The 72,089-nt window shown below is 45.5% G+C and overlaps 1 pseudogene; it reads right to left on the bottom strand.

Annotated features, from left to right (window-relative positions):
- Positions 1-40,897: 40,897 nt before the first annotated feature.
- Positions 40,898-67,861, bottom strand: LOC132321006 (ATPase family AAA domain-containing protein 2-like; annotated as a pseudogene).
- Positions 67,862-72,089: the final 4,228 nt, after the last annotated feature.

The raw sequence follows: 72,089 nt of genomic DNA, 5'->3' as shown, positions 1-72,089 counted from the left end.
CCTGAACTGTTTCTCTACTCCTGCTCTGAATCAAGACAAGATTTCAAATGCCTACATTTTGGAGACCCTGACATTAGCTGTACAGCCATGATACCTGAAAAGAGTAAATGGTTTTTTCCCCACTGCTTTTTAAAACAAAGTCCTTGGCCCCAACAAGTGTAATGCTTCCTAGGTTTTCCTTTTCCTTAATACTATGAAACCATTTAATCCAGGCAGCTCTCTTTCTGTAAATGCAGAAGAAAATTTACAAGCCTCAAGAAGGTAATCCCATTTCAAGGGGAATGTCTGACATAGAGGTTAGCAGGGCAGTAACTGAGGCTGGGATTGCCTGGAGACAATGCACAAGAAGATGGGCAGGCTCTGGATGAAGTTCAGGCAGCAAGGTACTGCCACAGTGTTACAGAACATCTCAAAACACAAGGTCACAAACAAGTGAAAAAGAATGGAAAGAATGGAAAGAATGGAAAGAAGATACTTCATAACAAATGCACCTGGCACTTAGACATATTAAAGATAAAAACTGTCTCCACTAACTCTCCACTAACTAGCAATAACGATTAATGCAAGGACGAATCTTAGAAAAATAGAATGGACTGCCAAAATAGTGCCCTACAGTTAACCTGCCTCATTATAATCTCATTGTAATGTGAAAACCACACCTCCTAGCTAGAAAACACCCCCAACCCAAATAAGCCCCCTACTCTCAGCATGCGTATTGAATTAAAAGAGAACTGTATCTTTAAGATGAAGTAAGAAAGGTACTAACCAATAGTTAATTTAGGGGTAGCACCAGTAGGCATAACTAACTTTGTTAACTGTTTTAAATACCTGCCATGGTTTTAAGTCGGTGTGCATGTTAGGCACTGCAATAAACCAAGGTCGGCTTTCTAAACTATCATTTGGTTTGGAGAGTTTTCTTCGCTACGATTTTCCAGCACGCACCGGAGTATTTTCGGGGAGGCCCTCCGATTCCCTGGTCAGGTGAGTTTCTGCGACAGCTCTCTGGGAGACTAACGACATCATTGGTATTGGCATTAGTATTGGGATTGGTATTGATATTGGATTGGTATTGATATTGGCGCCTGTAAGGAAGTCATATCTGAATTAAGTACGCGTTGTTGAGCTATTGGTATTGGCAGTGCATGACTGTGTAATCCATACACTACTACGGGGACGCCTGGAGTCTGGATTTTGTTTGGCTTGGGCACACGTACGTGGTAATTTTATACAGTGGGAGATGGACAGTCTACTGAAGGGGGAATTCTTAAGCGCTCTCCTCTAGGGTGTATACTAAACCACTGGAGCAAGTTGGGGGGTGATCCCTTGCTCGGAAAAAGCTGGTAGAATATTGCAGTCATTGGTGGCCCTTGTATACTCTGGATGATCAGGAGAAATGGCCTAAGAATGGAAGTATAAGCTACAATACTGTGTTGCCATTAATGCTGTTCTGTAGATGCGAAGGAAAATGGCATGAGATACCATATGTGAATTTGTTCTTTGCGTTGCGGGATAATTATGATATACGTAGGGAGCGTGGCTTGATGGAAGGTGAAAGTGCTGTATTGGCGCTAGAGGCAGAAAATAAGAAAACACCTAAGCGTTGTTGTTCAGCATGTAGTATCGGCAGGCGATGCAAGAAGTATAAAGAGAAATGGGAAGAAGAGCAACAGGAGGAGGAATTTGAGATAAGGATAGTAATTGGGAGAGGTAATGGGCAAAGCATGGACTGGACAATGTTAGAGAGTGGGATGAATGCGGATTTCTGTTGTTGTAATTGTGGGTTTGATTTTGGTGTGGGGAATTGCTTTTTGTTGCTGTGAGTGAAGTTTGTAAAGATTGTGTGATGAATGTGGATTTCAATAATAATTCTTAAATACGTGATAACAGATTTAAGAAGGGGAGAAGATTTCCCTGTAAAGCACAAAGGGCCGGAATATCCTTGGAGAAAGATCAGTGTGCTTTCTGTAAGCAGAAAGGACACTGGAAAAGGGAGCGTCCACAGTTAAGAGGACAAGGCCTGGAGGAAATGCCAAGTCAGGCTGTTAACATGATGACATTAGAGTCAGACTGAGGGAGACCGGGGGAAGATTCAGAAACCCTCCCCAACAGAACCCCTGGTTATAGTAAAGTTGAGGAATGAAGAAGTACAATTTTTAGTAGATATGGGGGCCACTTACTCAGTATTGAATACAGGCAAGGCTAATTTGAGTAATCAAAGCACATCAATTATTGGTGCCACAGGGCGGAAAGAAAATAGGCCGTTTTTCCAGCCTTTGAAGTTTGGAATTGGCAAAAGGGTGTTAACCCATCAATTTCTTTATATTCCTAATTGCCCTGTGCCGCTATTAGGACGAGACATATGAAGTAAATTGAATGCACAAATTACTTTTTCAAAAGGAAAAATCCAAATCCGTATTCCTGAAAATAAAGCTTTGGACCCTCAACTTTTTATGTTACAGAACGAAGCCGAGTTACACGAAATACCAGAAGAAGTTGAAAATGCTGTAACCCCTCTAGTATGGCCTTCAGGAACACCAGGACGATCCCGAGCGGCAGAACCAGTAATCGTTCAGTTGAAACCAGGCGCCAGACCGGTAAGACAAAAACAGTATCCAGTTAAATTAGAAGCAAGAAAAGGCTTAGAACCATTAATAGAACAATTTGTAAATTTTGGATTACTAACAGAATGTCAGTCAGAATACAACACCCCTTCCGTTAGCATCTGAGAGTCAGGAACCGTTCGCTTTTGAGTAGGAAAGCCCTAAGACTGGTAGAAAAACTCACTTGTGCTGGACAGTATTACCACAAGGATTTAAGAATAGTCCTATGATCCTTGGAAATCAATTAGCCAAAGAATTAGAAGACTGGCAAAAGATGCATAAAAAGATCACCTTACTGCAATATGGAGATGACACACTGCTAGCAGCAAGTAACAAGGAAGATTCCATACAAATTACCATAGGTCTCCTAAACTTTTTAGGGTTGGCAGGGTACAAAGTATCCCGGAAAAAGGCACAGAACGCCCAACAGCAGGTAATATATTTGGGGTACACAATTTCCCAGGGCCAGCGTAGTCTTGGAATTGAAAGAAAAGAGGCCGTTTGCCAGATTCCCGAACCCACATCGAAACAAGAGCTCAGAGCATTTCCCGGAATGGACGCATGGTGTCGCCTGTGGATAATAAATTTTGGACTCACTCCCAAACCCCTATAGGAAGCTGTACTAGGGGAGGAAATCTCCTTGTCTGGACTCAGGAGTGCAGAGAAGCATTCACAAAATTGAAACAGGCCTTAATGAATGCTCCAGCCCTAGGCCCTCCGAATTTGGAAAAACCATTTGAATTATCTGTGCATGAAAGACTGCATATTGCCTCAGGGGTATTGGCCCAGAAGCTGGGATCCTGGAAAAGACCCGTGGGAGATTTTTCAAAACAACTAGACAATGTTAGCAAAGGATGGCCAGCATGTCTCCGAGCAGTGGCGGCTACAGTATTACTGATCCAAGAGGCCTGAAAATTGACGCTCGGGCAAAAATTAACTGTATTTGTACCCCACGCAGTTACAGCAGTGCTGGAACAAAAAGGAGGACACTGGTTGTCACCAAGCTGGATGCTGAAATATCAAGCCGTTCTTCTGGAACAAGACGATGTGGAGCTGAAAGTAACCACGATCCTGAATCCAGCGACCTTCCTAACTACTGATCCTGCTGGAGAAGAATTAGCACACGACTGTCTGCAAACAGTAGAACAGACGTACTCCAGCAGACCAGACCTGAAAGACCTACCAAATAGAAAATGCGGACTGGGACCCGTTCGTAGATGGTAGCAGCTTTATGCGGAATGGAACACGAAAATCAGGTTATGCAGTAATAAGTGGTAAGGAAGTCATTGAGGCCAAAGCTCTGCCATCTAACACTTCAGCCCAGAAAGCAGAACTCATAGCCTTACTGAGAGCATTAGAACTGTCAAAAGGTAAAACTGTTAATATATGGACAGATTCAAAATTTGCCTTCGGAGCGGTCCACGCTCACGGAGCCATTTGGAAAGAAAGGGGACTTCTAACATCGCAGGGATCCCCAGTCAAATACAGGCCAAGGATCCAACAACTATTACAAGCAATTCATCTACCCCGATTAGTGGCAATTATGCATTGCAAGGCACATCAAACTGGAAATAGCCCAACGCATGTAGGGGACCGCAAGGCAGACAGAGCTGCGAGAGAAGCAGCTGAAGGTCAAATATTGCTAGTTTGGCCAGAAAAGGTTCAGAGGTTGGGACCTAAGAGTCCGCAATATACACCAGAAGACAATCAATTGGCTAACCTACTGAAAGCAAACAAAAATCAAGAAGGATGGTGGGTGAACCCTTCGCACCAAGTAATAGTTACACAAGAAATCGTGCGTGAAATAGCCAATAGACAACACCAAGAAACTCACTGGGGAATAGAAACCATGGTGGAAGCACTAAAACCACAAGTGCTAAGTGTTCGAATGACTGCAATAATTAAGAGCATAGTGAAGAAATGTGAGTTATGCCTGAAGAATAATCCTCACCTACCCTGAAGACCTTTACCAAGGGTTACAAAGCAAGGAAACAGTCCAGGAGACTATTGGCAAACAGATTTTTCCGAATTACCGCGGCAAAATGGGCACCAGTATCTTTTAGTAATGTTAGACACTTTCTCAGGTTGGCCAGAAGCTTTCCCTTGTTGCACCAACAAGGCAAAAGAAGTAGCAAAAGTGCTACTGAAGGAAATAATACCAAGATTTCGGGTACCCATTGGACTATCTTCAGATAGGGGCCCACACTTCATAGCAGAAGCTGTTCAAAGTTTGACTAAAGCATTAGTGGTAAAATGGGCTCTCCATACCCCATGGAGACCTCAAGCAAGTGGAAAAGTAGAAAGAATGAATCAAAGCCTAAAAAGACAGAGAAGTAATATTTGCCAGGAGGCGCAGATGAAATGGCTGGATGCTTTCCCCTTAGCTTTGCTACGGATACACATCCAGCCTAGAACCAAAGAAAAGGTTAGTCCTTTTGAGATCACATACGGTAAACCTTATCAGATGACTGAAACAGGAGTTAATCCTGAAATTGCAGGAAGACATTACCTAAAAGAATATGTTATCTCTCTGGGAAAGGTTCTGTCCTCTCTCCACAGGTGCATCACTGTGAGCGCGCCACTATCTTTGGACGTGCCTGTGCATCACTACCAACCAGGGGACGGGGTGCATCTGAGGACATGGTCAGACGAGCCGTTGAAAGAGAAGTGGAAAGGACCTCTTCAAGTTTTACTCACCACCCATACTGCTGTCAAGCTTGAGGGAGTTGCTCCGTGGACACAGCACAGCAGGATTAAGCCAGTCGTGTCACCATAGTAGTCTGTCAAACAAGAGAGACCTTTACGTTTACAATTAATGCAGGAATCATGAAGTTCTGGATTATAGCTCTTGCAGCCATGTCAGGAAGTGCGGAAGTCAATACAGATGGAGAGGTCAATACAGATTTGGATGAAAACCTAATTCTAACTTTGATACAAGGGTTTGGCAAAATGCATAATCTTACCAGTGTTACAGCATGCATCCCAATCCCTCACTTGGCCAGTCAGCCCATCCCATGGGGCACTATACAGGTAAATTTATCTTTACTAGAGGAACACGACAACATCACAGGAGCCTTTAAGCAGGCCAGTGTCTCTTATTATTTAGACAAAGACAAGAAATGTAGACAGAGAGGAAGCGATGTATTACAAGATGCTACTTTTTGGAGATGAGGGGACAACAGAACAGTATTTGGGAGAGGCTCGGAAAAACAACGTCCCAAGGGATCACACCCCTTAGATGGCCATTTTCTGCAAATAGCATTGGCAGCCTCCGGCGGACAGGCCGCAGGATTACTGAAACTCTGTGTCACTAATAATACAGTACCTAACGTAACCACCGCTCCAGAATGTACTAACCTTAGAACAGAACTCAAGATTTGGACTAGACCTGTGGAAGGACATTGGAAACATAAAGGGAATGTGGACTGGGGCTTTAATTGGGGAACGAAGGCTACTTATGTTAGCCCAACCAATTGGATGTGCCCCGATGTTCTAAATTATAGTGAAATATCAATCCTAAATTCTACCTTGACAATGATAGAACATTGTAAAAAACAAAATTTTTCAACTAATGATTGTAAACAAGACGTTCCAACCCCAGGCTACACGACCTGGGTCACATCAGATGGATATTGGACTACCTGACTACGACTTAGTACAATAACTAGACAAGTAATTTTAGGATTACTGACCTTATGTCCTATACTGAAAAAGAATCCAATCAAAGCTCAATATTGGGGACGAATTAAAAGAGATACCGAGACAGAAAAGGACCCTGATACTTGGACGGAGCCTTCTGCAGCAGTACAATTTGAGTGGGCACTCCAAAGTTTCCCATTACCAGGGCTTTAGAAAATCGAATGTTAATAGAAAATCTGACTTGGCAGGTGGAAGCCTTAGCAAGAACCACTCAGAAAGGATTCCAAATGATCAACAAACAAATCCAAGCTAACACTAAAATGACATTACAAAATAGGCTGGCCTTAGACTCGCTATTAGTCAAAGAACAAGGAGTGTGTGGCTATCCTAAGTTAGACAAAGAGCACTGCTGTATCCACATCCCAAATATCACTGAAAACCTGCAAGAACAATTAGACAAAATGAGAAAAGTAGGAAAAGACAATAGAGTGATAAAAGAGGCAGCGGAAAATAATTGGTTTATCAAAAATCTCCAAGAATTAGGTGGGCGGTCTCTAAAAGGATGGTTAGCTACATTGTTGGAGGCAGTAATTCATGTGGTTGTGATTGTGATTATTCTAGGAATCTGCATAGGCTGTACTAAAAGAACCACTGAAAGAAACATATGGAAGTAGTAAAAATCTAAATACTTCAAAAGGGGGAACTGATACCAAAGAATTAAGAAAAAAACCAAAGTTGCCAAGCCTAAACCGTGATCACATACGAGCAATTAATGACCCTAACTGCATCGCTGAACTGATATAATGATAATACCAGAACTTCAGACTGAACTACTATCTAAACCACTGAGAAGATTTGGTATCGACTATGCATAAGATAACTGATTTTTCCACACAATTGCTTCAGTAAGGCTCTTAGAAATTATTATTAATAATATTGATAGTATTATGATATTAATAGTATTATTGCGTGCATAATCAGGTTAGAGTTGAAATATTTTATATTCTATTTCTTTTTCCAGGTTGTAAGAGGACGGGATAGATTTGAGAATGTGTGACAAGGTTAATCACCTTCTGTTTAGTTGCTGAAATCCAAGTAAGAAGGATTCAGACTTCTGGACATTATAAAGTATATCCGTACGTTTCAAAGGGGGGAAATGTTACAGAACATCTTGAAAAACAAGGTCAAAAACAAGTGTTAAGAACAAGTAAGAAGAGTTAGAAGAACGTAAAGAAGATACTTCATAACAAATGCACCTGGCTCTTAGACATATTAAAGAATGTCTTCACTAACTCTCTACTAACTAGCAATAATGATTAACGCAAGGACGAATCTTAGAAAAATAGAATGGAATGCCAAAATAGTGCCCTAGAGTTAACCTGTCTCGCTATAACCTCATGATAATGCTAAAGAACACACCTCCTGGCTAGAAAAGCCCCCAACCCAGTTAAGACCCCTACTCTCTGAGCATGCGTGGTGAATTAAAAGAGAACTATAAGATGAAGTAAGAAAGGTATTAACCAAGAGTTAATTAAGGGGTAGAGCCAGTAAGCATAACTAACTTTGTCAACTGTTTTAAATACCTGTCATGATTTTAATCCGGTGTGGGAGAAATCCCCCATGCACCCGGCGCTGCAATAAACCAGTGTCGGCTTTCTAAACTATCATTTGGTTTGGAGAGTTTTCTTGGTTACGAATTTCAGTAACAGCCAGGGTGCAATTTCTCCTTAAAAATGTCATAATCCCGATTGTTTGCAGTAAAACACATTATCATTAAATTGCCATGACGGCTCTGCTCCGCTCTCAATTGTTTATTGCATTGGGATTTCAAGCGGAAAAAGTCTCCAACTCCAATCATCAAGAAAAAGCACCAAAAAAGGCAAAGTGTCCATTGGAAATGCTGAGAAACACTTCAGTAACTCCTGAATATATTCCCTGTTTTCACCGTGAGACTCCAGCTCTGAAGGGGGGGAAGCAGAATACAGAGATCCGGTAATACCACACTATACCATCTTTAATTCGCGAGAGCGCAGCGTAATACGCAGCAAGCTGCAAATACAGTGCTCTTCACTTACAGTAGCTGAAAGCATTTCATTCCCTTTTTTTTCGATCCATTGCTGGGTTGGGGTTGGTTTCCCCTCCCCCTCCCCCCCCCCGAGCTGTGTTAAACAACTTGGCTTACCTGGAGGTGCACGGCGCTTGTGTTCTAGCTTGTGCTGCGGGTTCTTCCTGCAAAGAAGAAACCTCTGGTGAAGCTCCGGCGGAGCTGGGTACGGGGAAGGGAGCTAAAGCTGTGCATTAAAGACAGCGGAGGAGGGGTGACCCAGCGCGCCCCTTCACGCCCCACTCCCCTCCCGGCCAAGGGACCGGATTCGCCCCTCGCCAAGCTCTGCCGCCGCGGCAGGGCTGGGTCTGGCCCCAGGGACGGTGCTTTCCCTCCCGCTGTACGGGCGGCTGCTCCTTCGCCTCTCGAGCCGCCGGTCGTCCCCGGGGAAACCCCGGCAGGGCCCCGCGGGAGGCGGCAGCGCGGGCGCCCGCTCGCCCCGTCTGCGCTCCGCGCTCGGCCCCCGGCGCTGCAGACCCGGGGGGGCGGCGGGGGGGAGCTGCCGGCTGCCCTCCCGGCGCTTCCCCCCGGGCCGCGGAACCCCTCGCGGGGGGGTCCGCAGACTGCCCTCCCGCAGGCCGGGCGCTCCCGAGCGACTCCCGCCGGCCCCGACGAGGCGGCGGCGGGGGCCGGCGCCCTGCCCCGCCGGCCCGCTCCCGGGGCGGGCTCGCCGCGGGAGAGCCGCCCCCGAGGAGGGGCCCCGCCGCGGAGGGCCGGTCCCGCCGGGCCCCCCGGCCCGCGCTGAGGGCGGCGGGGCGCTGCCGGAGCCCTCCCTGGCGCGGGAGGGGCGGGCGCGGCTCGGCGCCGCGGAGGTGAGGGGGGGGCCGGCGCCTTCCCGCCGGGGTTCGGCTCCACTTCTTCCCCGGGTGGACGGCGTCTGGGAAAGGTCTTCTCCGGCCCGGCCCGGCCCGGCCCGGCGCGGAGCGGAGCGGCGGGGAACGCGGCCTCGTTCGCTTCGCTCCCCGGCGCGGCCGCGGCGTGGGCTGTGCCGCCGCCCGCGCGGGGCCCCACGGGCCTGGCCCGGGCCCGGGCCTGGGTCGGAAGGGACCCCTCAGGGCCGTCCGGGCCGCCCCTGCCGCGGGCAGGGACATCTGCCGCTCGGCCGGGCCGCGTCCCCTCGCCCCCCGCGGGGAGCTGAGCCGAGGGCTGCGCTGCCCTCCGCCCTGCCCGGGGCGAGCGGGCCTGAGGGGCTGCGGGGCTGCGGGCAGCGCTCGCCCGGAACGCCTTCCCGCGGGGGTTCGGCTCCGCTTCTTCCCCGGGTGGACGGCGCCTGGGAAAGGTCTTCTCCGGCACGGAGCGGGGCGGGCGGGCGGGCGGAGCAGACGCGGGGCTGGGGAGCGGCTGCGGAAGAAGCCCCGGCTGGAGGTGCTGGAGAGAAGGGGGGCCCTGCCTCCTTCCCTCGGGCCACCCCTCGGGTTTGCTCGCGGGGTGGGTGCGGCGAGGAGCCCCAGTTCACGTCCCAGGTATGAAATTCATGTCTGATTTACTTCATTTAGTTGCTGACAGCTGCGGTTCTAGTTGGCAGTCATCAGTTCTGAAGGATCCTTCACCCACGTGTGTTTTCGATGCTTGTTTAGTGCTGAAAACGGCTTCAAAAACGTTTGAAACAGATCTCCACAGCTTGTGTTCTGCTGTCCATGGACATGTACGTCTTTGTGTAACACCACCACCCCCCAAAAAACCCCACTCCCCCCTGAAACTGAAGTCCAGTTCTGGACCTCCTGTGTGTCTTTTAGCGGCGAGTCATTTTCTTTCAGGCGACGTGGATCCAGACATATATCCTGTGTCACTTCACTGTTGAGCGCACAGACTTCTTGTAAACCTCAGCTGCTCAGGTCACATCCTCTGTCGGTGTCGGAATAAGAATTTCAGGTAAGACAGATTGACATCTGTGTGCTGCTGGGATTGTATTTGGGAGATCACAGACGGCCTTCAGCTTTGAGGATCAAATTTAACCATGATTCTAAACGAGAAGTAGAAATACCTTGCCCCCCCTCTCCCCGCTTGACCAGCTTCAAGGTTTTTCAGTGAATTGGCCTCTGTATTTCTCATCCCTCTCATGCTGTCGCTGGGTCAAGAGGACTACCCACGGCTGTAAGTTCAGGCGTGTGTCGGAGACTTTGCAGGATTGAGGGCAGGTTGATGAATAGCAAGGAGATGTTTCCTTTGTAAACTTGTGGCTTTTATTCTGAGCTGAATTAAAGTGAGTCATGTTCATGTCTGTCTTTCAAGCCTGGCAGGTGTCCCACAGCTCCAATTCTGGACCAAGTGCTTTCTGGGGAGGATGGCATGGTGGGCTGGTCCTCCGTCCCTGGGAATGACTCTCGGGGGTGGTCCGGTTTTCTAGAGCTGCTGCATTCGTGTGCAGAATTCAGCCCCTGCACGATTCAATCTTGGTTCTGCAGAGCTGGTAATGAGAGGGGTGCCTGGGTCTCTGCTGGTGGGGTGGGTGGGTGCGTGGGTGCTGAGAGCTTGGCTGTGCCTGTGATGTCTCCTTTGCTCTGCCCCTTGCTCACTCGCTGTGCCCTGTTGTACCTCTTCTAGTCTTTGTAAGAATGGTTCTCCTCGGGATAAAGAGAGACTCTTTCTCTCCCCAGGTATTTATAAGGACTGTGCAGTCAAGGCTGTGATCTGTAGTTTTGTTAATTCTGCTCTTTTTACTGCCTGTGACTGTTCTTCCCCCGTGCAGGCGATGGGAAGAGCCGTTGGCATAGCGCTCATGAAGCGGTTTGGGTGGCGGGCTGATCTGCGGGACCCCGATGCAGAGGTCGCAGTGTTTGTCTGCCAGACGGCTGTCGCTGCTCCCAGGATTGCCCCCGATAGCTTTTGGTTTGTTCTCTGCTCCCTTTGCACTCAGGACCGTGGCCTCTCCCCTGTTTGTCTTTCTGCTGCTGAGTTTAACCAGAAACCATCTGGTAACTCTGAGCAAAGCTTTTCGGTAGCTACCGTGTGCGTAGTGCCTTCCAGAGCACTGAAATAAATAGCAGAAGGGCCAGCATGGAAAAGCTGTAGTGGTCATATTGGCCGTTGAAAACATGTGACAATGCCTAGTGAATCGTTTTCTGTAGGTATTCCTAATTATGTGTCAGTTATGTCTGTTAATTTTTGCCACCTGAGGATGTGAAGGTACTTTGTTAAATTAAATGAGGTCTTCTGCCATGACAGTGAGGCAGACTTTACGAACAAGGAGTGCTCTGTGCGGAGGTGACAATGAGTCTGCAGGTCTCGTGCCTTCAGGATACAAGATAGCTGACATTTTGTGACTTCTTTTGTGGTTAGAATTGTTCTCTTCAAAGTCAGTTGATCACTTTCCGGGGCAGTGTGTGAATTTGGATATTATTTGGGTTTTACTGTAGCTGAATAATTACCCCTTAGGCTCTTTGGTTGTGGAGGGGTAGTTTGTTGTGTGCCTGCAGAACAGCCTGAGGCAGATTGGTTTCATCCACTTCCTGCTAAATAGCTGTTTTGGAAGCTGCCTGTTAGTTACTAGAAGGTGATTGAGGAGAACTTCATGTGTACATTACGTAACTTTTTACACGTGCGCGCACACGTGCACGCATGTGTATATATCCACCTGTGTAAGTGTATATGCTGTGAGCTTACAGGTTGAGAGGTTTAGGAAAAAGAGTAGTAAACTGCTGCGTACAGAAGAATGTTTGATTTGTGGCAAGAATTTTCTCTAAAAATGTCTTTCACCCTTTAGGATGGCGCCAGAAGTTACTGCAGTAGGAAGAAAAGGTGGCTATAAGCACCTCTGTGATCTGTGGGCAGCTGGAATAACTGCTATAGAGCTTCCTGAGCTTCAGCCTCCATCCAATGTTTGACCTACATCCAGTGAGGATAGCAAGGGGTTAAAGCGCGGTGTGTAAGTACAGCTCCCCAAATCATCCATCTGGAGTAGTGGCTACATGTGTGCTTGTGGTGTTTGGGGGTACTGCAAGGGTATTGGGTTGTAAGTGTTCTGGATGTCCGTGATAGAAATTGTGACAACTCCTTTTGGTGCATAAATGCACCATGTTGTCCTGGTAGCATCTCTTAAACGGATGGACTTCTTCCTGCCAACTAAACAATGTATTCAACATTCATGTCAGGTATGTACTGCCATGTAAACCACAGAAATACTGTTGGTTTTTTTAGAGCGCTTTTGCTAATGATGAAAAGGAACTGCCAGCCTCCTGAATTAAAGGACAAAATGAAATGGCAAGTACTTTTCTGTTTCAGTAGATAATGATCATGTATTTTACTGGGCAATTGATTCTCATGTTTACCACTTCCTTTTGCAGGTCCAATAGTTTCCATCATTCTGTGAAAACGGTACTTAGGAAAAAATGCTAAAAAAAGACTGACAGCTGAAAAGTTACTACAGGTATAAATTTATGCATGGGATTTTTTTAAAGTTCTAAAATTAAAATGTGCTTAATATGAGTGGTTGGAATTTTAATCTGTGTTTTTCCTTCTGTCTTTCAGCATCCTTTTTGTTACCCAGCCATTAAATCCAAGTCTTGCTATTGAACTTTTGGATAAAATGAATAATCCTGAGCATTCCACTTACCGTGATTTTGATGACGATGATCCTGAGGTAGGAATGAATCAGATTAAGTTTTCATTTGCCGACAAAACTAAATGCTTATGATTTCTTGAGCCACAGAATGTTTTGTGGCCTGGGAACAGGCTCAAGGGTTGCTTTTACTTTTGGTTGTGCTGCTCTGTCACACGTACAGGCCCTTAGCAAAACTCATTATATTTGGGGGAGAGACGCTCAAAGAGAGAGAGAGATGAAAACACTTTAAAATTTTGTTTGCGGTTGTCCTTCAACAATTTTGCAGCAGTATGTGTGGACTGCTTCTCCAGTCCCGAGTTCTGTCGTGCATTCTGCTTTCTGTTTCTTTGTGGAATTATGTTTCCATTCATCTGCAAAACAAGCATTCATAAAAATCGTGTTCTACCTCTGCAGAACTTGTTCTTTTGTTCCTCATTTGCTTTCTTATGAGAAGGAGAGAACGATCCTGTAGTTGTTTTTGTCAAGCGGTTTGGTATGTGTTTCTTGCAGATTCTATTTTCTCTCTTGGAAGAGTCTGAAACTCCATTTCACCTACGGTTTTGTCAAAGACAAAGTTTCTGACTTTCTGCTTTAACAGCTGGGAAGAAACAGCACGCTTATGTAAGATGATAAGCGGTGCAGGACTGAAGTGTTTCATAAACAAGAGAAAACAGATATTCTGTTACTGCATCCTGTCTTCATACTTAACTGTATGTTAGTGAAGACTTTCCAACTATCAATACCGTTAAACGGAAAGGGCAAAAAGGAAATGTTATCTTGATACCAAAGACTCAAACAAATTAGTTAGCATACAAAAAACCCAGATCCCTTTGTGCAAACTTTGTACAGATGAGTTAAGATGATACTGCTACTGCGTTGCACAAACTGAAATATGCATTAGTTTTCCCGGAAACAGGCTGGCTGTGGCGATTAGCTCTATTGGGTTATGTTAATGTTGTCTACCTGGAGACAAAAGTAGACCTAGCACCTGATATAGCCTCTGGGTCTCCTGATAATGGCCGATATGCAAACTTGAGACTTGGCCAAACAGCCAAGTCAGTGAAATGCCCCAAATGGGTGCCCTAAGGCTGACCTACCTCATTATAATGTTAAAAACCACACCTCCTAGCTAGAAAAGCCCCCAACCCAAATAAGCCCCCTACTCTCTGGGCATGTGTAGTGAATTAAAAGAGAACTGTATCTTTAAGATGCAGTAAGAAAGATCCTAACCAATAGTTAGCTACGGGGTGGGACCAGAAGGCGTAACTAACTTTGTTAACTGTTTAAATACCTTTCATGATTTCAAGCCGGTGTGCATGCTAGGAGGAAGGATCCCCCATGCACCCAGCGCTGCAATAAACCAATGTCGGCTTTCTAAACTATCATTTGGTTTGGAGAGTTTTCTTGGTTACGATTTTCGGTAACAATCTTAGCAAAGATAAATGCTGGCCAGCATTGTCTTTACTTGCTCAAATCCAGTGTTTTAAAAACCCTTGTCTTGAAGTTAAAGACACTCTACAGATAAAATGTCTCCAAATAATTCTAACTTTCATGTACAAAAACGTACATGCAGTCTTTATTTTTAGCTTCCGCTTGATTTCTGTCTGTCTTTGTTGCTATTATGCTAAAGAAACCTGCTAAAAACCAGGTACACAATACTGGCTTTAAAGTGAATATATTTTGGTATTGAAGTATTTTATTGTTCACTTCTAGCCTCTGGTAGTGCCTCATAGGATTCATTTGAGAAGTAGAAATGGGAGAGAAGAAAAGACATGCTCTGAAATAAACTGTAAGCATATGACAACATTAAATATTCTTAAAATAATCATTGATATTCACTTATTTCAACTCGTATTCTGCATAGCTGACGTATATAGAAACAGTTTTAGTGATATTCAGGAAAAGAAAAACTACGCTGTTTCACTTACGGATATAGTTTCTAGATGACTATGCAAAAGAAACATTAGTGTAAAACATTTGAATACCCCTTTTGTCAGCACTTCAGCAAATCTCACTATTGCTTCATCTTAACTGAACAGGACACAACCTGAGCTCTTCTGAGAGCTGGTTGGTATCGCTTCATACGCCACTGCAGCAGGGATATTCGGAGTGATGCCAGATTGTGCTAGGTAGCAGAATGGCAGAGGAAGATTTTTCTGCCTTAATTTAGTCTCTTGTTGTGGTTTTTGCTTTTGAACTGAAACAGTCCTGTAGAAATCAGGAAAGGAGGTGGCTGATCCCTGGCCATTAAAAGCAGACTCCATCCCCCAAACTGAGGTCATTCTTTTGCTTGAATTAAATCAGAGCAATCCTTGGAGCTTTAGTTGTCTTTTCTGAAGCTAAAATTGTGGGAAGGAGTGTTGAAGAGTGTCTGCCAAAGAGCTTTCCTAGAAGATGCGATAAGCTGTCTCCAAACTTCATTCACGGCTCTTTAGTGCTATTGAATCACCCCAAAGAACGTGTTTTCTCTAAATTACATCTGTATTGGTGCTCTAAAGAGGGCACTTCACGGCCTTGTTTGCTGAATGGTTTTCCTCATCCTTCTAATGAGTAAGTAGGTGGGGCAAGTGGCGATTGTGCTGCCTTTGTGACAGAAGAGTACTTTCTGTGCCCCTTAGTTTCCAGCAGGCACAAGTTGGGGGTGTGCCTGTGTCAGAAGTTTCCATCAGTGGGGCTGTGATGCACTCATTAAACTGGATTTGCCTTTTTGGTTAGCCTTTGGAGCTGAATTTGGTCTAATTACAGTCCAACTTAGATTCTTGTTTTCATTTCTCCTCTGTAGTTGGTCAAGTAAAATTTGGTCCACCGTTGAGGGAAGAGACGGAGCCACATCGTGAGTTTGTGAGTTACAAGCAGCGTGGACTATGCTCTGCACATTATTCCCTGAAAATGTCTGTGGAGGAGGAGAAATCCAAGATGTGTAGCATACCTCCTTAGCGCTACTGAAGTTGGTAGTGAATTTTTCTGACAAGTAGCATATTGGTCCTGGATCTTTTGGTGCCATTGCACTATATGCAGCAAGACCCCTTCTTTGTGGGCTCTGCCAGGTGTGATGTACGTGCTAAGCAACAGCCCTTGGTCTTGTGGGTTTCCCCTATGCTTTATACCTCATTGCCAAGTATATAATTCCCTTTATTTATAGAGTTATTTTTTTAATTGTAGAATTACAGTGCATATTCAAATGTTTCTCTCCCTTGTGCTTGTATTGACACTTGAGCCACGCCGAGTCTGGCAGATGATGTATTCTGTGAAGGTGTGTTGCCAATGTTTTCATCCTACGGACCTGTCAGTGCAAGGGGTGTGAGAACTCAAGCAGTGAGGGAAAAGGTGTCTGTGCTGCCTCACGCACACGATTGCAGCAGCTTCCTCTCTTCTATGGAGACTGTTGCTTTCCACACTTGTGCTCTTGGGCAGTTTCTTCACATTCCTGGATAAAAAAGACACTCCTTTGCTTCCTTACTGCAGACTTCTGTGTTCTCTTTGTTTTTCTAAGGCAGGTGTTGAGGTGAAAAAGTTGGCTTAGTGCATAGGTGGGAGGGACATTGGCTTTGCTCTGAGTTGGTTTTGGGAAGGGTGTGTAGCTGGGAATGTAATTCCTCTTCTGAAGGCTACAAACTACACGTGAGTGGGATTTCTGGCGTAGGTTTCCTTGTACTGCTCTGTCGTTGTACTAGAATCTCCTTCCCGGTGCCTTGTCCTTTGGTAGTGGGTCAGCTGGCTCTGGGTGTATGAGTTTGTATGTGATCTTGCTCTTCCTCAGCAACGGCTGGACAGGTAGTCTGCAGGTTCTAGTGCCCGTTGGAGACGGGAGAATAGCTTACCACATCTCACGTAGGACTTAGGCAGTTGTTTCAGCTATGTTATTTAGACCTTGACATGACTGCATGACAACATCATTTCGGAGCCCTGGTTATACAAGTGTTTGTTAAACATTGTAATAAAGTCAGTGTTTCACTGTAAACTCATCACCGTAAACTCCAAAAGATTTTTGAACTGATTCCAAGTTATCCTGGCTTTGCTCCCCTGTTGCATTGTCTGGATTATAAAGAAAATACAATTGGTAGCATCGTATAGTTCAAATTATAATGCTTGGCTCCTTAAGAATTTCATTTATTTCTACAGACACAGACTCATAATTGCAAAGAGATGTTAAGGGAGAAGCTGAAGTTTTAAAAATACTTTTTCCATTTCTTTCTTACTTTATCAGTTACTGACCAAACCAAACCAGTTAGCGGACAACTTCATGGGGCAGAGACGTGTTTTCCTTGCACCTTAGGAACCTGAGTTGCTAAACCGGGGAGAGGGATTTTCTGCAGGGACTAAAGCACCACTTTGGAGAGCACTTCTTCGTCCGGTGTTGTTGGGAGGGAGGAGCAGAGCCTTTTCCTACCTTGTGGGTTAGCAATCAGGGCCTTTGCACTTTGGAATGGCAGAAGCCCTTGCTGCTCCAAGAAGGGACTTGAACGATGCAGATTAATTCTGCTGATAAGGAAATCTCTTAGTATTGTCTGCTCCTGTTGGAGTTTGGGTATTTGAAACCTGTCCAAAGAACTTGCCTCATCTCCCTGCCTGTAGGGAAGATCCCTGATTGCTTGTTTGGATCTTTCTGAAGAGGGCAATTAACTGGTCCACTGCTCCTATCAGAATGAAGCATGCAGTCCTGATCTGTCCTTTCCAGATAAAACAGAGCTATGATTTTGAAAATGATGATGTTGGGGTCTAGAGACCAAAGAAAATCTGTATTTTGTCGTTAGATATAGAACCGATGGACAATTTAAAGTGGCATGTCAAATGCGAACTAGAGCTCTGTTCACAGAATGGCTGTTCCAGCAAAGAGCCTTAGCACAAAGCAGGCTGAGGGAGAAGTTTGTAACAACCTACACGCTCTTTTAAATGCAAGCGGGAGCAAGAGGTGCCTGTCTGTTCCTCCAGCACTAACAGTGTGGATCCCTTTTCCTTACAGCAGTTCTTCTGACCCTTTTGCTTCTGTCTCACTAAAGCATGCTTAAATTTGATGTTTATAAGGCAAAGGACTGGACCGCTGCAGCATGAGGAGTTACTGGTGGTGGTGCACGGAGATGTGGAACTGGCACATACTTGCCTCTAACTGAGGCAGTTTGTCGCTCATTGCCACAGCTCAGGTGGTGAACAATAATCCATTCTTTTGGTGTGACTCAGTAGTGTCTGGTAATGTGACCGTACCCTTCGCTGTGTTTTACCTCCATCCCCAGAACTGGCTTAACATGGTTTGAGTTTCAACTAACAACTTTTTTTTTAGCAAGAAACTTTCCCTTTGTGTCTACCTGGCTTTCAGTCACAATGTAAATAATTTGAGTGTCTTGATCTCTGTCTAACAAACAGCCTGGCAGGAGTGATTTTTGGACGATTCAGAAGAAAAATACTACACTGCAAGATCTAACCTGGTATTTTTCATCTTATACCTTTCTTTGTCAATGTTAGTTCTGTCTTTGTTTTCCCTTTTCAAAGCTCATGTTGTGCCCTGTTGTTGTACTGGTGTTTTCATCTGTGTAAAAACCATTCAGTCAGTATAAGGATGAGTCTAGATGTGGGTTTCTGTAATGTAGGAAGGAATTCTTAGTATGTGCAGTATTGAAAGTATTTAACCCATATTCATGTTTAGTTGAATCATTTGTATAGAAGGGGCTCAATATTAGGCATTCATTCTAATTTGTTTATTTAACTGCCTTGCAAAGCATAACTTGTTAATTTTTTTGAAAGTGATTAAAAATAGAAGAGACAGTCTCTTTGTATTTTTGTCTGGTAGTTCCTTTAAATAGTCCCATGAAAGACTATAAAATTACATAAATGTAAGTCTCTGAATTCTCCAGATGGTAATTATGTGACAGAATGAATATACACTGAACAGCAGTAACAGAAAGTGGGGTCATAAGTGTTTTCAATGGCATTTGGCATCGCTTACAGACTGATACGTTTTTGACATTTTCTTTTACTGCACTGCTAAAAAATTTGGTTCCTAGCATTGCAGTGTAGAAATTACTCTAGAAAGAGAGTTTTCTTATTTCTGTGCTCTTTAGGCACTGTGTAGTTCGAAAAGTAATGCTTTGAAATCTTGGACATCTTCATATACTGTTAAAAAAGTTAAAGAAACGTTCTGTACTAGATGAAGAGCATTATTCTGCTAACTTTCTTTGATTCGTGAGATGTTTCATAGAAGTGCAGTGAGGGGAACATGGAAGACTGGGCTGCTTGGGAATGTCTTGTTTTGTTTTTCATGTGGTGTTTTTCATGTGGTGTTTTTTGTTTTGGATTTGTTACAAATCTGTAATATAAAAACTCATCTACACGATGTACATAGGTGAGCAGGCACTTCTTTATTGCAGCGCTGGGCACACAGGGGATCACTCCACCTAGTGTGCATGCCTAGTTTCTCTGCTACAAAAGTTATATTCAACTAAAGTATACATATACATCATATTTCATTTCATGAGGTTCAGAGAGGACCCCCTTGCTTTCTAAACTTCTTCTGAGAGAGGAGGCTAGGTGCGGCTGGATCCAGACCTGGGCAACATCCTGCGGCTCTCCAGAGCTAAACAGAGGGTAGGAGCATGGGGCACACAGGGCAGGAATGCCTGGGTGTCCCAGCTTCATCCCCTTGGGGCTGGGGTGCACCGAGGTGGACGGTCTCTTTCTAAAGACCTCCCAAGGAAGGGTTTGTCCTCAACGTCCAGATTCAGCCCCCCATGGGTTTCCCCTGCCCATGCTCCTCTTCCACCTCTCAGCCCTTCAAAGAGTTGAAGGGGTGCTTTTCTCTCTTTGGCCTCAGGACATGCAGCTCAAGCTCGCCCTGGTGCAGAGCATCACCGAGGTCAGCTGCGCCATCCAGGCTGTGGGCGACTGTGGCAGCTTTGAGCTCTCCTTAAAGCGGAAGGCGATGTGGACCTTGCTGGTGAGTACCCGTAGGTGGGGCAGTCGCACGGGGGAGTTTTGGGCTGCGCCATCAGACTGGTTTCCCCAGAGGCACGATGGTCTCTGGGCTTCGTGCGAGCTCTGGAGCTGTGTCCGGAGCTGGTGGGGCCCTTGAGTGCTGGTGCTGGGTGGCTGTGGCTGGGGAGCAGGGTCCCTCCTGCGGTGCCTTTGGGGATGCGTGGGGGTGATGGGGCAGTGTCTGCCCAGACCTGGCAGCAGAGCCTGTCCCCAGGGGAGGCGGGAGGGCTGTCCCATGCCCCGGCCAACTCTGTGCTTCTCTCTCTGGGACTTGCAGGACTGGATCAAGGGGGAGCCCTGGGACTCCCTGGTGTATGGAGTGTTCCAGGCCCTGGAGGAGTTGAGGTGAGGTCTGTTCCCCAGGCTCTGGGGACTTCTAGTGTGCCCCATCCCAGCTGTCTGGGGCAGCCCCAGTGGCCTTGAGCATGGAGCCGGGAGCTGCTGGGGCTGTGGAGTGGGAGGGTGTCCCCCATGTCGGGTGTCTCCCCCAGGAAGGGAGCCCCCAGGGTTCCTTAACCTGGGGGCGGGGGTTTGCCTGCTGCCTGGGAGGAGGCAGGAATTGCTGGTGCTGAAGGCAGTGCTCGCTGGCATGGGCTGGGGGTGTTGGATTTGGGGCCCTCGATTAGGAGGAACCCAGCTGTGGTCTAAGCCACTCTGGAGAGGGCTAGTAAATCCTCTTTCTGTTTTCTTTTTTCCTCTGGCCAGCAAGCTGAGGCCACTTCTGAGCAGGGAGGAAAATCGCAAGCTGCTGTCAGTGTGCTGCCAGACTGTCTTGTCCTGTCCTTCCGAGGACTGGATGAACAAGGTCAGGAAGACAGTGAGGGCAGCTGTGAACACGCAGGTACCCACCAGCCAGTGCCTGCCCACCCCTGGGTCAGGGTCCCACCTCAGTGCGCCCCGGCAGCCCCCCAGCTCTGCTTTCCTGCTTTCAGCTTCTGCACATGAGATGCATGGAAGATCTGGGCCATCTCCTAGAAACTCTTCTGGAGGCAGAGGAGACCTCTGCCTGCTTTGATGACGTGGTCCATGTGAGTGGCCATGGTGCAACAGGGAAAGTGTCGTGGGGACAGAGAGTGGAGGCATTAGAGGGTGTTAGGAGGTGGATACCTTTCCTATGGGAAAGTGGGGCTTTGGCTCCTCGCTCTGAGGCTGTGCGTCTGGCTGGAGCAAGGGGCTGAGCTGGGGGACGGGAGCGCAGGCCAGGCAGGGAAGTGGGCCCTGATTTAGGCAAAGCCAAGAGCCAGCCCTGAGCTGGGTGAGAGCAGCCTGGGGGAAGGCTGGAGTGGGGAGGTGCCGGCAGGGAAGCAACAGTGGGCTCAGGGCAGAGGCGGCTGGAGAGAGCGAGGTGGTGGAGGCTGCAGTGCCAGTGCTTAGTGGGGCTGGGGGCCGTGCTGGGAAGGGGCCAGAGAAGGAGGGAGTTGGAGAGGGACCTCAGGGAGAGAAAGATGCCTGTTGCGAGAGAGATGCACCCTGCCTCAGGTCCTGAAGGGCTGGCTCACCTCAGCCAAAGAATGGGAGCGGGAGAGAGCCCTGCAGGTTTGCGTCCATGTGCTGGGAGCTTGCAAGGAGCAACGTGAGCTTATGGTGAGTAAAGCCCCCCTGCATGCCCTGGTGCCCCCTTCCCACCATCTGTGTCCCCCAGAAGGGAGCCCTGCCCAACTGGGTGCTGGGTTTGGGGGCTCCTGGGGGATGGAGCTGCTAGGAGCAGAGGCTGCTGAAACCCTGAAGCCCCAGCAAATGGTTCCAGGAGGAGGAGGGCTCTTTCCAGCCCAGGATTTCTCAGCAGGGAATTCCTGCTGCACCGAGTTCAGGAGGGCCCTGGGTTTCCCTGTGGCCTTCACTGCCATCCCTTGGGTTCTCCTTTGCAGTATCTGGGGTCAGCGGTTGGGTTTCTGTAGACGTGACTCGTCTTTTTTCCTGGTGTTTGCTCCAGCCAGGACCATGGAGGTGGTGCCTCAGGCAGATGAGATCAGGTGCTTTGGTGAGGAGCTGAACAGCCCAGACACGGAGACTGTGGTGGAGACCTGTACCAAAATAGCAAAGGTAACTGGCCCCAAAAGACCGGGGTGGGGGCCCAGCAGCTCCTGGGCTCCTGCATGTCTCCCTGCTCCCCTCCAGAGTCTCTCACTGTCTCCAGAGCAAGCTGTCCAGGATGGCTGTTGTTAGCAAGTAGCAGGAGGCTTTGAGACAAGACTGTCCTTTAGACACACTGGAGCAGATACCGTGATGTGTGTATGTGCGTTCGCACATGTGTGAGTGCTCTTGTCAGAATACAAATTTGGTATATGAGCCAACGACGTTGGGGGAGACACTTCCAAATCGGTTAGCTGTGTCAGATGTAAACAGCACTGTATGCACAGCAGGAGGAAAAAGTGATTGCCCCCTCTACGACTGCCTGACTAACAGTCCCGTCAAGTTTCCTTTCCTTGCCGAATTGCTGGAGCAGAGCTGTGACGTGGTCTCTCCTGTTCCTGACTTCTCTCCAGGCTGTTTGCAAATGCATCCTTCCAGCACAGGCTACAGACTTTCTGAGTGCTGTCCTGGACAGCTTGCTGCATGTCAGACCTGCATGTGTGAAGGCAGTATGGAAGTGGGTGTTCCATCTTCCTGGTGGAATGCAGGAAGGAAATAGTCCAGGAGGTGGTGACAGGGATGTGGGCCCGTCTTGTCCAAAGTCTTCCGTTGTCCAGGTCCTTCCCACGAGTGACGCACTGGGAGGCACCGACCTTGCCGTTCCTCCCCTTCCTCCGGGGTCACTGTCAGTCCTCCCTGCCCTGGGACCTGCTTCACTTTGCTCTTTCCTCACTTCTCCCCAATTCCCCCTATCCTGAGCTTTGCTGGGCACACCAGGTTTTCCATAGGTTGCATACTTGTTCATTGCTCTCATTGCTTTCCCCGACTGTGGTGTTTCCCAGCCTGCGAGGTGCCCTTCCTTTAGCCACCAGTTGCTGCCTGTTTGTAGCCTGGGAGCCTCTGGCCTCGTGCTGTGCCTGCCCTTTCAAGGCTCCTGTTCTCCTCCTCCGTTCCTGCTCTCCTGCGCTCCGTTTGGGCTCCAGGGCCAGCAGCAGCTCGCTCAGCCCAGACTAACTCCGTGGCTGTCCACCGCTGACAAAGGCCGGTCGCAGTGACAGCAGCCACGGGTAGCAGCCCACAGGATCGCGCCCAGCTGAGCTAAAGCTCACCCAGCCGTTAAGCCACTGTCATTACAGCCAGGGCAGGGTGTCCCTGTGCCGTCCCTGTGCCGTCCCTGCAGAGCCCGCGGCCGCTCTGGGCAGCGGGAGTGCCGCATCCGTGGGCTGTGGGGTCACCCCTTGCTGCTTCCCCAGGCGCAGAGCAGGTTCTGTCTGCACCACGGGCCAGAGGTAGGCAGCTGTGGGAGAAGCTGGGATCTTCCACGGATGAGGGACCTGGCTGCCTATTTGTCCTTATCATGGCCACGGCTTCTAGCTGTGAAAGGCTCAAGCAAACACTCCTTCCTTCAGGGGAAGGTCCTCTGTGTGGGGAAGGGGTTGGCGCTTTGGGAAAGGAGGGTAGAGGCAAGGAGAAGTGTCCCCGGAGAACTGGGTTCCTCTGGAAGGAGTCACGAGCCCTTGCAGAGGCCCTGCAAGGCATCTTCAGGGTCTCAAAGAGCGTGTTTGGTTTTGCTCTTGCATCGCTACAGACACGTGGGGAGAGTTAGTCAAGCGTTGGGTGTGAAATGTGTCCGTGTTCTCTGTGTGCACAATGGCACGCAGCTGCTCATACGGTGCCCAGGGACATGCCATGACTGAGTCTGCCCGTGTGAGTGCACGCATGTCTGTGTGTGCGTGTGCGCGCACAATTGCTAAGAGCACGCTCGGCTCCAGACGTGAGCCAGGATCAGGCAGGGTGGAAGGGGTGAGGTTTCGAGCTAGGTCTGGACTCTGTGTCACGGGAGCAGGCACTGCTCATATGCTGAATGACTGTGTCTGGGCCCCGCAGGAGGGGGTAAAGGATGCACCGAGCCCTTCTTTCTCCTCTTCTTCCATTCAGGTGCCAAAAATCCTGAACACCCTTTACACCTGCATGCAGCAGAGCACCCACAGGCCCTTACCCAATAATGACCAAAAATGGCTCTTCACATCAGTTTTCTGTATGTTCAGGTTAGTTCTTTCAGTCAGACACAGAAATCAGAAGTGATTTCTTCTTCTTTCCCTGAAGTAATCAGTCTTTTAAGTAGTTACTGCTAAACAATGCGGAAGCTACCAAAAGAAGTTGAAGCAGGTACTTTCCTCCTCACAAGCAGCATATCATTGAAGTGCTTCCCCTGTTAAATTCTCTTCTCTACTCTAAAGGGTCCCTGTTTTCTCTGCCCCCAAGGGAAACTCCAGAGCTATTCATGGGGTTTCAAAGAAAGGCACAGGTAGTTTACCTGCCTTTAAAAAAAAAAAAGGGCACTCAGAGCTGTGAATGGAGACTGTTTACTAAACACTGCACAGACAAATTCACCAAAGAGCAAACGTTAATGGGAAAAGCTGGGAGCAGAATGAGAAGCATCACACAACTAAAGCTATCCCAAGCACTTAGGCCTCCATCAAGGACCACAAGCCCTGAGGCTGATGATGGCTGTTGGATGAGCTTCCCTCCCCCAGGTGGAAACACCTCTCACTGCGCTGTGCTCAGACCAAAGAAGGAAAAAGCGATACACCCCCCCACATCTAAAGGCATGCCACTCCTTTCAAAGGTAAATTTTGATTTATTTAGATAAACTGCCTGGCCAGTTTTAGCACCTGCCTCTAGAGTATATTGATTTCATCCACCCCTACCCACAAAAACTTCTGACTGAGTGCTGAGTGAGGTGGACTTAGACAAGCACGTTGCTACCAGGGAACTGGATTTTTAACCTATTTACAAGTATTTGTTGCTTTGAAGCTGCCCGAGAGTCAGCATGCCCTCGCTACTGGAGGTTCTTGCTCTGTGCAGGCACTAAGGAAGACATTTCTGGCGACAGGTTATTTTAAAGCACAGCAGAACATACCGTTTATGACCTCCTGAGAATTATCTCCCAGACAGATCCGGAACAAGGGCAAAACTTGTATATTTAACATGCATTTGGGTTACCTGACTGTTAAACATGTTACAAATCTGTACTATAAAAACTCACCTACACAATGTACGTAGGTGAGCAGACACTTCTTTATTGCAGCGCTGGACGCACAGGGGATCGCTCCACCTGTGTGGGTGCTTAGTTTCACCGCTAGAAGTTATATACAATCAAAGTATACATATTCATCATATTTCCAGGAAACAATTAACATATTCATACAATTTCTGAGAACTCATTAATATATGTAAATGCTCGTGAGGCATGGGCCTTCAGGTACAGAGGTGGTCGTCTGACATCCTCTGGTGGTCGTCCATAGTCTTCCTCATGGTGTCCTTTAGTTGAACTCCATCTTTGTGCATGCTCAGGTTGGTTGCAAAATCCTATTCGTGGAATCTTCTTAAGTTTTCCTCGGTTTACTGACCAGGCCTACAACTTATCATTCTCTTGACAAGCAAATCCTACCTATTCACAATGCTACATTGTTCATAGCTAGTTTATGATTAAATCGGGGTAGCTCATACCTAGTTACCCTTATACAGAATATATATATATATATATATAAAACTTTAGATCTTTTAATAATCACTTTCTAGCTTATAATTTTCTGTCAATTTCCATGCCTATGAATAATCAATGTTTATTTCTATTAATATCTATCGATTGGCATTCTTGATATTCATATAAAGATGGGAGGGTAAGGGGATTTTCAGGCAGCATCACTGGTGCCTATCAGGTCACACTGTCACAGGACTCAAACAAAACTTTTCTATTCAATTCTTCATCGTTCCATCTCGTTACTGTTAGTTCCTCAGTATGGAACGGCAAATCCATGGTGAGGTTCCTATGGTTATTGTTTCTAACTTAACAATCCTAACTTATTTATTTATTAATTAAATTTAACCTTTTCTATATATCATATTTTGATTAAAAATCAGAATATTTACAAAAACTCTGTCCTGGGAGGGGGCCAGGGAATCCAGTTTGGACTGGGAATGATCCCAGTCTGGCCTGGGAGGGGGCCAGGGGATCCAGTTTGGACTGGGAATGATTCCAGCGTGTCCAGGGAGGGGGCCAGGGGATCCAATTTGGACTGGGACAGGGCCTCTCTGTCCTGGGAGGGGGCCAGGGGGACCAGTTTGGACTGGGAATGATCCGAGTCTGTACTGAGAGGGGGCCAGGGAATGCAGTTTGGACTGAGACAGGGCACAGTCTGTACTGGGAGGGGGCCATGGGATACAGTTTGGAGTGGGACAGGTCCCAGCCTGTCCTGGGAGGGGGCCAGGGGATCCAGTTTGGACCGGGACAGGGCCCATTCTGTACTGGGAGTGGCCAGGGGCTCCAGTTGGAACTGGGAATGATTGCAGTCTGTCCTGGGAGGGGGCCAGGGGATCCAGTTTGTACTGGGAATGATCCGAGCCTGTCCTGGGAGGGGGCCAGGGGATCCAGTTTGGACTGGGAATGATCCGTGTCTGTCCTCGGTGGGGGCCAGGGGATCGATTCTGTACTGGGGCAGGGCCCAATCTGTCCTGGGAAGGGGCCAGGTGATCCAGCTGGGACTGGGAATGATCCCAGTCTGTCCTGGGAGGGGGCCAGGGGATGCAATCTGTACTGGGGAAGGGCCCAATCTGTACTGGGAGGGGGCCAGGGGATTAAGTTTGGACTGGGAAAGGGCCCAGTCTGTCCTGGGAGGGGGCCAGGGGATCCATTTTGGACTGGGAATGATTCTAGTCCATACTGGGAGGAAGCCAGGGTATGCACTTTGGACTGGGAATGATCCAGGTCTGGACTGGGAGGGGGCTATTGGATCCAGTTTGGACTGGGAATGATCCCACTCTGTACTGGGAGGGTGCCACGGGATCCAGTTTGGACTGGGACAGGGCCCAGTCTGTCCTGGGAGGGGGCAATGGGATTCAGTTTGGACTGGGACTGGTCCTAGTCTGTCCTGGGAGGCGGCCATGGGATCCAGTTTGGTGTGGGATACAGCGCAGTGTGTCCTGGGAGGGTGCCAGGGGATCCAGTTTGAACTAGGAATGATCCCAGTCTGTCCTGGAAGTGGGCCAGTGGATCCAGTTTGCACTGGGACAGTGCCAAGTCTGTACGGGGAGGGGCCAGGGGATCCAGTTTGGATTGGGACAGGGCCAAGATTGTACGGGGAGGCGGCAGGGGATCCAGTTTGGACTGGGAATTATCCCGTTCTGGACTGGGAGGGGGCCAGGGGATCCATTTTGGACTTGGAATGATCCCAGTCTGGAATGGGAGTGGGGCCAGGGGATCCAGTTTGGACTGGGAATGATCCCAGTCTGTCCTGGGAGGGGGCCAGGGGATCCAGTTTGGACTGGGACAGGGCCCATTCTGTACTGGCAGCGGCCAAGGGCTCCAGTTGGAACTGGGAATGATTGCAGTCTGTCCTGGGAAGGGGGCAGGGGCTCCAGTTTGGACTGGGACAGGGCCCAGTCTGCCCTGGGAGGGGGCCAGGGGATCCAGTCTGGACTGGGAATGATCCCAGTCTGTCCTGGGTGGGGGCCAGTGGATCCAGTTTGGACTGGAAATGATCCCAGTCTGCCCTGAGAGGGGGCCAGGAGATCCAGTTTGGACTGGGAATGATCCCAGTCTGTCCTGGGAGGGGGGAAGGGGGTCCAGTTTTGACTGGGAATGATTGCAGTCCATACTGGGAGGATGACACTGGATCCAGTTTGGTCTGGGAATGATCCCATTCTGGACTGGGAGGGGGCCACTGGATCCAGTTTGGACTGGGAATTATCCCAGTCAGGACTGGGAGGGGGACACTGGATCCAGTTTGGATTGGGAATGATCCCAGTCTGTCCTGGGAAGGGGCCAGGGGATCCAGTTTGGACTAGGACAGGGCCCATTCTGTCGTGGGATGGGGCAAGGGTCTCCAGTTGGAAATGGGAATGATTGCAGTCTGTACTGGGAGGGTGCCAGGGGCTCCAGTTTGCACTGGGAAAGGGCCCAGTCTGTCCTGGGAGGTGGCCAGGGCATCCATTTTGGACTGGGACAGGGCCCAGTCTGTCCAGGGAGCGGGCCAGGGTATCCAGTTTGGACGGGGAATGATTGCAGTCTCTCCTGGGACGGGGGCCAGGGGATCTAGTTAGGACTGGGTATGATCCCAGTCTGGAATGGGAGAGGGGGCAGGGGATCAAGTTTGGACTGGGAATGATCCCAGTCTGTCCTGGGAGGGGGCCAGGGGATCCTTTTTCGACTGGGAATGATCCCAGTCTGTCCTGGGAGGGGGCCAGGGGGTCCAGTTTGGACTGCGAATGATCCCGGTCTGGACTGGGAGGGGGCTAGAGGATCCAGTTTGGACTGGGAATGATTCCAGTCCATACTGGGAGGGGGCCAAGGGATCCAGTTTGGACTGGGACAGGGCCCAGTCTGTCCTGGGAGTGAGCCAGGGGATCCATTTTGGACTGGGAATACTCCCAATCTGTCCTGGTAGGGGGCCAGGGGATCCAGTTTGGACTGGGACAGGGCCCATTCTGTACTGGGAGCGGCCAGAGGCTCCAGTTGGAACTGGGAATGATTGCAGTCTGTACTGGGAGGGGGCCAAGGGCTTGGGTTTGGACTGGGACAGGGCCCAGTCTGTCCTGGAAGGGGGCCAGGGGATCCCGTTTGGACTGGGACAGGGCCCAGTCTGTCTTGGAAGGGGGCCAGGGGATCCATTTTGGACTGGGAATGATCCGTGTCTGTCCTCGGTGGGGGCCAGGGGATCCAGTTTGGAGTGGGACAGGGCCCACTCTGTTCAGGGAGGGGGCCAGGTGATCCAGTTGGGACTGGGAATGATCCCAGTCTGTCCTGCGAGTGGGCCAGGGCATCCAGTTTGGACTGGGAATGATCCCAGTCTGTCCTAGGAGGGGGCCAGGGCTTCCAATCTGGACTGGGGCAGGGCCCAATCTGTCCTGGGAGGGGGCCAGGGGATCCATTTTGGACTGGGAATGATTCTAGTCCATACTGGGAGGAAGCCAGGGTATGCACTTTGGACTGGAAATGATCCCGGTCTGGACTGGGAAGGTGCCAGGGGATCCAGTTTGGACTTGGAATGATCCCAGTCTGTCCTGGGCGGGGGTCAGGGGATCCAGTTTGGACTGGGACAGGGTCTATTCTGTCCTGGGAGGGGGCCTGGGTCTCCAGTTGGAACTGGGAATAATTGTACTCTGTACTGGGACGGGACCAGAGGCTCCAGTTTGGACTGGGACTGGTCCCAGTCTGTCCTGGGAGGGGGCCAGGGGATCCAGTTTGGACTGGGACAGGGCCAAGTCTCTACGGGGAGGGGGCAGGGGACCCAGTTTGGACTGAGAATGATCCCGGACTGTACTGGGAGGGGGCCAGGGGCTCCAGTTTTGACTGGGAGTGATCCCAGTCTGTCCTGGGAGGGGGCCTGGGGATCCAGTTTGGACTGGGACAGGGCCCAGTCTGTCCTAGGAGTGGGCCAGGGGATCCAGTTTGGACTGGGAATGATCCCAGTCTGTCCTGGGAGGGGGCCAGGGGATCCAGTTTGGACTGGGAATGATCCCAGTCTGTCCTGGGAGGGGTCCAGGGGATCCAGTTTGGACTGGGAAAGATCCCAATCTGTCCTGGGAGGGGGCCAGGGGATTCCTTTTGGACTGGGAAAGGACCCATTCTGTCCTGGGATGGGGCCAGGGGCTCCAGATGGAACTGGGAATCATTGCAGTCTGTACTGGGAGGGTGCCAGGGGCTCCAATTTGCACTGGGACAGGGCCCAGACTGTCCTGGGAGGGGGCCAGGGATCCATTTGGGACTGGGATAGGGCGAAATCTGTACGGGGAGGGGGCCAGGGGATCCAGTTTGGACTGGGAACGATCCCAGTCTGCCCTGGGAGGGGGCCAGGGGACCAGTTTGGACTGGGAATGATTCCAGTCCATACTGGGAGGAGGCCACAGGATCCAGTTTGGACTGGGAATGATCCCAGTCTGTAATGGGAAGTGGCCAGCGGATCCAGTTTGGAATGGGAATGATCCCACTCGGTACTGAGAGGGTGCCAGGGTATCCAGTTTGGACTGGGAATGATCCCACTCTGTCCTGGGAGGGGGCCAGGGGATCCAGTTTGGACTGGGAAAGGCCCCATTCTATCCTGGGATGGGGCCAGGGGCTCCAGATGGAACTGGGAATGACTGCAGTCTGTATTGGGAGGGTGCCAGGGGATCCTGTTTGCACTGGGAAAGGGCCCAGTCTGTCCTGGGAGGGGGCCAGGGATCCATTTTGGACTGGGACAGGGCCAAGTCTGTCCTGGGAGGGGGCCAGGGGATCCAGTTTGGACTGGGAATGATCCCAGTCTGTCCTGGGTGGGGGCCAGGGTATCCAGTTTGGACTGGGAACAATCCCAGTCTGCCCTGGGAGGAGGCCACCGGATCCAGTTTGGAATGGGAATGATCCCAGTCTGGACTGGGAGGTGGCCATTGGATCCAGTTTGGACTGGGAATGATCCCACTCTGTACTGGGAGGGTGCCAGGGGATCCAGTTTGGACTGGGACAGGGCCCAGTCTGTCCTGGGTGCGGGCCAGTGGATCCAGTTTGGAGTGGGATAGGGCCCATTCTGTACTGGGAGGGGGCCAGGGGCTCCAGTTGGAACTGGGAATGATTGCAGTCTGTCCTGCGAGGGGGCCAGGGAATCCAGTTCGGACTGGGAATGATCTCACTCTGTCCTGGGAGCGGGCCAAGGGGTCCAGTTTGGACTGGGAATGATCCCAGTCTGCCCTGGGAGGGGGCCAGGGGATCCAGTCTGGACTGGGAATGATCCCAGTCTGTCCTGGGTGGGGGCCAGTGGATCCAGTTTGGACTGGGAATGGTCCCAGTCTGTCCTGGGAGGGGGCCAGGGAATCCATTTTGGACTGGGAATGATCCCAGTCTGTCCTGGGAGGGGGGAAGGGGGTCCAGTTTTGACTGGGAATGATTGCAGTCCATACTGGGAGGATGACACTGGATCCAGTTTGGTCTGGGAATGATCCCATTCTGGACTGGGAGGGGGCCACTGGATCCAGTTTGGACTGGGAATTATCCCAGTCAGGACTGGGAGGGGGACACTGGATCCAGTTTGGATTGGGAATGATCCCAGTCTGTCCTGGGAAGGGGCCAGGGGATCCAGTTTGGACTAGGACAGGGCCCATTCTGTCGTGGGATGGGGCAAGGGTCTCCAGTTGGAACTGGGAATGATTGCAGTCTGTACTGGGAGGGTGCCAGGGGCTCCAGTTTGCACTGGGAAAGGGCCCAGTCTGTCCTGGGAGGTGGCCAGGGCATCCATTTTGGACTGGGACAGGGCCCAGTCTGTCCAGGGAGCGGGCCAGGGTATCCAGTTTGGACGGGGAATGATTGCAGTCTCTCCTGGGACGGGGGCCAGGGGATCTAGTTAGGACTGGGTATGATCCCAGTCTGGAATGGGAGAGGGGGCAGGGGATCAAGTTTGGACTGGGAATGATCCCAGTCTGTCCTGGGAGGGGGCCAGGGGATCCAGTTTGGACTGGGACAGGGCCCAGTCTGTCCTGGGTGTGGGCTAGGGGATCCTTTTTCGACTGGGAATGATCCCAGTCTGTCCTGGGAGGGGGCCAGGGGGTCCAGTTTGGACTGCGAATGATCCCGGTCTGGACTGGGAGGGGGCTAGAGGATCCAGTTTGGACTGGGAATGATTCCAGTCCATACTGGGAGGGGGCCAAGGGATCCAGTTTGGACTGGGACAGGGCCCAGTCTGTCCTGGGAGTGAGCCAGGGGATCCATTTTGGACTGGGAATACTCCCAATCTGTCCTGGTAGGGGGCCAGGGGATCCAGTTTGGACTGGGACAGGGCCCATTCTGTACTGGGAGCGGCCAGAGGCTCCAGTTGGAACTGGGAATGATTGCAGTCTGTACTGGGAGGGGGCCAAGGGCTTGGGTTTGGACTGGGACAGGGCCCAGTCTGTCCTGGAAGGGGGCCAGGGGATCCCGTTTGGACTGGGACAGGGCCCAGTCTGTCTTGGAAGGGGGCCAGGGGATCCATTTTGGACTGGGAATGATCCGTGTCTGTCCTCGGTGGGGGCCAGGGGATCCAGTTTGGAGTGGGACAGGGCCCACTCTGTTCAGGGAGGGGGCCAGGTGATCCAGTTGGGACTGGGAATGATCCCAGTCTGTCCTGCGAGTGGGCCAGGGCATCCAGTTTGGACTGGGAATGATCCCAGTCTGTCCTAGGAGGGGGCCAGGGCTTCCAATCTGGACTGGGGCAGGGCCCAATCTGTCCTGGGAGGGGGCCAGGGGATCCATTTTGGACTGGGAATGATTCTAGTCCATACTGGGAGGAAGCCAGGGTATGCACTTTGGACTGGAAATGATCCCGGTCTGGACTGGGAAGGTGCCAGGGGATCCAGTTTGGACTTGGAATGATCCCAGTCTGTCCTGGGCGGGGGTCAGGGGATCCAGTTTGGACTGGGACAGGGTCTATTCTGTCCTGGGAGGGGGCCTGGGTCTCCAGTTGGAACTGGGAATAATTGTACTCTGTACTGGGACGGGACCAGAGGCTCCAGTTTGGACTGGGACTGGTCCCAGTCTGTCCTGGGAGGGGGCCAGGGGATCCAGTTTGGACTGAGAATGATCCCGGACTGTACTGGGAGGGGGCCAGGGGCTCCAGTTTTGACTGGGAGTGATCCCAGTCTGTCCTGGGAGGGGGCCTGGGGATCCAGTTTGGACTGGGACAGGGCCCAGTCTGTCCTAGGAGTGGGCCAGGGGATCCAGTTTGGACTGGGAATGATCCCAGTCTGTCCTGGGAGGGGGCCAGGGGATCCAGTTTGGACTGGGAATGATCCCAGTCTGTCCTGGGAGGGGTCCAGGGGATCCAGTTTGGACTGGGAAAGATCCCAATCTGTCCTGGGAGGGGGCCAGGGGATTCCTTTTGGACTGGGAAAGGACCCATTCTGTCCTGGGATGGGGCCAGGGGCTCCAGATGGAACTGGGAATCATTGCAGTCTGTACTGGGAGGGTGCCAGGGGCTCCAATTTGCACTGGGACAGGGCCCAGACTGTCCTGGGAGGGGGCCAGGGATCCATTTGGGACTGGGATAGGGCGAAATCTGTACGGGGAGGGGGCCAGGGGATCCAGTTTGGACTGGGAATGATCCCAGTCTGTCCTGGGTGGGGGCCAGGGGATCCAGTTTGGACTGGGAACGATCCCAGTCTGCCCTGGGAGGGGGCCAGGGGACCAGTTTGGACTGGGAATGATTCCAGTCCATACTGGGAGGAGGCCACAGGATCCAGTTTGGACTGGGAATGATCCCAGTCTGTAATGGGAAGTGGCCAGCGGATCCAGTTTGGAATGGGAATGATCCCACTCGGTACTGAGAGGGTGCCAGGGTATCCAGTTTGGACTGGGAATGATCCCACTCTGTCCTGGGAGGGGGCCAGGGGATCCAGTTTGGACTGGGAAAGGCCCCATTCTATCCTGGGATGGGGCCAGGGGCTCCAGATGGAACTGGGAATGACTGCAGTCTGTATTGGGAGGGTGCCAGGGGATCCTGTTTGCACTGGGAAAGGGCCCAGTCTGTCCTGGGAGGGGGCCAGGGATCCATTTTGGACTGGGACAGGGCCAAGTCTGTCCTGGGAGGGGGCCAGGGGATCCAGTTTGGACTGGGAATGATCCCAGTCTGTCCTGGGTGGGGGCCAGGGTATCCAGTTTGGACTGGGAACAATCCCAGTCTGCCCTGGGAGGAGGCCACCGGATCCAGTTTGGAATGGGAATGATCCCAGTCTGGACTGGGAGGTGGCCATTGGATCCAGTTTGGACTGGGAATGATCCCACTCTGTACTGGGAGGGTGCCAGGGGATCCAGTTTGGACTGGGACAGGGCCCATTCTGTACTGGGAGCGGCCAGAGGCTCCAGTTGGAACTGGGAATGATTGCAGTCTGTACTGGGAGGGGGCCAAGGGCTTGGGTTTGGACTGGGACAGGGCCCAGTCTGTCCTGGAAGGGGGCCAGGGGATCCCGTTTGGACTGGGACAGGGCCCAGTCTGTCTTGGAAGGGGGCCAGGGGATCCATTTTGGACTGGGAATGATCCGTGTCTGTCCTCGGTGGGGGCCAGGGGATCCAGTTTGGAGTGGGACAGGGCCCACTCTGTTCAGGGAGGGGGCCAGGTGATCCAGTTGGGACTGGGAATGATCCCAGTCTGTCCTGCGAGTGGGCCAGGGCATCCAGTTTGGACTGGGAATGATCCCAGTCTGTCCTAGGAGGGGGCCAGGGCTTCCAATCTGGACTGGGGCAGGGCCCAATCTGTCCTGGGAGGGGGCCAGGGGATCCATTTTGGACTGGGAATGATTCTAGTCCATACTGGGAGGAAGCCAGGGTATGCACTTTGGACTGGAAATGATCCCGGTCTGGACTGGGAAGGTGCCAGGGGATCCAGTTTGGACTTGGAATGATCCCAGTCTGTCCTGGGCGGGGGTCAGGGGATCCAGTTTGGACTGGGACAGGGTCTATTCTGTCCTGGGAGGGGGCCTGGGTCTCCAGTTGGAACTGGGAATAATTGTACTCTGTACTGGGACGGGACCAGAGGCTCCAGTTTGGACTGGGACTGGTCCCAGTCTGTCCTGGGAGGGGGCCAGGGGATCCAGTTTGGACTGAGAATGATCCCGGACTGTACTGGGAGGGGGCCAGGGGCTCCAGTTTTGACTGGGAGTGATCCCAGTCTGTCCTGGGAGGGGGCCTGGGGATCCAGTTTGGACTGGGACAGGGCCCAGTCTGTCCTAGGAGTGGGCCAGGGGATCCAGTTTGGACTGGGAATGATCCCAGTCTGTCCTGGGAGGGGGCCAGGGGATCCAGTTTGGACTGGGAATGATCCCAGTCTGTCCTGGGAGGGGTCCAGGGGATCCAGTTTGGACTGGGAAAGATCCCAATCTGTCCTGGGAGGGGGCCAGGGGATTCCTTTTGGACTGGGAAAGGACCCATTCTGTCCTGGGATGGGGCCAGGGGCTCCAGATGGAACTGGGAATCATTGCAGTCTGTACTGGGAGGGTGCCAGGGGCTCCAATTTGCACTGGGACAGGGCCCAGACTGTCCTGGGAGGGGGCCAGGGATCCATTTGGGACTGGGATAGGGCGAAATCTGTACGGGGAGGGGGCCAGGGGATCCAGTTTGGACTGGGAATGATCCCAGTCTGTCCTGGGTGGGGGCCAGGGGATCCAGTTTGGACTGGGAACGATCCCAGTCTGCCCTGGGAGGGGGCCAGGGGACCAGTTTGGACTGGGAATGATTCCAGTCCATACTGGGAGGAGGCCACAGGATCCAGTTTGGACTGGGAATGATCCCAGTCTGTAATGGGAAGTGGCCAGCGGATCCAGTTTGGAATGGGAATGATCCCACTCGGTACTGAGAGGGTGCCAGGGTATCCAGTTTGGACTGGGAATGATCCCACTCTGTCCTGGGAGGGGGCCAGGGGATCCAGTTTGGACTGGGAAAGGCCCCATTCTATCCTGGGATGGGGCCAGGGGCTCCAGATGGAACTGGGAATGACTGCAGTCTGTATTGGGAGGGTGCCAGGGGATCCTGTTTGCACTGGGAAAGGGCCCAGTCTGTCCTGGGAGGGGGCCAGGGATCCATTTTGGACTGGGACAGGGCCAAGTCTGTCCTGGGAGGGGGCCAGGGGATCCAGTTTGGACTGGGAATGATCCCAGTCTGTCCTGGGTGGGGGCCAGGGTATCCAGTTTGGACTGGGAACAATCCCAGTCTGCCCTGGGAGGAGGCCACCGGATCCAGTTTGGAATGGGAATGATCCCAGTCTGGACTGGGAGGTGGCCATTGGATCCAGTTTGGACTGGGAATGATCCCACTCTGTACTGGGAGGGTGCCAGGGGATCCAGTTTGGACTGGGACAGGGCCCAGTCTGTCCTGGGTGCGGGCCAGTGGATCCAGTTTGGAGTGGGATAGGGCCCATTCTGTACTGGGAGGGGGCCAGGGGCTCCAGTTGGAACTGGGAATGATTGCAGTCTGTCCTGCGAGGGGGCCAGGGAATCCAGTTCGGACTGGGAATGATCTCACTCTGTCCTGGGAGCGGGCCAAGGGGTCCAGTTTGGACTGGGAATGATCCCAGTCTGTCCTGGGAGGGGGGCAGGGGATCCAGTTTGGTCTGGGTCAGGGCCCAGTCTGACCTGGGAGGGGGGCAGGGGCTCCAGTTTGGACTGGGAATGGTCCCAGTCTGTCCTGGGAGGGGGCCAGGGAATCCATTTTGGACTGGGAATGATCCCAGTCTGTCCTGGGAGGGGGCCAGGGGATCCAGTTTGGTCTGGGTCAGGGCCCAGTCTGTACTGGGTGACACGTGGAAACGAGCTTCACAACTCACACAGAGTTATAAAGCTGACATTGGTTTATGGCGGCGCCGGGTGCAAGGGGATTTCTCCTCCTAACATGCACACCGGGTTAAAATCATGACAGGTATTTAAAACAGTTAACGAAGTTAATTACGCCTACTGGTGCTACTCCTTAATAACTATTGGTTAATAATTTTCTTACTTCATCTTAAAGTTGCAGTTCTCTTTTAATTCACCACGCACGCTCAGAGAGTAGAGGGCTTAATTGGGTTGGGGCTTTTCTATCTGGGAGGTGTGTTCCTTAGCAGTAGAATGAGATTATAATGAGACAGGTTAACTCTAGGGCACTATTTTGGCAGTCTTTTCTATATTTCTACGATTCGTCCTTGCGCTAATCATTATTGCTAGTTAGCAGAGAGTCAGTGAAGACGAACTTATCAGCAGAGAGTCAGTGCAGACAGTCTTTATCTCTAATATGTCTAAGTACGGGGTGCAGTTGTTACAAAGTATCTTCTCTGCACTTTTCTTTCTTACTTTTAACCCTTGTCTCTCACGATGCCCTGTAACATTCCCCTCTTTTCTTTCCATTAAGCAAATTCTTTTGCTCTTAAAAGTGGTTCGTTATGTTTCATCATTACTTTTAGTGTCCATACTTGCCCAATAATTTCCTTTAGTTTACACCAAAGGATAAGATTCACCGTTGTTAATGTTGAGGTGGCTCTTAGTAACACCAATATCGGGTGGGTCATTATGTTTAAGATTTTGGTAGCTGACGGGGAATAACCCCTAAACACATCCCATCTGCATCATGATGGACAGTAATTAAAGTCTTTCTTCCACTTTCTTCAACTTGTTTTAACAACCTTTTTAAATTTTCATGATGCAATAGTTTTCTTATTAGAGTGAGATTCATTCCAATAGAGGTGGGCTGTATATCCTGAATCAATGTATAATTAAACTGTAGCAATTGATAAGTAGTAACAGGAGCCGTGTAGGTAAAATCACATCCTGTAAGACTAACAAAGTTGCAAATGCAAATATTTGAATGGTTGCTCGTGTCCACCATTTGATCATCTACTTGTACAAAATCCCATTGACTTCTCCGACAAACACATCCCATACCCCTGTAAATTATGATGGTTCTTAGGGTCTCGTTGGGATGCACCTCAAAGTGACAAACTTTTTGTTCAGTGTCAAGACGAATATCTTGCCCTTTGATGGTGTTTCCTTCACAAATAAATCCTTGCTGGTCTCGTACAACACAGGCCTCAACATCAATAGTTTGCCACTTATTCCTGTTTTTCATAGCCCATACCCTATGTTTTGGGGGATAAAGTACAGTTCCATGGTAATTTAATCCTAGCACAACAATCGGGTATATGTTATACACTAAAGCTTTATATATTGTTAGTACAAAAGCTGTAGCTGTGTTGTTAGTAGGGTCAAAGGTAAAATTAACTAAATGCCACCACGATTGGAATCTCCTTTCAAATTCCGCTGCGTTATTCCAAATCACCTTTCGGATTTCTTTTGGTAGGATTCCGTCTTCACCTTTCCCTGATGATTGCAGCTGCTATTTTCTGTAACCATAATTGAGCTTGGATACAACTGAGTGCTGTAGAAACATTAGTCTGAGCCACGTCTAATGCATTTATAATCAGTTCATTGTCCTTTTCATTAAGCTTTTCCCACTGTGGTAACACATTTGCTGTAAGCCATTGGCCGGTTCCTAAAGTTAGGAGGGAAGATCTTAAAGGGTTCTGTATTTTGTTCAGATCACTGGTCACCGTTGCGAGTTTGTTCCTTATTATCGCAGTATCTATACTATTTAAAACTCCCAGTCCTGTTCCTACTGCACCAATCGCATGTCTCCTTTTCCTCATTCGGGAAGGAAGGGTCCTTTTATGTAACCATGATGTCCACCCCGTATGTAAGGGTCTTATAAATGACGAACAAGCTGGTTGAACGGTGGAAATATCGTTCTGTATCAATAATTCCATTCGCTTAAGGGACCATATTGGATTAGACATTACCTGTTGCTGACCGACATATTGAATTACGTATGGTCCTGTCGGATACACTTATGGTCCCATTTGCTCAGGCTCTGTGGGACTTGATTTAGTAGCCTGAGTCAGGGTGGTGTAGGCAGGGGGAGTGGTGGTTTCCTCTGGTGTCTGCAACCAAAATCTAAAAGTTAGAGCTTGGGCCCCCTCTTGAGTTGCCCCCAGACATACTATGGTCACCGTTTGAGTTATATTGAAGGGATACCAACAAACCTCCTTGCTTTCACATATCGTGCTGCCTGTTCTATTGGCAGAGTCCCAGACAGCACCGTTCTTGGCAGTAATTTGGGTCTGGAGAGGAGGCGGGTTACTTACATTAAGGAGTCTACAACCTACCTGGACCTCCTTTCCTTTCTCAAACATCCAGGTACAGACCGAATCTATCCTTTCCCATTCAGTTGGTCACAGTGTCATGTTATTATTATATATTACCACAGTTCCCAAATTCAACCCCTTTAAATCCTTTCCTGAGCTTCCCATACACCCAAAATAAGCGTCTGTCCAAGGCCACTCCCAACAGTGGTTACAGTTCAGCAGAGTCATAAGAATCCATATCATCGCTTTTGAATGCGAAGCTTCAATGCTCCCATAGGTGTCGATTCCCATCATGGCTTAGGGCCTTTCTTCACTCTGGTGTGATGCACCCACGAGGTCTGCTCTTTAATCTTGATCGCTGTATGGGATGTCAGCAGCACCTGGAAGGGGCCTTCCCATTTCGGTTTCAGAGGTGAATCTGTAAAGGACTTCACATACACATAATCACCAGGCTTAATATTATGCACCAGCCCATCAAGACCTCGGGCTCTGGTTCCTAAGACAAGTTTCTCTGTCTCCCGAGGTTGTTTTTGCAGGTTTACAATATAATCAGATAACATCTCATCTCCAGTCTGAGTTGATATTCCTGCTTGTACAATATAGGGCCTCCCGTACAGTATTTCAAAAGGGCTCAACTCCTCTTTAGTTCTGGGCTTAGTTCTAATTCTCAGGAGTGCCAGAGATTGTGGCAATCCAGCCTCCTCCTGCCCAATTTTACAATCTGTAACTTAATTAAGTGGTTCATCTTCTCCACTTGACCACTTGCTTGTGGCCTATATGGGGTATGTAACTGCCAATCTATTCCCAAGAGTTTACTAACTTGCTGAACAATTTTTGCAATGAAATGTGGTCCTCTATCTGAGGAGATTGTTGCAGGAATTCCAAATCTCGGTATTATTTCTTGTAATAGTGCTTTAGTTACTTCTCTAGCCTTATTAGTTCAGCAAGGGAATGCTTCTGGCCAGCCTGAAAAGGTGTCTGTTAGAACCAGCAGATATCGAGACCCCCCTTTTCTTGGAAGTTCTGAGAAATCAATTTGCCACCACTGCCCTGGATAGTTTTCCTTTCCCTATCTGTCCAAGTTGGACTTTAGGGCTTACCTTAGGATTATTTTTCAAACATATTTCACACTGCTGTGTCACTTGTTTAACAGTGGTGTAGAGGTTTCGGGCAACTATACGCTGACTCAAATGTTTATACAATGCCTCAGCTCCCCAGTGGGATTTCCTGTGTTCTGCTATAAATATGGCCCACAATAACACAAATGGGATTATTATTTTGCCCTGCGTAGTCTTTGCCCACTTACCTTTCTCTACTTCTCCCCCTATGTCTTCAACTAATTTCTGATCTTCTTTGGAATACCTGGGTTCACAATCAATTTGTATTTTACTGTCTGGAACCAATGACTGCACCTCTAATTCACCTTTCTCAGCTGCTCTTTTGGCTTCTCGGTCTGCCATAGCATTGCCCAACTCTTGAGCGGTATCTCCTTTCTGATGAGCCTTGCATTGTATGATAGCCACTTTTTCAGGTTGCTGTACTGCTTCCAGGAGCCTAAGAATTTCTTCAGCATGTTTTATATGTTTCCCTTGGGTGGATAGGAGTCCTCTTTCTTTCCACATGGCTCCATGGGCATGGACTACCCCAAGAGCGTATTTGGAGTCCGTCCAGATATTAATCTTTTTGTCTTTGGCTAGCTCCAACACTCGGGTTAAAGCGATTATTTCTGCTTTTTGTGCCAAAGTATTTGGGGCAAGGGCTGCGGATTCTATTACCTGATTCACGGTGGTTATTGCATACCCTGCTCTGCGGACACCTTGTCGAACAAAGCTACTTCCATCTGTGTACCAGGAATCCTCAGCTGTCGGAGTGGGAGTAACGATGGAATCTCAATATGAGTATAGTCGTTCTCCCCTTTATTCAAGCTTAGAGTATATATAGACAGATGCCAAGAACACGCGTCCGCAACAGTTGTATGATTGGCTTACAGCCTCTGTTCACGCGCCAAGGCGGCGAGTGAGATTGGTACAGTGCTCTTGTGCACGCACAAGAGCACTTCTCCTCTTCGCGGATGTAGCTCCTTCTTCTTGTTTACCATTCCACTGTCTCTTATCACAACAGGCTTTCAAGGACAGTGAACGGTTTCCTCTGAGCCTTCCCTCTCATCAGAGACTGGGTTGCTCATGGGAATCAGATCATGTCCCTTGTTACTAAGCCATTCCTCCACATGTATCCTTCCCATAAATTGTTTTAATTGGCATTGGTTAACAAATGACTTAATTTACAACTGTACATGTAGCAAGAAAACGTCCTACTTCAGTATGAACATAAGTAAAGTTAGACTTACTTTGAGCTCACAGTCATCCACAATCACTGGCTGTGTGAGAATTTCCTTTGATTTCTCAACTCCTATCACTTCTTGTTCTTCTACCCGAGAACATCTCTCACGAGTCATATGGTGTGCCCACGAATCTGGCATGACAAAAATTTCTTAAGTCAGGATTTCTGTTTATCGGGAATACAGTATCAGTGAAGTGTCCTGTGCCTGGAATACAGTCTCTCTCTGCAATGACAGAGGCAGACCCATTACCATTTTTTCACTGAGAAATGCTTGACTTTTACTTTCTTTCTGGCAAAAGCCAGTGCTCCATAAAAATTAGAAATTCAGGCACACAGAAAAGCACTAGAGAAAAAGGCAGGGTAAAAACAGGAAAAAAAAGTAGAGTCACGTTGCCATTACAGCACTGCAGGGTAAAACTCCAAAGTAATTTAGGTTAGGAAACACATCCTGCATTGCAAACATTAGGACAGAAGTCTTCTTTTCCACATGTGACTCTGGGTCCACATTGCTTGAAGTACAGCTTTTTAACTTACGCTGCTCCTTAGTGGAACAATACTCATACAATAAAAGAAAGTCAATGACTGTTTTTCAATTAGGTACCATTTGGAGAAACAAACTTCAGAATCAAAAGAACAGCAGCTGCAGAAAAACATGAGTTTGGCTACTATAACTAGAGGGGCAGCACCATTACGCAAGAAACACTGTGTGCTGATTTTAGAGAGATGCAACAGAAACAGCAGAATGGAATTAAAGAAGGCTAAAACCTAATAAACAGTGTAATCCTCCTCAGGAAGAAAAAGGAGCTAAAGGACCTGTTTGACCTTTCACTTACCATTTGAATCTCCGTCTTCAGAACTTTCTGCTATTTGGCAATCTGGCATTTCACTGTCCCCTCTTAGGTCTGAATGTTCAGAAAGCATGACACTCTTCTTTTCAGAAGCAGATTTAGCCACAAGGAGAACCCTCTCTCTTTCGTTTTCTGACCCACATTTATTTTCATGCCCATTTTTCTGTCGTTCTTGAAGTACGCTTCCATTTTCTTCCATAGAAGAATCCTGTGTGGACTCAACTTCCGTGCAATCCATGTTAGAAACATGTTCTTCTGGAGACTCTTCCGCACTCTCTACTTCATTTTGGTTTTCTGGAACTTTATTCTCTTTATTGAACTAAAATTTCCTCCTCTTTGCTGCGATACTTGAAGACGCTTTGTTCTTTCTGCGTTTCCTTTTTGACATCTCTACAAAGAGATATCAGAAAAAGTAAGCCAAAACATTACCAGAACAGTTCTTCCTTCAAAATCCAGCATCCTCATCTTACTTGACTTACAAGGAAAATTATCAAAGGAGCTCAGGTAACATTGTCTGTCTCCTTACATATGTCTAGAGAAAGAGTTGCAAGTTAATGAGGTCAATTTGCTATTAGATTTTAAAAAGCCAGCTACAGAATTTCACTCACAAAACCATCAGCTTCAAGATTTTATGAGCAGAAAATTCTTACTTTAGATAGGAAGTATTACCAGAAAGCAAGGTTATTAGGTGAAGTTGCTTACTGTCTTACTACGTGAACTAATATAGATGAACAGAAAAGCATTTGGAGACGAGCCCTTCTTCAAATCGGTTATAAAGCTGTAAACTTCAGAAGCTAAACACATGTTGGGCAGAGTTAAAGAGACAATTTTAAGGGAATATTTGCTGGAGAAAAATTTGCCTGTGAAGACTTACACCTCACACGCTTTCTGTTAACCTTGTTTAAAACAAACTTAGCATTTTTGCCTTCCAGAAAAACCCACCGTTCTTTGTATTGACGGAGTACTGCACAAAGCGCATGGGTGAAGTCAATGGCAAAATTCCTAGTCCTGTTATGGAGACCAGGAAAGTTCACACCATGTCATGCGTTTTAGCCGAGAGACCCAAGTCCCTTTGTTCTTTCATGTCCTTTTCACAGGAAAAGTGGGGAAATAATTGTCTTTCCTTTACATATCTATTATTATTGCTCCCCTATTTTTCTGCCCTTTCCCCCTTCAGTTGGAAATCACACTAAGAGGTGGCATAGATTTTAGCATTTGAGGGCAGGGAAGGGAAAAATACTGTTTCTCATAACTAAAAGCTAGTTGAGTATTCAGAAACTGCCATGTACAACATTTTTGACTTCAAGAGAGAGCAATTTAGGAGCCGTTAAACATCAGTTGGGTCATCAAGTCCAGTGTCTTACAATGTAAACCATCCACTGTACTTGAACTTCATAACTATATCGAATGAATGACCTCTGGATTTATCTCACGTTTTGGAGCAAATTAAAAACACTGAACGCCTCTGGCACAAAGAACCAGGCATCACAGAAACCTGTTATGTCACAAAACCAGAGAAGGTATCAGTGACTTTAGCACCTTCTCCAAGAAAGTCTGAATAAAATGCAACTTGCCTTCAGAGCACGGTGTACTGGAATCTACAGGCGCTGCTGGCATCTTCATCTTTTCGTTACACTTTGGGTCTGTTTTCTCACAGCCAGGAACATAGTTCTGCTTTGGCATTACACGGTAGTAAGGCGGAGCATACTTTGAAGAGCTACAACCTTGCAACAAAGAACAGATATCAAAGAATTGTGTCTTGCATTGTTGGTTACAAATACCGAGACAAGTCTTAAAATCATTAGCTTCAAAAACCATACCTCTTTTCTTGCGAGATTCTTGAATTTCTTCACAGCGTTGTTCAAAATCTTCATCCATTTCCTCTCTCACGATGGCATATGCAGTATCTCTCAAAGCACAAGCTCTGTGCCTAATGAGACGATCTGAAATTTTACAGTCAGAACTGAGTCTTTTCTACCAGCCGATGAAATCCTTTATTTTGATTACTTATCGAAAGATTTTGCTCTTTTCATAGATAGGTTCTGAAGGGTTATCTCAGTGAATATTTTCAGCATAACAACATAAAAGTTAATCATTAAAGCAAAAGCACTAGTTACTGATCAACACTTCTATCACAATTTCTTGTCCAAGTAGTTTAATGCTACAACATTTACAACCTGGCAAGAAATGCTCTCTGTGGATATTTAAAATGATCGAATCCCAAGTCTACTGTCCACAGACGACGTTTATCAATTTATACATTTTTAATTTTTCTAAATTAGGGATCAAAACACATTCTTACCTCCAGGGTCTTTATCTGGGTTGTACTGTAAAGCATTGCTGCAGATTAGATCGATGTCTTTTAGAAAATCTCCTGCAGTTAGGTACTGGTGCAAGTCAATCTTCGAGAGAACTGCCGAAAGGTCCATGGGCTGTTTAATGACTGCGTCATAATCAGGTACCTACAAATGAAATATGCGTGTTCAGAGATTTAACACGGTATCTACCAACATTAATTATTTTAATAACGTAAAATAAAGGACTTCTTCAAAACCCCAAATATTTATGACACATCCAAAGATATGGAAATTAACCAGTTAGTTGCTTGAAAATAGAAGGGCTATTTCAACTGGCTTTGAAGAGACAGACCAGAAGAGGGAAAAACAAGAAGCAGGGAGGTCAGAAGCACGTGTGGGGCAGAGAAGGGAGCAGACACCCAGAGTGGGATTCATTTCACTTTGCTTCAGAAAATCACAGCAAAGAAAGCTTTCTCAGTAGAGTCACCCGAGATTCTCTTTGTTGTTGGCGGGAAGAAAAAGGTGCAGGAATGCACCTTTGAAGTATCTGTCCTAGGCATCTACTTTTGCATGAGATAACTGGACCGAGAGGTGCCAATTTCTTTACTCAGACCATAAAAGGAGCCTAATGACTAGTAGAGATGAGGACATCTAGGTTTGTTTAGGTTATTTACATCTCAGAAACTAGAAGTAAAGGGAAAGACAAGTCAGTGGATGTTTAGGGGAACAGGACTTTGCTGAAATGCAAAGCTCTATTAAAACGACAGCTGACTTCCAAGTATATGCCCCTGGCTTAGACTTATTCAATACATTACATGAGAAAAAAAAAAGACAGAAGCGTATGGGAGGAAGAAGAAACCACACAGCCCTTATGGTTGATCTTATACGGAGGAGCCCCAGATGAAACAGAGAATAGAATCTTAGAATTTATTTTAAAAACTGCTGTTCTTACTCCTGTTCTCACAGAAACTACTGACAGTCAATTAAAGAGCTTTAGGCTTTATTAAAACAGTCCTATAGATACTGTTTATAATTATAAAGAAAGAGATCTCTCTGCTTTTCAGTGCTGTAACATGCCTACATGTCAAAGCCTTTTCATGAGTGAACTGTGTTGGCAGTCGGTCTAACTGGCAGTTGGTCTAACTGGCAGTCGCTCTAGATGATTGTTATAGGTCCCTTCCAACTGAAATACTCTAAAGTTCTGAAGGCATTGCAGAAGGAACCCGGGGCTTTCAGTGAAACTCAAATAACAGACATTTGAGGGCCTCAAGGAGTCAGCAAAAGTAAAAGCAAACTTCCTGCTTCTTGAAAAATCAGAATAGTACGGTCCTAAAAACAAAGACAAACCTTCCTATAAAGAGCACACAAACTCTGAGAAATATAAACATGCAGAAATTATGAACACACACAGATAAAATGGTATTACAGATCAACACTAATTTACCTCCTCTGGGTCGGCACGCTTTGTAAATGCTCTGAAACGTCTGTCACCGGCAAGTCTACGAGTCACATCCCTTAAGAAAATCCTAAGTTCACGCAATATATCCTCCTCCTGCTCCTCCAGCTGTCTTATTTCTTCCTCTGTCAGCTGTGGAGGCTTAGGCGGTGGTGCTACAGGCAGTACTTCCAAGTACTGCCAAGCTTAAAAGAATCAGAAACTTTTAGTCAATTTACGGTACTCAAATACAAGCCTATGAAAAATTATTGATAGAAAATTACCACCAAAGCAAATGCTGTAGAGCTGTTAACTTACAGTTAGCAAAGTTTTCTATGTAGAATATCCTCACCTGTCTTAGTTTTTGATGCAGGAGGTTTAGCAGTTTGATTTACAATTAAGTCCTCAAAAAATGTTCTTCTTTCTTCCTCATTAGGCAACTGGATTTTGAACACTTCATCATCATTGATAAACAATTCTCTTATCTAAAGCACGAGGAGAAAAGATATTTCAGATGTAAGGTCACACAAATTCATGTTCTGTTCCAAAAAGATGAGTGCCTTTCCAAATTAAACTGAATAATCACCTTGATAAGACAAACTGTGAAAAGGTGTCTTCTTGGCCTTAAAAGGCTGGATTTTCATAGGTTAGCATGGCAAATTAAAGTATCTTCTCTAAGGAACACCTCTAGAGTTAAAGCTCAATGAAGGGACCCTATGATACACTGATAAAGTGCTGACATTCAGCACCTCCTAGACTGCTTATTTTGTATTTACCTGCCTTGCTGTCCTTTAGTTTGAATCTTTATGGCAGCTATAGAAGGAACAGGCAGGATTCAGGAGACAAGTGTGGGCTTTTTTGGTAAGGTGCTGTGGTTTTTTTTAAAATTAATTTAAATGAGGTGTCTAAAGCTGCACACTTCCAAGTTTTACTCCATTTTTCAATCTCTACTACCAGAAAGTATGGAAGGAATTTCAATACTTATTTTAGAAAGAATTTATTAACCGTAGAAGAATTTCTGTAGAAAGTTAAGCCCTTTCAAAGCATTTGATGATAAACACATCTAGGCAACCCCCTCTCTCCCCCCCAGTAAATGAGACAAAATAATCAGAGCAGCATATTCACATTTTGAACACCTTCCTTTAATGCACACTCTCAGATACCTAGAAAGCTAAGCATATACTCTTACTGAATTTGTTAAGAAATACAACTAAAAATAGATTTCCAAGTTACTTAAACAGAAGTTGGAACTTAGCTTTCTGATTTGTAAAGCTTTCACCGATATGAAGAAAGAAATTGAAATTTTTAATAAAGAATTTAAATTTGAAATTACATTCCATCATTAAGAGTGTGACCATCGTACTTTCTCTGTAAAACTATCTTTCACTTTTCAGTAAAAGTATCTTTTTCCCATGTACATTTCAAGCACCGTATATTCTTGACTAAGTACGTACCTAACAATCTTGAAGTCACTGGAATTATTGTCTGAAGTAAATGTTTATGTCTGTCTAATAAGCATGAGTGTGTGAGAAGGGGGAAAAAGTTGGGTCAAAGTCAAGCTCTTTACTCAGAAAACACTTTAGGCAAATGCTTTCAAGCATTGTTTTGTCTAAGCAAATTTTAAGAGACCTGGTTAGGGTGCCTGAGTAATAACAGTATGAATTTGCTTAAGAGTGCACAGTACTCCAATGTTTAAAGGATTTATAAATTAACAAAAAACTGACTAAAAAAAGTAAGAAAAGTATCAACAGAAATACCTCTTCTGGGAGATCTGCATGACACACATCAGATGTTGCAAGCAGCAAAACTGGAGCAAATGCTGGAATGTTCTGCAGTAGTGTTGTAAAAGTAGCTCTCAATGTAGCTCCAGCAGCCTCCCACCACAAATGGATATGTGGAATATAAATGATACTTGGTGCTGTTCTTTGTGCTTCTCGCATCAACTGGTAAAATGAAAGCTTGGATAAGAAAACTAAACCATGTAGAACAGGCTAATAAATAACTACGCGTCAGTCAAACTGTCTTATGAAATAGGAGCACATGCAGCCAAAACATCAAAACAATCCAACAAAAGAACAACTCCTTAACAATAAGGTAAAATTTTCACTTTACTCAAATATGGACATTGCTACACAGACAGAAACTGACCTGAATCTCTGCCTGATTTCAAAACTACTTAGGTGTAAGGTAATGCCTAAAGAGCCTTACAACTCAGCTGCTGTGGTGGTGTGCCTGAAAAAACAAGACTAACCCTTGAGCAAGATGTATTAGCCTGGGTAAATCACTACACGACTCTGACTGCACCATTTTCAATTCAGAGTGCGCACATATCCAAGTCACTCTGAAGCACAGTTTGAACAAGCAAAGACCTATGTGAAAAGATGAGGGCTGACACTGTGAAAGAAGCCTGCTTACAATTCATAACTTCACGTACATTTTATAAGAGGTGACCAGTCTGAATAGCTGCCTGAATAGCTAAATCACTCACAGCCTCTCATTATCAATCAGACCAGATTACGTGCTTTGGAAGACCACAAGCCATTGCCTACAGATGGTACCTCGATCACAGAAGAGGACGTGCATCTACCACATGAGGGAAGCGGCAACAGTCCTTTCACATGACAAATTTCTCCGTGCACCCTTTCAGATTATCAATATTCAGGGAGTTCCTGTCACAAGATGGGAAGTGCACGTGGTATATCCAGGCAGTGACTAGACATGCTAGTTATATGACCGCAGGTGCAACCATCACATAACACAAAAGGAATTGTTCCTCTTATGTGACAAATGAGTATCCAGTCATGTAACATGTCCATCCTTACTTGTAGAGCTCTCAAATGCTGCTACTAAAGGTGAAAATATTTTAATACAGTGATGTCAAACAATGAAAGGGATTTCCTGCCTAAAAGTAAAAAGGAAAACAGCACTAAATCTGCTTATATTTAATTTATAGTATAAGAAAAACAAACATAAGCGTTCCATGAATTTTAACACTTTTACTGCATATACTGCAGCAGTACAAGCTGTATATGTATATATAAGAAAAGAAACACTTCTTTTCCCCAAAAGCTTGATTGCCTTACAAATATAATGAAAATGAAGGTTACAAAAAGTGCATGACAGGCAGTCAGGCTGCTGCAGAGCCATCTACTGGGAGCACAGATTCTTAAGCAGCAATGAAAACAACTTTCTGGATCCCACCGAGATGGGGAGGACTTCTTGCTATAAAGAGGGGTTTATTAGCAGCACCTCCCAGCTTCCCAAGCTGCTAGCAACATCCTCACTTTCCATTCCTTTGGAATGAAAGATAGGGCCACATGTAACATCCTCATTTGGTATCATTTGATCTAGCAGAAAAGTGGCTTTTCAGACAGAAGTAAACATAACAGCACATTCAAACCAGGCCACCTCCATTAACAATGAATTTTGCTTACTTTACTAGTTTATATACAGTTCATGAATCCTATGAGATTAAAGAGAAAAAAAGGTACCTGTGCACATGTTTCTTCCGATGATGTGATGCTAACAAACAAAACAGATAGGTCTAGTGTATAGACTGGAAACTTTTCCAGGGCATGTATTACTGCAGGTGCCAAATGAGAAGCTTGCCCGTATCCTGGCTCTCCAACTAGTAAGAACCGTGGCCTGCAAGATGTTGGCTGGTAATAAGCATTTCTAGAACAGGAAGAAGAAAACAAGTTTAAAAATGAGGTGATGAATAGGCACACAGATGATAAGGTTTTTTCCTATACACCTTTCTTTCTTTTTTTTTTCCCTTTCGGTAAATACTCTCCACGTTCCAGCAAATAATAAGCTGGTCTGTGATCAGGAACACTGTCAAAGCCCATTTTCTTTTTAAAAACCTTGTACCATACCTCCCTTAAGAAATCCTGCCAATCCCCAGCATGTCTGCTGTTCCTTTGGCTGGGTTAAGTAACGGCTCTTAAATCATACAGGGGGACTGTCCAGCCAAATACACATGTGACAACTCATCAGTAACCCGATATGGGGGAGAATAACAACTCTATCTCTCAGCACATGCCAATCTGGATCTCCTCACTGCCCGTAGACACTGATTTTCAGTAGGTCTTGAGTTTAAGTAGCTGTGAGATCTCTACATCTGTCTAGTTTAGCTGAAATTTGGCCATAGTTACTGGACATAGTGGGAAGGAAGGAGTAGAACAACATTTCTAGAAAAAAATTAACGTGGGCACTGAAACACATTAGCTGTATCTGAAGAAGTACACAAATGGACTGGTTAAATTACAGCAGTACACTCAATATGTATTAAGATGTATATTTATTTTATTCAGTCATTCTAATGTTTCATCTTTGAATTGTCTATTAATTTCCTAGTAATCCTGCTTTACTAGCATGAAACACATTTGTGAAGAGCATTCGTTTTTTTCCACCACAATACTATTGTACCTTTGCTGGCTGAAGACAAAGATCTAGAGACCTAACCAAGCTCAGCAGGTCAGAAGATTTTCTGGACAGCGCAGCAATAGAAAGTGAGAAAAATAACTGACCCACCAGTGACGACAATAATCTGTTTTTTTAACTGTCAGCTTATATGACTTCCACATTAAAATGTTAAAAAGTTAACATAAACTTAGTCAGTTAAAGGTACAAAATGCAGACATTGTTTAAGTTTTTCTCACAGTGTTTTAACAAACCATTTCTCAGTTCTGTTTCTGCTACATAATTCGCTGCTGGTTTAACAATCTTGGAAATTAGAAGGGCAAAAGATATCTACACGAATCTGTAGGGTTTTTTTAGCTAAAAGGACAGGCAGCACGTTTCTTTGGTCTTGAGTCTTTCAAGGAATGCCATGGATTAAATCAACACATTCTAATAGTCTGTGGACCACTTTGACTTAGGAAAAGAGGGCTGGGCCATTCAGTTTGATGGGTTATGGCAGTGTACTCCATTAGAACCTCAGTACCCAGCTGGATCTTCACGCTTACTTCTTGCAAATATTGATCACCCCCCCACACCCCTCCCCTCTACTTCTTCATCTACCACCCCTCACACCAAAACTGTTTACAGACACGGCCATCTTAATAATGCAAACATAAAGGGACAAATATGTACCTGCTAAAATTGAGGAATTTTTCCTTTTGTCTGCCAGGCATTTTAGGAGTTGGCTTATCTTCAAAGATTGATGGTGATTCCTCATCACTGTCAATCGCATAATTTCTTAAAATATGATTTAAACTGTCTGAAAGACAAGAGAGGTTTGTTAACTTTCCTGAATAGTCCATATCTCGCTCTCACATTAATACAGCTTCTAAATCAGTGCTGGAGACCCCTTATATTGTATTTCTTCATTTGAGGGCACATGCAGAATGTTATTTTCTGAAGAGTTTATCCTACCACAGATCTAAGGAGATTGCACAAGTCTCTACAAAGCTGTCCTACATCGCATGATTTGCATAAGGTATTCTCTCTCTGTTGGTGAAAACAACAGGAGGTTTCTTCCTTAGAATAAAGATGATTAGGAACTTCTGTAGTTCCTAGACACCTGAAAAACCCAACAAGGCCACTTCCTTCTGGAGCAGGTTCCCCCACTGGATGTGGGGAAATTAAGTGAACGTGGTGGCCACAGACTTCCCTTTGTCTAGGACTAGTGAGTCAGAATATACAGACCAACACATCTTCTAAATAAGGCTCCTCAAAGATCCCCGAAGGAAGAGATCATGAAAGGCCGACAACGGAGACGGGATGCAATTACCAATCCCTTAGCCTCTCTGCTTTTATATTGTTGGTGGGTTTCTGCCTCTTTCACCAATGCAAACAATCTACCAGCTCTACTGGGAGTAATACTGGTAGGATATTCTCCAGGGATTAGGATAATAACTAACTATTCATGGATCTCCGTTAATCAGGAGTGCAGCGAGTTTATCGATTTATTTGCTGTCACCAACCGACAGACAACTTGGTCAGGGTTGATGCAGTCAGGAGTGTGAGCTCACATACGCTATGCAAGCCAAGCCCCAGAGTATACGTTACTGAAACATTCTGATCTCATGTGCAGGCGTACAGTGTGATCCACAAACATTCAAATTAAGAGACTATGGTTAAAAATCACGGTAGCTGTAACACTATTTAGCTTAAACCACTTATACTTGTATTGTGGTTCCGACATTCTTCACAGGAATTAGAAGCATTCATGTAAAAATGCCCTCTCCCCCCATTTAAACATTTATTTTGAAAGAGGTGCCTCACACATTAAACCTTAAATCCATCTCTACGAATGATAAACACGATATTAGCTACTGTGAGAAACAGGGTGCTCTAGGAGAGAATGCATAGTTCTCTCCTATGTATTGCGAGTCATTCACAGCTCCCATCCAGCACTTCAGTTTAGAATCCAGAATAAAAACTATGCACGATATTCCTGAAATAAAGGCGTGCATGTGCATATTATAAAATCCTACTGTCATTATGGCTGAGAGGTTTCTGTATGTTGATTGCACAAATCGGAAGTTTTTGCTTTGGCAGAAGTTTAAAGAAGCGGCTACTATTGTTATACCTTGCTGTTGGTCCTTCTTTAGAGCAAGCTCTGCGTGGGGAAATACTCTCTGCAAGGCTTGTAAAATTCTTGCTAGTGTGTTTTCAAGCAGTGGTTTTGAAATAGGTGATAGTGCTCGCCCAGGTGAAGCCACAGCCCTCCGTGAAGCTGGAACAGTCTTCTGCATAGCCATGACAAAATCCTTCGCTGTTATTTTAATAGAAGCAATATCTAACTGCAGTTTCTCACTGCTTTTGTATATTTGAGGATAGCGGCGGCGCAGAGCACAGAGGGCAGCTTCAGCACATAAGCATTTAATATCAGCACCACAGTATCCTAATAAACAAAACAAGAATCAAATGTTATGTCAGTCTCAGGCAACACAGAAGTCAAGGCCAAGGTTTCCAAAGTGCAACACTGAAAGACTTTGTATGCAGCTAAAAATTAACAGGCTAAGAGATAATCCAAAGCGTTACCGAGCTGCAGAGAAGTTTTGTTACGTGGCTCGCAGCCTGATACCCTGCGCTTATGAAGCGGCCTCCTAATCAGAACTTTAGTCCTGAGGAAGATGCCCCAAAGCTCTTCAATGTTCTGAGAGACAAGAAGAAAATGACAAGAAAAGAAGCATCTAACTTTGTTTGCTCCCAAGGCGTGTCAGCTGCCTCACTCTGCAGCAAGGCACAAGAGCTCGGGTGCTGCCTGGTACAAGCTCAGATTCCTTAGGACTCAGTCACGTGCAGTGACTGACTTTGTTTTCAAACTTACCAACACATTTTTCAGCTAGCTCTTCAAGAAACATGTCCAGTGGCTTAGGGGTCCAGTCTCGTGTGTGAATCTTGAAAATATCTTTTCTAGCCTGGAAACAAAATGGTTGCATTTTGGTTTGTCCTAAGTTTTCTCTTAAAAATAAAAAACAAAACACAAAACCACCTCACATTAATAAAAATACTTTTTCTCTCCAATTCAGCAAAATCTCATGCTGACAGGCTCATTAGTTCATCAAATTTGGTTTTCTGCCAGTTCATTCAAGGAAGACAGTCCTAGCACTACCTTTCAAATTGCTACAGTTACTACGAAGAACAATAATTATGACTCAAACTCCTGTCATTGATCCAGAAAATGTCAAATGTTGCCTGTCTTCGTGTCTGATCTTAGCAAGACTTTCATTTAAGTATTTCCTGGTACACAGATTAATTATGGCAGATTTCTAGAATTCTTCCACAGTAGGGAACTGTGTATTATATCCATTTCATGGCACCTCCTCTCCTGTTCCTGAAAGCAGATAGAAACTGGAGGCAAATGTGTGTGTTAACTACACTGCTCAGTGCACTTTTATTAGCCTTCACTCCAATAAGCATTTTATCCTTTTTCCAAAAAGTGCTACTAAAAGAAAAAGCAATATCAGCGGTAGCCAGAGAAAAACCACAAAAACAGGGTTCCAGTTTTGCACACTATCGTCCCCCAATATGTTTTTGTTGCTATATACCTATTTTTTCATTGCTTAGCTATTGCCATTGAACTAGAAGCTTCCCAAGCCCTGCACCTGTGCAGTGTACTTCACATCTTTGTCCAAGTCGCTGTTAACGAGTACCAGTAAGAATGTCAGATCCCCAAATACTTATAGGTAACTCCCAGGATACCCAGCCTGGGAACAGTCCAACACAGGTACGTCCACTATCCATTCATAAACCAAGAACTGAGAGCAAGAGTGCTTCAGGGTGAAAGTGCCTAACTGGATTAAATAAGTAAGCAAACATGAACCGCTTTGGGAATGAAAAATCTTAAGTTGCTCCAGCACCAGCCTTGGTAAAAGTTGTTGTTAGCAGAAAGGAATTCTTGCGTGCACACCATTTCTGTCATTTTCCAGATGAGATAGCAGTAATTTATAGCTAATTCAGACATTGATCCTTACTTAAACATTTCAGTGACTAGCAGCATCCCCTTTTCTTGGCTGGTCACAGTGAAACCAAAATTAATTCTAGAACTACCTACTTGTTGAAATCATCTTAGTCATATATATTCAGTACCAGATCTGCCCTCCACAGCACAACGCAGCTCTCTCCAGACATCCCTCTTTTGTCCAAGTTGTACAACACTGATTTCGACTTTAACTGCTCCGTGATACTGCACTGTTATGTGATTTTGTTACAAAGAGGGACTTTGCCACATTAGCATTAGGGTTGAGTTTAAGTTCTGACCTCTTTATTTGGCAGGCTGAAGAGGAACTCTCGATCAAACCGTCCGGGTCTTCGTAAAGCAGGATCTATAGAATCCAGCCTGTTGGTGGCTCCAATTACCACAATCTCTCCTCTGCTGTCTAACCCATCCATAAGTGCCAGAAGTGTTGATACAATAGAGCTAACAGAAAAATATAATTTTCATTCACTGGTTTAGTAAATTTTGTTACGTTTTACATGACCTTCTCCAATGACCACTCAAAAAGGACAAGTTTTTATTGATGAGATGCTCCTTACTGAAAGACTCGTTTTAAGACATAAAGAAACAGACAAGGTAACACAGGTCTTGTGCTGCTATCAAGCTTAGTGAATTGTTTTCAATTATTGTTTAAAAACCATCTGAAGTTTAGTAGCATTGAATTACTAGTTTTCAGGACAAATGAATGTGTCACATGAAGTTAAATAGGTTGTGGTCTTCTTTTCACAAAGATCTAGCAGCTTCTATGTAGGTACAAAAAATGTACTACCTATGGATTTCGTCTTGTTCACAGGACCGCACAGGAGCAAGACCATCTATCTCATCAAAGAAAATAATTGAAGGTCGCATCTGGTAGGCCTAGAATGAAAACACAGGAATACTGACATAAGTAAACCAGCACAATTTTAAAGAGAGAAATGTCATGGTTGGAAAGTCACTGGAGCTAGATTTTTCCAACTAGCATCAGGGATCTCTACTAATGGAGCTAACGGAGTAAGTGGCACGAGTAACAGAAGACAGCAGCTATGTCAACCCGCTGAGACTGGGTGACAGGAAACAAATCATACCAGTAGTTTTTACAGCTATTTGGCAACCACCGAGAACAGAGCCAGGACTTAATTCAATTAGAGGTTCTGGAAGCAAGCTTCTGTTATGAATTTAAATGACCATGCTTGCAGCCTGCATCTGTTTCCCTCTGATCTAAAGCCACCGTCTCTTGCCTCTTGAAACCTTTTTTGTGGCTGTTTGATGTTTTTTTGAGGGGGTGTGTGTTACTTTGTGAGGTTCTCTCATTTGCTTTATTAATCTTTCCCAATACACCTCAAGATTTCAAGCCCCTAAAAAACCCACTGAAAAAAGAAACACTGACAATCCCGTTTCAGTGGAAGGAACTGACAAAACCCAAAAAAGAGTGAGTTCTTAAAAATATTGACCACAGAAAACTACAGTTACAACTCGGACAGAACACGTGGCACATTTCCACTTTACCTGATCAAACAATAAACGAAGCTGTCGTTCAGATTCCCCCGCCCATTTACTCAGGCAGTCGGCACCTTTTCTCATAAAAAAGGCTATTCTCCTGTCACCTTGGCTACATTCATTAGCAAGTGCACGAGCAACCAGTGTCTTCCCAGTCCCTGGAGGGCCATAGAAGAGACAGCCTCTGCAATTAAAAATACCAAAGATTCACATAAGAAAAAAACATCATGGCAAAGTACCTATTACAACCCTCATCCCTACAACACACAACTCTTCTCTCTAGCTTACACTTCACGTGTAAGAGAGCGGTAACAGCTGAAGCGTGAGAAAAGTCAAACCAGATGGAAGTTTTGTGTTCCTACACAACTCAACAAGGCAGTAAACAACATGAATAAAGAGGATCATGCAGATGTACAGAATCTTGAGAAATGATCGTAGTGTCCCAGAACAACACTTCCAAAACTGCTGACAAACTAACAGGGGTGGTTACAGCACAGTGGAGCCAAACAAGAACAAACTTCAGCACAGAATCTAAGACTGGGCTAACTTATTAATCACCAGTTCATTCTTCAATGATACACGGCACATTCATTCTTGTTTTCACAAAAGGCAAGATTTGATAGTAAAGCATTTAATTCTCCCGTAAAAAGCTTTAAGTTAGTGGACTTGGTCTCCCATTGCTAATGATAAACGAGGAGGAAGTCTAAAGCTGGGATGGTATTCTGCATTTCCAGATAAATATAGCCATCAGCTAGAAAAGCCAATACACTGCTGTTTCAAAAAGAATTTAAATGAATAAAGAAGCAAAACACAGATTTTGCTGTCGTTCTTTGTAATACTTTTAAAGTTACTGAAAGCAAAGGATTAAAAGTCCTATTTCAATATACCATGATTGAGTTTTGCTGACCAAGAATATGTAAAGCTAACAATTAAATCTCTAATAATTTCATTTCATAACTAAGTACAACAAACGCTGCAAGGTTCTAGTTGCAAGTCCTATCAATTGTAAAATTGATACTTGAGCACTTGAAAAAAAGAGAGTCGGTGGGAGAGACAACAGGACTTCCAAGAAACAAATTACAGTTGACTACCAGTAGGTAATTCCTTCTTCCTGCTTATAAACTAATGAAGTTGACTTGTACGTAGAACTCAAAACAAAAACACTCCAACCCTGCCTTTTAAAAGCAAGACACTTTCAAAGTATATTCTCCCCACACAGTACATCTTCGAACCTACATATATTCTGGGTTCTATCCATTTTTAAGAAATTACTTTTTACTACTGCTAAAAAACCCCATCAACACTCCTGAAAATTTTGAAGCATGGAAACATATTGATACCTCAGTTGAATATTCTCATGAAAATGGGTGACCAGCAGGTCGAGGGAGGTGATTCTTCCCCTCTACTTCACTCTCATGAGACCCCACCTGGAGTACTGCGTTCAGCTCTGGGGCCCCCCACGTAAGGACAGGGACCTGTTGGCGCAAGTCCAGAGGAGGGCCACAAAGATGATCAGAGGGCTGGAGCACCTCTCCTATGAAGACAGGCTGAGAGAGTTGGCATTGTTCAGCCTGGAGAAGTGAAGGCTCCGGGGAGACCTTAGAGCAGCCTTCCAGTACCCAAAAGGGGCCTACAGGAAAGCTGGAGAGGGACTTTTTGCAAGGGCATGTAGTGACAGGACAAGGGGTAATGGCTTTAAAACTGAAAGAGGGTGGATTGAGATCAGCTATAAGGAAGAAATTCTTCACCATGTGGCTGGTGAGGCACTGGAACAGGTTGCCCAGAGAAGCTGTGGACGCCCCAACCCTGGAAGTGTTCAAGGCCAGGTTGTATGGGGCTTTGAGCAACCTGCTCTAGTGGAAGGTGTCCCTGCCCATGGAAGAGGGTTGGAACTGGATGATCTTTAAGGTCCCTTCCAACCCAAACCATTCTATGATTCTATGAAACAATGTCTGTTACCTTGGAGGTTGAATTTTGAATCTCTCAAAGACTTCTGGGTAAAGCAAAGGAAAAACGACCATCTCTTTTAAAGCTGAAATGTGGTCAGAAAGACCACCCACACCATTAAACCGTACCTAAAGATAAATTCAAAAGAACACATTTTATATGTTAAAGAAAGCTGCAACCTTGATAAAGTTCCATCAGAAATTGTATGTCAGCACAAAGGAAATGCTCTGGGCAATTTTCAAACTGCTTGAGAGAAAACTGTAAACCAAGGTAGCTGTAGACAGCACGTTATTGAAAGCTTTCATAAGCACTGGAAACATCTCACTGACACAATGAACTAAAAATACTTACTGAACAATCTGTTTGCATTGGATCAACGTCAGCCAGACTTGCTCCAATTTTCATTCGATCCTTGTGAATTCCCTTCAAATCATCTTTCCGAAAGTTTAGTGGAAGACACCTGATTTGAATTAAGAAGAAAGAGAAAAGCGCTTTCTAACTTAGGATGCAGCTAGAAAGTTTTTGCTTTTATAACAATGGCAAGTGAATGCAGAAAACCTTACAAATGAGCTTAAACTTCCTAAATAGTTAAATACGTGTTCAAATTGTTTTCTATTTAATGTCTGTGAGTAAATAAAGGAAAAAGGTCACTGCAGGCATTAAACTGGGTTTACTTTAACAACTCTTAGCAGTTACGAATAGCCACACCAGTCAACACAGCACATACATGAATGCAAGCTTCAAACAAGTTATTCCCTATGTGGAGACTGTGAACTGACCTCGATTTGTGTGATGAAAGAACCCCCCAAAACACAGTGACATCTTTCAAAGATTTTTTGCTTCTACATTCAAAAAGTTACAGCCCAAGGGGATACTTATTTCAGTGCGGATTAACATTATAAAGGCTGCCCACCACTGCTGGTCCTTCCCAAGGACTTTGGGATGCGTGTGCCAGAAGACACACATGTCTGAAAGACACTGGGCTGAAAACCTGTTTCTTAGATTGTTATCAAAATAGTTTTTCTAGACCAATTGTTAAGTAATAAGAGCACCGTCATTTCCTCTATTTATAACATTTTCTGTTACGATGGTTTTCTTTCGGAATAAACTACTGTAAAGCACAGGAGCAGTAGAGTTTTACATTTAAAAATTACATAAAAGTGTTCCTCCCCCCATTCCCACCTAGAAATCAAATTGCTTATTAAAAATCAATTCTAAAAATCCAATTTTAGAGAGTCCAGTTACAGTCGTCAGTACCAAGAGATACGATTAAATATTGCCACAATTTAGAAACTATACAAGATGAAGAGGATAACAGTTCACGGTTAGACAGGTGCAGACTCCTCCCAAGTAGATTTCTCCCTCCCCTACACTCCAATTTCATTAACCTTTTTGAATCTCTGTTACGGCTGCACTTCCTACGCCTCTCCAAATGCTCTTCGTCATCAGATGAGGAAGAGGATGTGGAATCCCTGTTGTGGACTGTGTGTCTCCGTCTGCAAACATTTAAACAAACAAGCGAAAAAAATTGAAGTACAGACTAAGTGATATCAAAATTTAAATGAATTGTATCTCAGAATTTACTTTGAGATCTATTAAGTTTCCAGATCAGTGTACTCCTTATGAATCTGATTTCAAAGTACACTACATGATTTTCCTTATGACAGCAAAATTCAATTTTTTTTAGGAAGGGAAAATGTTTAACTAATTTGCAAATAAATTTCATGAACAAATGACGCATTTTGTCCAATCTCTCTCTCTCACACACAAATAGAGTTTCACTTAGCATTATGTACCCACTCCGTGAAACATAAACCTTTTTAACTGATTTAAAAATCTGGCTTCAGAAACCCTTCCTTCCATAACTGTCTGCTTTCAGGGATGCTAAACAAAGTTCTCATATCTAGCAAGAGACAGCGTTCTCCATGCTTCAGCTGCTTACAGGACCCAAACCCCCTTTGTCATTACTCTTGCCATTTATCATCTATAATTTCATTTAGTATTTTTCTTGTTTAATGATAGTTTCATACAGAAACATTAACTGATTGCAAAGAGAAACCAGAATCAGTATTTGAGTGATTAAAAAAAATTCCACTAAAAATTCCATACAGGCTCTCCCTCTAACTAAATTATCTTCAGTTTTAAGAAAATAATTGGTCTCCTTCAAGACTGAAGAGTCTAAAATTTTCAGAGTGAGATTCTGGCTTCAATTCCAGAACAAAAGAATTTCAGTTATACAATCTCAGCCACGACCTCCATAATCACCTCATCAGTGACCACAAATACTGCATTTAAAAAAAAAATCTAACGGCTAATAAAACGTATAGTCTCCCCCCCAAGATTTGTTTTCTTTATACCCTCAGACTACCACAGCAATAATCATACTACTAATCTGTAACTACCACCAATTCAAAACCCTTGCCCCTTGAAAGCATTATTCAGTAAGGGGCCTGACAGCATTCTTGATAAATAAGAACTATCACTAACCATACACCAACCTGTTAGTTCTTTTGCAGCAAGAGCCTTGTGACTGAGCACTTCTAAATGAGTATCTCTGTCTGACAGGTGAAGACCGGCCCGAAAGATAGTTCTTACGTTGCCTTGGTTCTGTTGAAAGCAAAGAATTTAGAATAATGTTACAAACAAGTTTAAGAGAAAGCAGGATAGTGAAAGAGGCAGAAAATGTGATGTGTTTCACTGATCTCTCATTTCAGGGGAAGTTTCAAGTGATTGGGGGCGGGGTGTGTGTATTTATTTTTTTTAAATCAGCGCACAGTAGAAGTGAAAAAACGCACCTACTTTTTAAGGAGAACTGAAAACCACAAGAGTAAGGTTATCAATTCTGTTTAATTACCATTCTCTCAAGGATACATAGGTCATTTTTTACTGAAAAACAACAGGAAGCATGCCAAATGGCAAAGAAATACAATGTGCACAGGATACATACATTTAATAAAATCTAACTGCAGAATGAAGGTAATAAATTTAAATAGGAGTTGAGTGTGTGTATACATTTTCATTAAAAGAGTAGCTCGCTTATATGCAAGAAATTAGCTCTTAAGAGAAACTGTGCATATAACCTACTTTCCAGTGGAGCTTGATAGCGCTCAACAGTTTTCCTCTGTCGAAAGTCATAACGCTTTCGAGTGTCTTCGCTTTCTTCTGATGAAACTACTGTAAATCGACATAATGTTAAACTGTTTAAGTACTGTTGTAAATGATACTAAATTCAAAATGCACTGCACAGATGCCTATAGGTTTTACTATTACCTTCATGTTAATGACACAATAGATCTGAAAACCTGCAAAACCTTAAGACCAATTTATGCAAGACACATTCCAGAAATTACAATACACAGAGGAACATACATATAGATATTGTTCTGTCCTCACTGAAACTGCTGGGTGACGTCTCATCAGTCTTAGTAACAACAATACTGTCATCTTGCTTAGCTAAGATGCAGCTCCTGTGAAAACCACTATTTCAGAAAGTAATTCCTTGTTATTTTGAGAAAGTGTTTCACAGAAATGTTTTTAATACTCTACAGTGCTAAGACTAAGCATGGTAATCTAGCTCCCAAACCCTAGCTCAGCCACATGAGCAATAATGGGCAAGCCACAGGTGTGAACCTCCCCAGTCAGAAAACAATGTCAAATGCATACAGTTTATGCCACTAGCTTCTGTAAAGTAACTTGAAGTTTCTTCATGAAAGACAATATGAATGCAAAAGACAGCGTATAATTGTCTAGCAGGTTCTTAATAATACCCTCTCACATTAATAGCTGGACACCAGGTGAGGAATGTACATGCTCTGTTCGCCTACCTGCTCACTAAAATTAAGTAAAATTTTATTCCTTGGAAAGCACTACCCATTTTTTTCTTCCCCCCAAAAGGTCTCACTGCTTTCTGAATGCAAGATAAATTACACAAGATATATAGACAGCACATGGAAAACTGAAAAATTATTTTGGCACCACTACCATCCCAAGTCCTTGGTACTCCAACGCTCCTGTCACAAAGGCATGAATTTCTCTGCTTTTCTGCTCCTCTAGTCCTTCCCCTTGCTCCACTCATCTTCTTTACACCACCACTGACACGCTTTCCTTTCCCCACTCCTTCCTGGCATGATTTTAATTATAGAAGTATATTTTAGTTTTTTCCTAATTTGAAATTCCAGAGTTTTCACTTTGATCACAAATGAATTGCCCCATACTCTTTCTTTCTCATTCAACATACGATTTGTAATTACTTTCTACAAGTCTCTCCTGCCCAGCACCCCTACATCCACACACTTGAACCAAGCCATATAGAGGAGGTCTGATCACCAAGGTGCACACCTGGGAGCCACGGGTTCAATCATGAACAGGCCACGGACTGTTCTCTGAACAAGATCACCCCAGTGCTCATTAACACCTGGACATCTAGCTTGAACCTTTTTGTAGGTCTCCATTGCCAGTGGTCAAGTCTTACACAGGCTGTGTAACATGTCCAAGATACTGCCCTCACTGCGTATTGCATAAATCATCTCTTATTCAAGCTCTGATGGTCTGATGGTCAGACAGGTGATCAGGCGCAGGGCACAGTCAGACAAGCGTACTGACCAGCCAACTATTTACACGTGACTGGCCCTTTTTATACCCTTGCCCCTCTACTTGCCCACTCTTGTTCCTCCCAGAATCACCTAAACCCCACCCTTGTCCCGCCTTTGGTTCCTGCCCTAAAGATCCCATAAGTCCTGGGTGAACTGCTTTTCCCCTGCATCCCACAGTATGTCCCACCCCTAGGCAGTAACCCCTTAGTCGGAAAGGTGATCTGGAGAGCTGCCCCCGATGACTCATCCAGATGGGTTTCACCCCTGGACGCTGGGGCGGATGGGGCGGATGGCTCCGCTGAGACAGCCCTGGGAGGGGCCCAGACAAGGTGGCTCTTCCTCCTTGACTGGAGTCCTTGGTTTGGGTCCCTGCCTGCCGTCGTGCACCCCTGTGCTCCTCTGGGCTTGTGCAGATAGGACTTTGATGGGCTGATGGCCCTGGGAGTAGCCCGGCGGGGTATTATTTGGGCTCCCCCTCCTGCCACTGTCTCTCTGAGCTCCTTTGTGGGTGTGCAGAGGAGGTCTACCGCAAAACCTAACACCCATCGGCTCAACTACCGCCACATCCTTTTCTGTCCTTGAGTACAGTCTCGACCCATTCTGTTCCATCCAGAAAGCTCCTACAAGGATCGTTGGACTGACTGCCTTAATCACAACTGTCATTCTCCTTAAAACCTTAAAGTTTTTCCCCCTCACTTCAAACATAAAGTTAATATGGCCTTTTACCATTTAACCTGATTCCTCGTGTTATTTCCCGCTGAGTACCGGGATGACAGCTCCTAATTACAGGACCAGACAGCAGCTTTCACTGACTACCTGCTGAACACAAAAATGAACAACACTGTCTTCTCCCCTGCTGATCTTCATCCTCTGGAGGAGCTTTCCATACACACCGGGCAGCGTCCCTTACTTCCTGAAAACTCTTGCCGTACTGCTCAAAACCGTGAAAACTGTCCTGCTGCTGCTGTTGCATGATCACTCTTTCTCATTCTGAGTAATAACGTCCATTTCTTGTATTCCCACCTGTTTTTTTCTCTGAATATCTGTTCTGAGCTCTCTGCAGTACTGCCCTGAAGTCCGTGACTTGTAGTGTCAACAGCAATATAGATTTTTTAATAGATGAAAAATACCGAGTAGTTCAGCTCATCTCAGTTGTTTAAGACAAGGCTTTTGGCTACAGCGTAGTAAAGAAAATTTAAAACAGAACTAATCTACAGTGCCACCTTGATTATCAGCTATTTCTTCAGCAGCTCTTTGGATTTCTTTCTCTCCTTGGGAGTACATATCGAGGTTTTCCTAATTAAAAGAAACGAGAAAGATCAGTGACAAATATGCAGAAAACCCGACATAGGCATATTGCCTGCCTACAGAGTAATATTATCAAGGCACTCCAGAGACAGAAAAGATTAAATTAAGGTATGGGAAGAGAGAACTGGAACATCATTCTGGCATCCAGAATTAGTAACAAGAATTTCTGCTCTAAAATAGGGTTTAGTACATGTGATAGTTAAATACTGATCCAGATACAAAACTGAGGGTATCAGTTAATTACAGGTTAATAATCCAAGAGTGTGGCAGAGCCCAGGAAAAAGCAATCCCTAGCAAACAACATAAAATTTGTGCGGGCATTTGAGAGATGATATACAAAGTACTATGGACAATTCCGGTTTCATTAAAAAAAAGGATTTCAGATCTAAACAAAAAAACCTCTGAAAGCCGGCTATGAAGATGTTTAAAAAATGAAGTGCTTGTCATTCAACAAGACAGGAGAAGAACTTAATTTAATAGAGCAAAACTAAGACAGAGGAAATATGATTGCTGTATATAATTTTAACGTAAGTTCCTCTAAGGACAGAGGACTATTTAAGCTCACAGGCAAGGCTGGCACAAGAACACACATAGATAAAGCAGGCATCAATGAATTCAGCTTTCAGTAAGATCTGAAGTGAAAACCCAAGCCCTGAAACAGCTGTTTGTAAACAGTGTCCATTCAAAAATCATACGGCAATTCAGAAAGCATAGTATAAGACATGTATTTCAGCATATCACTGCTCTTTCATGTCTTCTGAAGAAGGTATTTTCTTCACCCTTAGAGCGTATCTGTAGCATGATCATACCAGTAAGATGTTAAATTATAATTAGAGAGCAAAAACAAATGTTATTTTAGACTACGCTATTCTTTGGAAGAACTTATTTCAGCTCAATTAAAATTACAACTACGTAATTCCCCTACGTGAAATACACTACTTATACAAAAATAGTAAAATAAATTTGTATCTACTTCTTCTGCATTGTGGAACACCCCAAGGTCTTCCATCATTCGCCGCCTACGCATTTTCTCCGTGTCATCCATTTTTTGCAAGACTGCTTCTGCAGTACTAAGATAAAAAGTTAACATGTAAGAGCAAAGACAGGCAAGAACAAAAACACCCATTTAAGACAGTACACATAATCAATATGATATTTTAATACAGTATTCATAAAGCAAGAATCATTGACAGACAAGTTTTTAAACACTACTTAAAAATTAGATCAAATGTTCAAGGTTTTTATAGATTTAAGAACAAGTGTTTGAGATTTGCAAAAATACACTGTTTTCAGGTTTGTTTTCCCTCTCGGTGAGCACAGTAAAAAAAATCCATTTAAGCAAGAGAAAAATAAGAATTCTAAAGATCATAGTAAGACAACAGAAAGAAATTATGGCAGTTTTTAATAGCACTTAAGTTGTTCTGCATGATAGCATTAAGTAATTTTCAGCTCACAGCCTTCCTCAGACAACAGGCTGCTTGTTCTTCTCTTAACTGTAATCTAAGTTTTGTGCTGGTTTTCCATGACTAGACATGCTGGAAAAAACATCCCACTGCTGTTACACTTGGCAAACCTTTCCGAAAACAATGTCCATTTGGGCTTCACAAAGAGAATTAAGCCATGGACAGACAGGCAGAAACACTGGGACTACTTCACTTTGGCTTTATCCAACTTTCCTCAGTATCTTAACTCAACCAAGCATTATAAGAACATTCATAAGCATGGAAGAAAAGTTAATTAAAAATGAAGGCAGTTCTGATGCTAAGAAAATTCATTTAGAGGGCAAGTTAAATCTACTGAAAGTCACAACGTAAAGTGATCTTCTTGGTTCACAAGACAACACATAAACCCACCGAGCCCATACATAAAAGATGCTCTCGTATGAAGACCTCTCTGCAACTGGCAATCCCAAAACAGAGACACCAGTGGCAAATTTCAACATTGGCTGTGCCCAAATTCTTTACACATGAAACACCTTCCAAATACATCCTCCCGCACATGCTCTCAGACCTGGAAGTCTTAAGCAGCCACAAGCACCTATTTCCAAAAAACAGGTTAAACAGTTTTGCTGCCAAGTACAAAGGCCCACACCTTACACAAATCAATGTATTAACAATAATTACAGGACATACCAGTGCAGGCAGAGGAAGAGGAGGAGACCCTACCTGATCAACGACCACGGAATGTTAGCGGAGGTTGCCAGTAACAACCCAGAAGTTCCAAGCTGCACCACCCTGGTGGAACTCTACTATGGAAGGCACCTGCAGCCCAGCAGTTGTCACACGGATGTACCGTATACGTAAGAGCACGTAGGGAAGTCTCAGCCTGAGCACTGAATACATTTAGCTCTTGCTGCCAGGAATAACAATACCTTTTTCTGTTGTCAAAAGAAGGAGAAAGTCCCTAGCCAATATGATGCCATAGCAGAAAGGCTTGCTAGTAAGGCTCATTTTAGTAGCTTTGTAAGATCATGAAAAAAACCCACTTACTTTGTTATAAGTTTGTCGAACAAAACAGATTGATTTGTAATGGTGTAACGACTTTGTTGACGTCTGCAGCTTCAGCGGACCTCCAAATCCCCGTTTTCTTCATGGACTTGTTGTGCAGCTTTTGCATCAGCTCTGGTCTTCAGTGTTCTGGTGACTACAATGCATTAATGTATAAAATATTTTGAGACAGAAAATACGTTAGTCCCTTTATTTCACCGTTGCTCTAGTAAAATGTAAAAAAATCTGCAGTGGCTTGATTTTTTCTTTAAATACTGAATTGGAAGTTATTGTCATCACCACAGCATTCAACTTAAATTAATTATGTTTACCTACCTAAAAGCATGACTTGTATAGCAATTTTTTAATAGACTGGGAAGCCAATCTGATGAAAACAAACACGCAACTTTTGTTCCATGCAGGAAGCAAGTTCATTCCAGTTACTTCTTTCTGGAAAAGTGAAAACAACAAATACCTCTCTCTAAGGTGTTTTTACTCCATCCATGTCAAATTGTATCGAATAGTTTTTTTAAAAAATTATTTATGTGGGAAGTCTCTTCTTAAGATGCGTGGTTTTAGTCCATTGTTTAAGCATGCATCACTCATTTTCTGCATCCTGACACAAAAGCTCTAGAAGATAAGAAACGTCTCAAGATAAACTCCCAAATAGCAAAGAACTCAAAGGCTTGCCTGCTTTAAAAACTATCTGCCCAGTATTTACCACACAGCATCCTTTGCCACGGGTCTGTTACTTGCACTATCATTAAAACAGTTAAGAGAGGTCAGTGAGGAAGTAGTGCACAATTAGAACTTGAATTACTACACACAAAGCGCATTTCAGGCCCCTTCCTGCGTTCAGCCCATCCATGGCTGGCAGGACGCTGCCTGGAAATAACGCATTTTCCCAGCTGCCAGCAAGCAGCCTCACAGCACCAAGCCTGCTTGTGTACTCAGCACAGTGATTCAGTTCCAAGGTGAATCACTGAACTTCAGTGACACCTTCCCCACATCAGCGGGTTTGTGCGCCTCATGACTGAATTACTTTTTAACTCAAATATTACCTCCTATTTGCAAGAACGATTTTCAATTAATTTGTGTCCTGCAGACTCCAGAAAATCCGTGTCACAAAGAAACCTGAGCTAAGGAACAGATTCTCAGGCACTAGTGCCTAAGAGCAGGCTGGAATTCACGCTGTGTTCTCCCCAAGCCTGACAGGAATTAATAGCATATCCTCCTATTCTCACCTACCTCTTTTCGTAAAACTCATAGGAAATTCACTATCTTTTCACTATCTATTTTCACAACTTCAGCTGCTTTGGGTTGATGCGTTCAGCAGTTTTTGTGGCCAAGTTAAATAGATGGTGTGACCAAACGCAATCCTTCTCAGAAACCAGAGTAAAAAGGAATCCTAGGGAGTTACCACTACTTACCTTCTTTATATTCTTCCTTTTTTTTGGTCTGACTTTGGCTTTGCCAACCGCCTACATTAAGAAAGAGAACAGAGGAGAGAAAGAAGAAAAGAATGATTGTATTAGAATATTGTATAGAAGTCTTGTATTGTACTGTTCCCCATCAAGACTAGGGAACCTGACCAAGTTTGTAATCCAGTGCTCCACATCATGCAAAGAAAAGCCTGTGGACCACACTGAGGATTCAGATCCCAAGTCTGCTGCGTACCATATGCAGACAGTTCGGTAAGGACGCAACTTTCCTAACCGGCTAATCTTGAAGTCTCAATAGTGCAAATAACATCTCAGTAACCAAAGCGGAGGAGAGATCTCAAAGGAGTTGGGAAAAGATGCACGTTTTTTATACAAGCAGAAGACTTTTACTAAGAAGAGTGATTCTGGTTCTAAGACACTGACACTGACATTAACATAATCATACTCCCCCGCAGATTTTTAGCTGTAGATTTATCATGATGTGACTCATTGTGCATGCTTTCACTTTTCCTTTTAATTCTATGAATTGAACAGAGATTGGACATCTAGAAATACAATACCTCGTAAAGCGTCTTCGACTGACATTTTCACTTAATATTTCCTTGCTTTTGTCAAAGCTAGAGTCTGAACAGGGCGGCATGTTTTTTCTCATTGATTTCAAACAGTGTCCACTGAAGCATTCAATTTTGCCAGAGGAAAATTCCTAGGGGAAGAAGGAAATAAGAACATATTAACCTGAACCATGTATGTTGAGCTAAGAAGGGAATTCTCCCTCCTTTAGGCAAGTTTATTCTGTAAGTCTTATGACTTGATAGTGGTGCAGCTCATGGCAGGTAAGCCTTGAACCACTTCGGCACCAAGAAGTAGCCCTCAGAAAAAAAACCCAACCAACCAGCTTTCAAAGCTAAAGCTCCTCTCCGCCACACTTTTCTTATGGACAACTTGAGCTTAATAGCCTTTGAAAAAATTATTGCGGCAAAACCTTTCAGATAAACTTAGTGTTTCATGAAAAAAAACCCACCTTTTATTTCAACATTGGTTCAGAAAAGCAGCCAAGCTTGACCTTGCATGTCCTGGGATTAAAATCTAGTTAGGAGAGTTTTTCTCCTCTCTCCGTTCCATTTGTGACTGCATTTGGAGGGATATTAAAAGATTTCCTTCAGGAGGATGGCATTTATCCACAGGAAGCCAAAGGGAACTCAAGATACACTTCTTTTATTACCGTTGATCTTGTTCACATTGGTATTTCTGCAAGGAGGATCGCTTCTACTATGTGAGGAAAGCTGTGATGACCATGAGAGGTGGCTTGTTCAATTTACAACCCAAGGTTTCATTAGGAATACCCCAAACTACATCTCACACTGAAAAAGGCAGAAAAACGACCAGATTCTTCTACTTCTTGACACTAACTTTACCAAGAGGTACTTCCATTAGTAGTTGATGGAGATGGTGACAGAGGCGTGAAGAATGTCACTACAGGAGGGCAGTGATGCATGCGTAAGGCCCATGCAGGGCCATGCAATGAGAGCTGTGGCCACCTGCTGCTGAGGGGTCAGCCCTGAGCCACAGAGCTGGGCAATCCTGTAACTGTCTGACGGTCTTCTCCTCAGTCAACCTTGAACAAGTCATCCCCACCGTTCACCTGACAACTTCTCATGATAAGACAGACCTTTTGCACGAGGAGGATTTCCACCACCTTTCCTTCATGGCTCGTTTTAAGGAGCACCTCCCTTCCAGCAGTCCTCTGGGCTGGTGGAGCAAGGCCTCATGAGACGCCTCCCGTAACTGGCTTTTGAATTGGGGCATCTGAGATGAAACCCCTGAAGACATTTTCTGCTTCTCAGATCCAGCACAGATGGATGTAACAAGACCTAAAGCTTAACAAGAGGCAGTTGGATATGTCAGAGTCACCCTTAACATTTTTCCTCTCAAAGGTTTAAGAAAGAAATCATAACAGAAAGCCTTTCAACTATTTTTCAATTTGTCAGAGCCCTAGGTTTATTTGAAGAAGGCAGGGCTTTGTGCACACTCACACACAGGAGCATATAAAGACTTAAACCAATACGTTCAGCGTTCATCACTGACACAACTAGAAACAAAAAGCCTAGACCAAGAAATAACGATGTTCTCTTACCTGCAAACACACTCAATAGTATTCCTACAGCTGGTATGACTATGGCTTATCTATCATCCTATAAAATCTGTAGGCACGCCTGGGAACTACCTAGAATGTTAGGTGACGTGATTAAAGGCTAATCTGCACAAACAAAAAGCAGCGAAGCACTGGCGGGCAGAGGCACCCCGGTAACTCAGCGCGGGGGGAACAGCCGGGCCCCACTCCTCACAAGGCCATCGGTCAGCCCAAGGCCTGGCTCCAGGGTGAGGGACCCCCCAGGGGCGTGGGCAGGAGAGGCCTCAGGGGTCACCTCACCTTGTAACAGGTTCTGGGTGTTCACTTCCAGCAAAAGCTGGAAGTTATAGTCATTTCTGCCCTGTTTTCATGAGAACTCTATTTCAGGAATATGACAATTGACAAGTAAAGGAAGAGGTCATGTGTCAGTGGGCATGAATTTTTGCGGAGACTTTAATCTGTGTTAGTTGTGGTGTAAGTTGTGAAAAATCACGACCACTAAATACTACAACTGTATTTTGACATAGAATGTTTATTTTCCATAAAAATCTGAAATTGAGCATCACATAAAATATTGCGATTAAATATTACATAATATAATTAACAGACATTGAACTGAAGTCTACATGCAGTGCTTGCGCAGTATTTTGCTTCTGTTTCTGACTGCCCATTTTATATTTTATTATTGCCTATGACATTATTCATCTACTCATTTATGCGTTCTAAAAGCAGAATCAGTATGATGATCTAAAGGAGTGAAATATTCAGCTAAGGTAAGATACTGGTGGCTTAGGCAAAAATAATTTGAATCGGTGAGAAGTGTAAAATAAAAATTTGCATGTGTGAGCACTGGAAGTAATATGAGCAGATGCAGCGCAGCTTACACAATGCACGTAACTATTGTGGCTCTGTCTTATGAAGAGGTAAATTCTATCACATTAAGACTAATTTGATTATCTTGTGTTTTTAGAACAAATTATCTTGTGTTTTTAGAACAAATAGTGCATCCTGGCTTTTGTTGAAATGATTGCAGGAGTATACTTGACATTTACTTTCTGTATTGTAGTTTTATTTGTATGCTTTATAAACGTATTTCACCGGAAACCCCATTCTTGTATAGCTCTCTTGTCCAAGGAATATCGGAATGTGCAGGCTGATGCATGAAGTACAGAGGTTCAGCTATAATTTCTGGATTAAATCCTTCATTCACCAGATGCATTTTCTGATGCTTGGAAGTTGCAGTGATTTGCATAACATCCTAACAAAGAAGTAATTCAAGTAAAATGCAATGTTCCATTTCAGCCTGTGTCAGTGAAAATTGGATGCAATTACTGACTAAAATGAATCATACCATTTTACTATGGAATGTCTTCAGTTAGACAGAATGATCTGATTCACAGGTACAGTGAAATCTCAGTCTAAATGCAGCATTTATTTCTTACTCATTTCTCTATCAAAGCCACATGCGAGCTTGGAAGTTTCTGTTTCAAAATAAGAATTTTCTTTAACTTTCATTGGTGCAGCTGATCACAAAATCTCTAGTTCATGGGACACTTGGCAATGCTCTGCAGAGAGCTGGCTGATTTTATGGTACTGGCTCTCCTCTCATTTCCAGCTGTTAAACTTCATTTAAGACATTAAATACAAATACGCTAAACGCCTTCCTGTGTTATTTTTCTGTGTAAGCATTTGCTGTACAGCAGTGACTCAAATGCCAATTCATGAACAAGTTGGTCTACACACGATAGTCAGTGTACGAGAGCAGAAGTGGTATATAAAATAATCTCATTAAAAAGGTGGCTTACATTAAGGGAAAAGCTCAAAACACACAGTTTTCAAGCACTGTTATTACTTGTACGGTGTTTTCAATGTAGCCAACATTTTCTTTCACTTCTCTTGCTGAAACAGGCCACTTTTCAGTTCTTGTTTTTCCGTCTTGATCTGTAACATGATCTGTAACATGCCTGATTTCCTCTTCACACTGCTACTCCATTTCCACAGCTCCCAGATCATTTAGTCTTTGGCTTCTGAGCTGAGACTGCTAATAAGTTTGCCAGCTCCTTCTCTCTTTTGGCAACACTTAGGACAGGATCCACGCTTAGACCACCAAGTCATTTCACACAGGCACCGAATAGCTGCCAGATGGTAATAATGTTCAGTCATTACCAGGTGGGATTGCTCCAAACTGAATAGCTAGCATGAATTTGTCTTGGTAATTATTTAAAAAGTTGTAATGATAAGATTAAAAGTTCAATAAACACAGGTACTAAATATTTTAAATGTGTATTATGAATACAGATTGCTGAGATTTTCTGTTTAAATGATCCCTTGATGGTATTTTAATAAAGTCAGATTTTTCTACATGGAAAGACGAGTTTTGGAAAAAAAAAAAACCCAAAACCAAAAAAACCCTAAAAACCTCAAACCAAACCAGAGCACAAATAATGCAAAACTGAAATCACTCCCTGCATGCTCTTAGAAACCTCTTCCTAATATCCTTCTGCAAACAAGAAATAAAGCTAGCAAAAGTCAAGTGAAAACCTACTATCTCAGAGCCTCGGAGTACACTGGTTCTATGCATCATTGTCCCTGGGCCCCTGCTCTTCTTCTAGAGTCAAGTCAGGGAGGTTGAGAAGAACAACTCTCAGCCTGTCTGGTTTTCACAAAATCAGTCAACCATGGTTGCAAGTTATATTGGAAAGAGCCTACATATGGACTGCTGAAAAATTTTCAAGATTGATTTGATCTT

Source organism: Gavia stellata, unplaced genomic scaffold (assembly GCF_030936135.1).
Source record: "Gavia stellata isolate bGavSte3 unplaced genomic scaffold, bGavSte3.hap2 HAP2_SCAFFOLD_61, whole genome shotgun sequence".
In the NCBI taxonomy this organism is placed as follows: Eukaryota; Metazoa; Chordata; class Aves; order Gaviiformes; family Gaviidae; genus Gavia; species Gavia stellata.
Note: the sequence above shows the minus strand (reverse complement) of the source record. Positions and strands in the feature narration are given on the sequence as shown.